This window comes from Odontesthes bonariensis, chromosome 21 (genome assembly GCF_027942865.1).
Source record: "Odontesthes bonariensis isolate fOdoBon6 chromosome 21, fOdoBon6.hap1, whole genome shotgun sequence".
NCBI classification, from domain to species: Eukaryota; Metazoa; Chordata; class Actinopteri; order Atheriniformes; family Atherinopsidae; genus Odontesthes; species Odontesthes bonariensis.
Genome location: NC_134526.1, coordinates 26,784,187 through 26,855,501, shown reverse-complemented (window position 1 = coordinate 26,855,501; position 71,315 = coordinate 26,784,187). Strand labels below are relative to the sequence as shown.

The 71,315-nt window shown below is 41.2% G+C and overlaps 4 protein-coding genes across 7 annotated transcripts in view; 2 read left to right on the top strand and 2 right to left on the bottom strand.

Moving 5' to 3' along the window:
- pih1d1 (PIH1 domain containing 1) overlaps positions 1-6,001 on the top strand; it is a 9,658-nt gene extending 3,657 nt beyond the window's left edge. Inside the window, exons 5-11 of one of the 2 annotated variants that reach the window (XM_075454391.1) lie at positions 3,083-3,144; positions 3,801-3,882; positions 3,958-4,054; positions 4,531-4,557; positions 4,662-4,740; positions 5,361-5,504; positions 5,888-6,001. In XM_075454391.1, the coding sequence (XP_075310506.1) occupies positions 3,083-3,144; positions 3,801-3,882; positions 3,958-4,054; positions 4,531-4,557; positions 4,662-4,740; positions 5,361-5,504; positions 5,888-5,932 (536 nt within the window). In that variant the 3' untranslated portion in view covers positions 5,933-6,001. The remainder of the gene's footprint in view (positions 1-3,082; positions 3,145-3,800; positions 3,883-3,957; positions 4,055-4,530; positions 4,558-4,661; positions 4,741-5,360; positions 5,505-5,887) is intronic. The other variant, XM_075454392.1, reaches the window with a different exon arrangement.
- A 5,570-nt stretch (positions 6,002-11,571) lies between these two features.
- On the top strand, positions 11,572-28,551 carry tnnt1 (troponin T type 1 (skeletal, slow)). Of its 3 annotated transcripts, none has more exons than XM_075453825.1 (15): positions 11,572-11,641; positions 16,662-16,689; positions 16,805-16,818; positions 16,925-17,002; positions 19,164-19,181; positions 21,207-21,227; positions 21,747-21,768; positions 21,866-21,926; positions 25,607-25,723; positions 25,810-25,887; positions 26,930-27,043; positions 27,129-27,238; positions 27,616-27,706; positions 28,196-28,236; positions 28,329-28,551. In XM_075453825.1, the coding sequence occupies exons 2-15, from the start codon at positions 16,664-16,666 to the stop codon at positions 28,372-28,374; spliced, it is 837 nt and encodes a 278-aa protein (XP_075309940.1). In that variant the 5' UTR covers positions 11,572-11,641; positions 16,662-16,663; the 3' UTR covers positions 28,375-28,551. The 3 variants fall into 3 exon arrangements, with proteins under 3 accessions (XP_075309940.1, XP_075309938.1, XP_075309939.1); XM_075453823.1 differs by lacking the exon at positions 11,572-11,641 and adding an exon at positions 15,650-15,683; XM_075453824.1 differs by lacking the exons at positions 11,572-11,641; positions 21,207-21,227 and adding an exon at positions 15,650-15,683.
- Positions 28,552-43,686: 15,135 nt separating this feature from the next.
- syt5a (synaptotagmin Va) lies at positions 43,687-51,224 on the bottom strand. The gene is made up of 9 exons (XM_075453967.1): positions 51,074-51,224; positions 50,505-50,519; positions 49,733-49,914; positions 46,854-46,940; positions 46,533-46,700; positions 46,257-46,424; positions 46,030-46,147; positions 45,826-45,959; positions 43,687-43,896 (listed from the first exon to the last, which is right to left on the bottom strand). The coding sequence occupies exons 1-9, from the start codon at positions 51,222-51,224 to the stop codon at positions 43,687-43,689; spliced, it is 1,233 nt and encodes a 410-aa protein (XP_075310082.1).
- Positions 51,225-68,513: 17,289 nt separating this feature from the next.
- On the bottom strand, positions 68,514-70,688 carry LOC142370832 (ferritin, liver middle subunit-like). Its single transcript, XM_075453332.1, has 4 exons — positions 70,367-70,688; positions 69,202-69,348; positions 68,940-69,065; positions 68,514-68,848 (listed from the first exon to the last, which is right to left on the bottom strand). The coding sequence occupies exons 1-4, from the start codon at positions 70,466-70,468 to the stop codon at positions 68,693-68,695; spliced, it is 531 nt and encodes a 176-aa protein (XP_075309447.1). The 5' UTR covers positions 70,469-70,688; the 3' UTR covers positions 68,514-68,692.
- Between the last annotated feature and the right edge of the window lie 627 nt (positions 70,689-71,315).

Genomic DNA, 71,315 nt, shown 5'->3' with positions numbered 1-71,315 from the left:
GTATGTAAGCCAAGGGCACAAGCAGTGTATCTGCTCAGTATCTGCACTGAAGGATAAACTGTACAGAATCGTGTGAACAATAATTGTCTTCTGTAAATTAGGGCTGAACGATATATTGCATTTGCGATAATATCGCGATATGACCAAGTGCAATTTTCTAATCGCAAAGGCTGCGATTATTTAAAAAAAAAAAAAAAAAGCTGCGATTATACTCTGTTCACGTGACATGCGCGAGTAAAACATGTGATATGATCAAACGAGATTGTCTAACCACAGAGGCTGCACTCGGGTCACGTGACACGGGGAGCAAAGTTATGAAACAGTCTACCGGAGAGGACTCGCAAGCAAAGCTGTAACCTACACAATGGCCTCAGGCTCAACAGAACCAGACCCTGCGGGGATGCTAGTTTCAAAGAGGAACTGCACATCAGTCGTGTGGGACTATTTTGGTTTTAAAGTGATGGTTCGGAGTAGATTCACCGGGTCATTTGAACCGTGACATCCAGCCAAGTAGCCCACCCGAAGTTTTTCCGATCTTGGCCGAACATCAGCCGAGTTAGCTTAGCCGAGTTAGCTTATCCCGAATAGCTTAGTAGGCTACAAGCGCTAACGGACCCTGGCAGTATCTCCAAAATTACCACACTAAAATCACATGCCATGACACCAAACATGCATACAAACAGCATACATGCCTCTGTAGAAAACTTCTACAGTAGTACAAATATGGTCTGTACTCACAAAACGATGCATTTGGAAGTTTGTACATAGTCCAGGAGTTTATTATTATCAACACAAGCCTGATAGCTTTTTTGCTGCTAAAGCTGCGTCGACGTCACTTCTGGGAGCTTCAAAGTAAGATGAGGGTTGATCTACTACTGTAGACAACAAAGCAAGGCTGCTCAATTTCTCCATTGATAAAATAAATTCACAACTCTACAACATAAAAATTCATGTAGAATATAGCATATACTTTGTTGTCTACAGTGGTAGATCAACCCTCATCTTACATTGAAGCTCCCAGATCAAGGAAGTGACGTCGACGCAGCTTTACCAGCAGAGAAGCTATTAGGCTTGTGTTGATAATAATAATCTCCTGGACTATGTACAAACTTCTAAATGCATCGTTTTGTGAGTACAGACCATATTTGTACTACTTGTAGAATTTTGGTTCATGGCATGTGTTTCCTTGTTCCTTGTCAACACTTTATGCGCAGATGTTTGTAAGCTCAAAATATACTATTGTGTATGTTCAAATATACTGTTTTGTTAAATAAAAATGTCAGTCATCAATTCATGCATCACCTCATGTCATCATAACAGAGGTCTGTCTTCCAGGAAAGAACAGTTTAAAATTAATGTAATATAGTTTTAGCCATACTGTATGATGTATTGCTTGTCTTTGTTTAATAATACAGAAGACAAAGACCTTAAAAAATAATCGCATCGCAATCGCAAAATTGGCGCGAAAAATCGCAATTAGATTATTTTCCATAATCGTTCAGCCCTACTGTAAATAGGTAAGCTGCATTTCAGCTATAAGAACCTTTTCCTGTAACAAGGGTTGTTTGGGAATTCTTTCCTTTTCAACTGCAGGAACTAGAGGCTTAAAATGCCTGGGTCTTGCCTGGGTAAAAGTTTCACCCCAAAAAACAGCACCGGTTGTGGTACTTTTGATTACCCGACACATTTAGGGTGGTGCTTGTAGCGATTCTTGATTGGCTGAGTATTCCTGCTTCATTCATCTCACTTAATCTTCATCTCATAAAATCTGAACAACAAGGCATGGAAGGGATCTCTGATTGGATTTTTACTCGATGATTATTGCAGTTAAAAGCATTAAGGATAACAGTATTATCACTTGAAAGATAGTCCTGAATTTAAGACAAAATTCATCTTTATTTTATGATCCTTATTTTGACATTTGAATAACTTTCAAAATAGGAGGCAAGGAGCCTAAAAAATGATCCAAAAAAACCATCTGAACCCAACAACGTTTTCATTTTTATCAGCGCCCACCTGTCTCAGCAAGTAGCTTAGTAGCAAGTATGTGTATCTGATGTAAATAAACAAGTGAGAACGGGTCTATCAAAATGCAGAGAACTGACCCGTCTGGCAGTGATAAAAGACAGAAGAAAAAATGGGAAGAGCAACTAAGACATCAAGACAGCTCAGAGCAGCTCAGTCTCTCCTGCTCCTGTTGAGCAGTGTGTGTGTCGCGGTACGAACACCAGCAATCGACTTGTTTACTCAGCTAACAGGCTAAAGATGGCTTTCTTATTTTTTTATTTTAAAAACGTCCAGCCAGAGACCTGCTGTGGCCAAACAGCAGTCGGAAGGATGACACTTAACGCCTGGCGTTGACTAGCTTGTATGCGATGCCAGCAAGCATCACGAGCAAGCAGGTGATTGCGCCGATTTGTTGCCGTAGACTTACGACAGCTGCGTTCTACAGCCAACCAATGTCCTTTTTTTTTTTTTTTTTTTTTTTTTGTAATTCGTTATTACAACATTTATAGTGTAAAATCCAAAATACTTTCTGAACACCTCCTTTCTGATTATTTGGTGTTCTGGTTTTCCTTTTAGGACTTGCGACTTTCTTCCATTCTCATCATGACGTGACAAATGTAACATACAGCACGTCCACGTCGCACTCCAAAAATCGGAATTATTGTCTTTAGTCCGACCAAATCCGTGTGTTCGTTGTTTGGTTGTGAAGAGTTTTAGTACAAACTGGGTTTCATATAATGTATAGGCTGACCGGCCAATCACAATCCGACCATGAGACGCAACAATTAACATAAATCTGCTCTTACAGCCTGTTTACTCTGTGGTTCAGCATGTAAACAGAAAATACATTGTGTCTTGATCAGCACAGACTGTGACTTTAATCAGGTTTGTACATGAAGCAGTTTACATATCAACTGTTAACATTTTCAATTCCTCTCGCTCCACATTGACCCGCTGAGACTGATATGGCGGCACGTAAACTGTGAAATGACGATCCAGCTCAATTAAATGACAAGAAAGCTTGCATCCCAAGACCTCTCCTCAGTTTCTCACGACGTGTGTGGCTCTGTTTCAGACTCCCAGGGTTGCACAGCTTATGATGTCGTCATCAACCAGGAGTTCTTCCAGAAATGTCAGGTTTGTGTGTGGTGGTGTTGTTTTCTCAATCAAGACTATTATCTTCTCTTGCCTCAACCAAAAATCCGTTAGATCTGCTTTTGACTGGATAGAACTCAACTGCCAGGCTTCTCAGGAAAGAGGGCACGTTACCCCTGTTTTGGCCTCTAAGCACTGGCTCCCAGTATGTTTTTGAAATTATCTTAAGATCTTGCCATAGACTTTATAAGCCCTTCATGGCCTGTCACCTGCTTATTTGTGAGACCTTTGAGTAGCGTATGTTGTCTGTACGTTGAACATTATGAAAAATAAACGGGCTGAGATCCTCTGGCAGAAGACTTTTACTTTTATCAACAAGTCTTTCACGATTCTACGTGATTTTTCTGATTTAGTTTTTGATTGATGGATTGATTGGAAAACTGACCCACAGTTTTATTATATTTCACACAGTTGTTTTGATTTAAGTCGTTTTTGCTTCATTTTGTTTTCATCTGTGGCTGTATTAAGCACTTTGTAACATTTGTTTCAAAATGACTGTATAGATAAAGTTACCTTATTTTATTGTTATTATTATTATCATCATCAACCCATACAATTGAAAAGCATCATGTAAATGTAAAACGTCCCCACATGTGTAATATGTAACAGCCAACATAGAATGCGTATGTGTCTTGCAGAAAGATCCCTTGTTCCAGCAGTTTGTTATTCTGGTGTCTGTGGAGGGTTTAGAGAACAAATACAATCTGCAGCTCAACAGAGGTGAGTGTGTGTTTGTGTAACCTTCGTTTGTTATGCTGTAAAAAGTTGAAGCGGTTCAACTTTGTTTTTGTGCAGAGTGGAAGGTGCTGAAGAACAGAAAGTTCCTGGGTTCCATCAGCGAACAGAACATTCGGACAAAGAGCAGGCCGGTGATCCAAGAGCTGCAGTCCGAGTACGTCTCCCTCTGTCTGAAACAAATCATATAAAGAAATTCAATTCAATTCAGTTTTATTTATATATTGCGCCAAATTACAACAAATGTCATCTCAAGGCACTTCAATAATACAGTCCAGTTCAAACCAATTGGACTTCAATTCATTGTAATCGCAATCCAATCAAATCCAATTAATTAAATTCAAAATGAGTCCAATTCATACATACAGAGCAAATTCAAAAAACATTTTCTAGCTAAGGAAACCAACAGATTGCACCAAAACTTCTCTTCAACTGTGGAGAGAAACGGCTCCCTTTTAACAGCTGGCAGAACATGACTCAGGAAGGGTGGCTATCTGCCTCAACATGAAATACACTAATATCTTTGAGTTATTATCGTTAGAGTGGAGATTTCATCAGGTGGGATCAACAATGTGTGTAAAACGAGTACAATCAACATGTACAGTCATCTCCTCGCTGTCCATTTTCCTGCAGGCAAACCTCCCCCGCAGGTGCTAAAAGGTGAGTCACTGTAACTGTCTGCCTTTTGGAAGCTGCATGCAAAGTTAGAAGAACTTTTCTGATGTTTGTTTTTCTTTTTCTTTTTTCCTCTCATTTGTGCTCAGACCAGATTTCACACTGTTTGTGGAGCCTCCTACTGGAGAGCCTGAATACCTCATTGCTGAGATCAAGCTCCCCGGTGTGGTAAGACATGCGTGTGCGGGGTCTCACACACAGTCACATCGTCCGCCTCATAAAGATGGGGTCCGATTAAGCTTCACCACTTTGTTTGGAAATGGTGAAATCTGACAAAATCTAACCACACAAAGTAGAATTTATTTTTATAATACGATTCATCTCCTCTATAGGAGGTACACCTGTACAACAGACTTACATATTCTACACTAAACAACATTTTTTACCTGCACATGTGAACTCTCCCTTACACACAGAAACCATTTGGTCTTGTGAGTACCTCCCTTCCAGTTAATTTCTATTTGACATGAAAGCATGTCAATGTCTCTGAAGGGTTGGGTTGACAAGTCAGTTGCTGCATGTTGGACTTTGTACACTGTGTGATCAGACAAGTTTCCCACTTGTTTGCGTTGTCATCATGGGAAAGTCTCTGAAATTTGATTTTAAAGGTCACAAAACAGCAGTACTTTCTTAGTCAGTCATGCTCAGTGTTTTCGTTTTAAGTCCCAGTAACAGAATTATCTGAACCAACCCATACTGTCCAAAATAATTGAATATTTGTCGGACAAACTGCATCGTCAGTGGCTGAGTGAAGCAGTTTCATCTGGATCAACTTGTCTCCTGTGCAGACGTCATCTCGCTCTCTGGTTCTGGATGTCGGGGAGGACCGACTCGTGCTCACTGCTCGGCCCTCGCTCTTCCATCTTGACATCTTCCACCCGTTCCTCATCAACCAGGAGAACAGCATGGCGCAATACAACAACGGCACGCAGGTATCCAAAGCCAGCTCTGCACAGAGTGCACTCACATTTTTAATTTAACTGTACATAACTGACAGCATCAACAGATGACAGTGAAATAATAAGAGTGTTGCATCACTAACATTTTTCGTAAGACACGTATTCATACACACGACACAGGTCGGTCCCATCCCAGTTCTTACTGTGAGGCTCTACCCCTCTGTTGTGCATAAATAATGAAACACATTTCTGTTCCACATTGCCCTGGAAGCCCTCTTTAAAGCTCCACTGGGGAACCATTTCCTAGCAAAATGTAGACGTAGGGCCAGTGGGAGGAAATGGTATTGGGCCATAATCTTGTATAATACATATTTGATGACCTGACACACGATATCTTCCAATTTTCTCTCTTCCAGATCCTAACTGTCACTTTGCCTGTGGTGTCCTCAGGAAACTTATGAAAAATGTAAATTTGTATATTTAATTCAAGAAAGATGCTGTGATAATAAAGTGTTGTTGTTTTTATGTAACGTCACACTCACGCTGCGTCTTTTTTCTCCACGACTGAAATCTTCATTTATGAGAACACTAAAAAAAGACATCGATCCTGAAGTCTGTCAGACTTTTTGTTAAGAAGGAGCAAATATCTCTCAGAAGATATTGTTTGAAAAGTGAAATAAATGCAGTTTTTAGGGTTTTTTTCTTTATTTTTTTTTTCCGGTTCTCTGGAAAACTTAAAAATGTTCAACCTCTAAAAAAGCTAAAAACATTCAACAAAAACCATTTGAGAGGTGAAACCTTCTGCTTTTATTTAAATTGATGACTGTGTCTCAAGGGTTGAAACATTGCTCACACAAACTGAGCTACTCTCTGTAATGCTTCACACCCAGAAAACAGTTAAGTAAAAACAGCAGGGGTAAGAGATGATTTTGAGTTCATAGAAGTCAAAGAAAGAAGGAAACAAAGAAAGTCTAATTTGTGGTTTAATAAAGGAACATGCATAATCATGGATGCTTTTTAATAACATTTTAATTAAATATCTGTACCCAGCATTATGTATGAAGAGATCATTTTCCCCCGGTGTGGTAAGACATGCATGTGCGGGGTCACACTCATTCGCATCATCTGCCTCATAAAGATGGGATCCGATTAAGCGTCGCCACTTTGTTTGGAAATTGTGAAATCTGATTATATCTAATAACATCAAGTAGGATTCCATCCATCCATTTTCTATACGGGCTGAATCTGTGGGTCCGGTTGCAGGGTGGGCTTGGAGCGTTCATCGGGCGAGAGACGGGGTACACCCTGGACAGGTCACCAGTCCACAGGGCCACACATTTTTGTAATACAATTTATCTCTTCTTTCGGAGGTACACCTGTACAACAGACTTACATATTCTACAATAAACAAGACATTAATTGGCATTTTTTTACCTGCACTCATTAAATTGGTGTGTTTGTGAACTCTCCCTTACACACAGATCTTTGAGTACCTCCCTTCCTGGCTCAGATGTGTCTCAGTGGTGGATTAACTTGATCACAACCCCCACCCCTCCTTTTAAATGAATAAAAAGAATGATTGATTAATGTGTTAGACATCTGCTGATGACTGATTGATTTGGAAAGCAGCTCAAAGTGTAAAATTTCAAATAAAACCAAAATTAAGTATTTACTCCACTTAGTTCTACAACAGCTCTTGGTTCAGTTCACCTTGGTTTGTTATAGGGTGTCATTTTAGAATAATTTTATCAGTTAATGCAAACTTTCAGTTATAAATTTGACATGAAAGCTTGTCTGTGTTTGTAAAAGGTTGGGTTGACAAGTTACTGTATGTTGGACTTTGTACACTGTGGGATCAGTCAAGTTTCCTACTTGTTGTTCTCGTGGGAAAGTCTGAAATAGGATTTCAAAGGTCACAAAAGAGTGATGCTCCTGCGTTATAAAAGTCTCTTACGCATTGTGCCAAGCCACCAGGCCACACATAATCTGCGTACATTGTATCCATGACTACAATCATTTAGATGGAGTAACTGTTGTCATTGGCTCTTTTGGTATGGAGCGCTTTCTGTGAACGGTCACCATTCCCCTTCGTGGAAAAAGCAAACGGATTAAGAAATCATTCTATTTCTGGATCTGCTCCGGAGACTAAGCATGACTCCAAATGAATGTTTTGTGTCATATCTGCTGGATGTAGAAGATTTGTAATAATTTGCTCAATTGACTGAACAAAAATTTAAAAATGGTATCAATAGAGCTGTGATAAATATTGAGCTCTGATGTAGTATGAAAGTAACTCACATTTCTGTTCTTCAGAGTATGTTTTTGGATGTCAAAAGTTCATGCTTAAACTCAAAAATAAAAAGCACAACTCTGGCGCTTTGTTTGGAGCAAAATATATCATTCAGTATTTGATATTCCTTTTGTAACGCTTCCATATCTGTATCTCGGAAGTAGGAAGTTGTAACTCAATATCATTTTATTTTTTACTTTGGTGCTTCCGCTACACATACTGTTGTTGGATATATAGCCTAGTTTACTTATTTTAAGAAGGAGAGGAACTTAAAAATCTCAAGTCACATTCCAGTTGGTATTACCAGAGAGTCTCTATTATGAGGAGAGGGAAAGCTGGCGGCTTTTTCCGGGTGGTACTGCACTCTAGGGGCGCCAACGAAGCAGTGCAGAGCAGGCAGAACTCTCTGGTGATACTATGAAATCCACCTTAGATGCAGCCATTGCTTTGGATATAATTTTTTATATTTTTTTATTTTAATTTTCCTAAAGGCAGGATAAATTATCCTTTCAAACGGCACTTGTTTTGATTTTTTAGACTCACTAGATTTGTTTAAAACACACATTTATTGTCAGTATTGCATCCCGAGTGACGTCACGCATGTGGCATCACTTTACGGCATGGTCAGTCCTAGCGCTGAGCTAGCAGAGAGGTGTTAGCTCAAATAGTTACAGATTTCAGCACAGCCCTTTTACATGCTCTCTGACTAGCCTCTGGTTTAGCTTTGGTTGTTGTTAGCAGCACCAGGTTAGCACTCTGGCACAGTGGACAAGTGCCGTAAAGAAGCCGGTCGTAATCAGCCGTGCGTTCTTCAGATTCCGTTAGCTAGATGCTAGCGGAGACTGACTCGCAATTGCCAGACCTGTAAGAAAACAGAAAGCTATAACTCCCAGGTTATTGTACTTTCGATATAAATCCACATCCCTCTGTCAGAAATCACAGTAATATTTTCAGGTTTTCAGCCGCTAGCGGGGACATTTTTTGAGTTATTAGCGCCAGCTGGCCATAGCAATGGTCATTCTGCACTCGCTCGCCAGCGCCCCCAGACAAAATCAACTGAACTGCAGCCAATTTTTTTATAATGGGGCGAATAGGAAGTGGAACGGCTGTCTGTAAAAGGGCTGTGGTATTACTACCCTGTCAGCAAAATGAGATATATGCATATGCTAATCGACTCCGCCCACAACCCCACCCACCATCAGCTGACACTAGCTTTCGCTCTTTATTCTGACTGTATATACTATGTTATGTTTAGAACAGCTGTTGTGTTTGAGTTAGAGAGCAATTCTCAAAAAGTGGAAGCTAAACTATACAAGATCACATGTATCTAGAAATGTCATAATTGTGTTATATTCCCCTGTTATGGCTTTCAAAAGTATTAGGCAGAGCCAGAAAGGACAAGAGGGACATCAACTGACCTTGTGGGTCAGGTGGGGAGCAGACTCGCTTAGACAGAGCTTACCTTCTAGCTGGCTAGCTTGCGACTTTCTCAGCAAGAGCTTCACTCAGAAGGCCCAGCTCATTTGGCTCCTAATTTCTGGCTTACTTGGCAAAGAATAAGCCAAGAGGTTGCTTGGCAGGGCCTACATCTCTAGAGCCATTGATATCCATTAACAGAGCCGCTTCTTCAATCTCAAGCTGCCTTAATCGGCTTAGCTACCTCTTGTTTCCACCCAGCAAACATGCCTATGTGGGCTCACCGTGGGTAAATATGGGTTCACTGTGGGTTTTCTTTAGGCAGGGCAAACCCACTTATCCCATAGAATACCCATATGGGTTTTATATGGGTAAGCCCACTTGGGGCCAACAGTTGCTTTGCCCCTTTGGACCCCCATGTCAGTTTTCTATGGGCAGCCCATAGAATGGTTTGGAACACTGAAGTAGTCAATCTCACCCAAGTTCCCATTCAAGTGCTCAGGAGAGCAAGCTCGGCAAGCTCCAAGCTCTTGCAGCTCTGGAGATGCCAGCTAATTCCCCTGAGGGCTAGTTTAGTGCTCTAGCTCACAGTCAAGCAACTTCATGGGTAGTTCTTGGTCAAGCTTATGGCCACCCAGCTCTCGACCATGCAGACTTACGTTGGCGAGTTATTTACAACTCCAATCTCCCAGTTGGCTGTCAGAGCATTGGTTCCTTGCTGGGCCTTGATTATACTGTCTTTTCAACCTAGCTTGTGTTTAACGTGTGTGTGTAAACCCTCGTAGCTTACAAGCTTCTTTTTTCAACCATACAGCCCCACCCCACCAGTAGATAGGATTGGTTCCTGAAAAACGTCTTCATTGCACATATGGGCTTTCTGACCTCGCTTTATAAGACTATAAGTGGTTCTCTAGAGATTCAAAGCAGAAATTCTCAGCCAGGGGATTGATTGCTACCAATGACATAATAAACCTGCAAAACAAACCCAAATCATCAGCCCTCCACCACCATGCTGAGCAGCTGGTATGAGGTGTTTTTACTGATACAACGTGTTTGGTTTTCACCAAACATGGTGCTGCATTAGGACCAAACATCTCCAATTTGGTGTCATCTGTCCAAAGGACATTGTTTCAGAAGTCTTGTGGTTTGTTCAGCTGTGACTTTACACAGAGAAAATGCGTTACCTGCTCTACCTAAAAGTCTTTTTCTAAGTGTACTGTCATGAACTTTAACACTTAACATGCTAACTGACGCCTGTTGAGTCTGAGATGTAGCTCTTGGGTTTTCTGTGAGTATTGCACAGTTTGACTTTGGGGTGAACTTGCTGGGACGTCTAACCCTGGGAAGGCTAACAACTGTCTTGAATGTTTTCCACTTGTGAATAATCTTTCTCTCTGTGGAATGATGGACTCCAGATTGTTTGGAAATGTCCTCATAACCCCTCCCAGATTGATGGGAACAGATGATGAACAATTGCTTCACTAAGGTCATTGCTGATGATCTTTCCTCCTTGGCATCATGTTAACACACACCTGAATGATCCAGACCAGCAAACTGCCAAAACTTCTGTTTTTACAGAGGTGCTCACACCTGCTGATGATCGATGAATCAAGGACATTTAATTTAGCAGCACCTGGCTGGTAAATAGTCGGAGTATGTTTAGTTTTTCCACACAGATTCTCTACATTTTAGTTTAATTTTTGTTAAATAAAAGATGTAATATGTCATGTGTTGTTCATTTGAGGTTGTGTTTACCTAATTTGAAGACTGAGAATGGACAAGATGATTTGGTTTATGTCCTGAGAATTGTAAGAGGTTGTCATGTTTTTTTCACATGACCCTTCTAAGCCAGAGACTGAAGATTCCGAGTTGTCAGTTGCCCCTGAACAGATTCAGTCAGTCTAATTATCCCACATGCATCATCTTTCTCCTCCATCCATCCCTTCTTCAGCTGTCAGACTGACTAACTACCTCTACTTCTTATTACTTTCTGTGTTGTAATGAATGAAAAAAAACTCATTGTCTCATCACAAAAAGCCTTCCTCCATTCATCTCTCTGGCAGCTTTCCCTCACTCCATCCATCACACCCTCCCTCTTTATTTTTCAGCCCCCCTTTCCACCTGCCCTGTGGCACCCCTCCATTTGTCCAGTGAGGTCATCGCTCTGTTCTCCCTAATCCTGTGAGGCGCTCATCTTTCTGCCTTTGCTTAATCCGCCTGTGGCCTGGAGCCCTGATCACACACATACACCTACACATATGTGCAAAGACTTGCAGTTATTCTTGTATTGTATGCTCAGACTCACAGTAATTCCACAGCATGCATACACACATAGTCATTCAGTCAGTTATACATACATACACACACATTGCCCCTCCAAACTCTTGGTATAAAACTGCCTCTGCCTTTGTATAATAGCATTCTATCTGTCTCTTGTGTCTGCTGATACCACTCCTTCATACAGGTATGTCTGTCTTTTAATCTACTCTGTCTGGTTTTGTTCTCATTGGATAACAGTAAAATCAAATACAGCTAAAATGAAAGTGATTAACTGTGTTTTTTTGTTGGCCAGCAACTGCTTTCTAGTTTCCCTACGGTGTCATCCATCACAACACCTTGTTGCATTTTATTGTTTTTTGAGCACCAAGTAAAACAAATCTACAGTATCACTGCCTTCTAAGTATGCTGTTTCTCTACAGCAGACATATTCTGTAAGAACATCCCTGAATGTACCACAAAGAACAAATTCAAATTCCTTTTAAAAGAGCAACCTTTGGGCGGTTGACTTTTATGTTGCCATTCACTTGTAAACAGTATTCACATCTACCCTCAGTATTTTTATTACTCTGAGTTGGCCAAACGTTCTGGCTTATGTCTCCATTTCAAATAAGTTAATGTTCTCTTTCCACCTCACCTAACAATCGTATCGTTCACACATAGACATCAAATCGCTTCCCCAGTGAGTGCTTTCTAATTCAGTTTCATCTGCCTACACCCACCCGGGTATTCTGCCTCTGGACTGTACAGAAAGGCGGGGCAAAACTAAATAACCCCAGTCCTGGCTTTAAGTGACTACAGTATAGGTCTATTTATACTTGTAAAAAAACAACAACAACAACACCTCTTATGTTTGGTTTTGGAGTGCAATAGGATAGTTTTTAATGAGCCTGACCCTGAAGTGGTCGGGTTCGTCATCAGTTTCACCTCTGCACTACAGTACAGACACAAACTTTCAACAAGGGTACTGCGGTTTTGGCAACAAGAGTGAGCACAACTAACTTTTTCTTTATAGAAACACGTTTAGGAACTGCATCATTTCACACAGAGGCTCTGAACCTGACAGCTACAACTTGCAGACAAAATGAGACGAGATTGATCACTTTCAGTTTCACTGGGTGGGGCTGACATCCACCTTTAATCAAGCAGAAATGATAAACTAATGTAATTATCTGAGGGAGTCATGCTCAATATAAATTGTTGTTCAAAATAGCCTGTAAGACAGTGTAATGCCATCTCATAATGTTTTCATAGTAAAAGACTTCCCCCTGGGAGGTAGAGATAGCCACCATACCACCTTAGCCATTAATGAGGGTAAACACACTACTACTCATCATAGGAAAGGATTTAATCAGCTTGTTTTTGGAGTGTACCCACAGATTTTTAGCAGCGTACCCATCTTTAGGATAGGCTGGAGCCTATCCCAGCGGTCAATGGGCGAGAGGCAGGGTACACCCTGGACAGGCCATCACAGGGCCACACAGAGACAAACAAGACAAACAACCATACACGCTCACACTCACTCCTAAGGACAATTTTAGAGACACCAATTAACCTAACATGCATGTTTTTGGACAGTGGGAGGAAGCCGGAGTACCCGGAGAGAACCCAGTTTAATTGTAAATGTGTAAAAGATAGCATTTAGGAATTGGCAAACATCAGCAAGGACACAGAACTGTTAGCTGACTTTTAGTTTCCTCTTTACTTATTGCTCTCAAAGGTGTGACAGCTTATTAAGCAGTGAGTCTGACCTTATGTCCCTTCATGTTATTACTTAGCAGTCTCTGCCAAACTCATTCACAAATTTTAACAGTCAAACTAGCTAACTATAGCACCTGAATGTTGTTGCATCACATTGATCATTTAACCAATTTAAGGTCTTCAAAAGCACATTCTCCAAGATGTAACGTCAAAATAATGGCATTTTCCAAAATCTAGTTCAAAAGACATCAAACAACTAAAATCCAGTTCTGTCCCACAGTTTTATGTACACGATCCGGCTCAAAATACATGGTTTACTTTTTTCAAATAAAGCTTTATTACATCTTGATAATTTTTCAAATGGATTTTAATAACCCTTTCTACTATTCTTTTGAACCTAATAATAGCAAACTGTAGCTTCCATTTAACATTATCGTGCTCAGCCTATTCTTGCACACTCATTATTCGGCTCTGCTGGCACACCACACTTGTTGTCCTTGACCACCAAGACCTTTGCCTGTTGCCCACTGGAACATGACACTTCTCCCAAATCCCTTGGTTTTTCATCCTCCCTCCCTCCCTCCCTTTGTTTAGCTCCAAATGGTCGGTTTCCAACTGCCTCTCATGTGCGCCTCTCATTCATCCGTCTGTCTTGTCTCTGTACCCTCCCCGTCCCATCCTTGATGCCTTTATTCATGTCTTACTTTTATAGACCAGTTCAGTAAAATAAAGCCTTACCCTTTAATAAAAAAAAAAATTAAAATATATATGTATTTATATTTCATCAGATGCACCAAAATCCTATTTTCTCTCCTTGATGATGTGTCTGACATTTCCAAATAAATGACCATGCTGTAAAAGCAAGACTGATCATATTTTAAGGTGAACATGGCAAATCTTTGAGTGCACTGTTGCTATTTGGGTCAGTTATCCAGCAGACATGGAGCAACATTAGCAAATATTAATAGTCATGTTTCTGCTACTTGACATTCCCTCTTGATTAGCTGTTTTGATCTCCACCAACTCCTAATTGGATGTCTGTCTCTTTGGCTGTTGAATACTCAGTCACTGTGTCCCTCTGCTGTTTGGTGTAGTGGATTTTACAGCCTGAAAATATTTGTGATTAAAATGTGTCACTTTGGCTACAGGGGCTTCCAACTCTGATTCAGGTGACAGTTCGATCAGTGTAAGTGAAAAAAATTAGGCTTAATTCAGTACAAAAGAGGATGTAAAGAAAAATTAAAGCTTATGTAAGGTTTCTGTTTCCTGGTTGCCGCAATTAATAATAGTCTTGTTGTGGGTTTTTGCATTAAGCTAAGTTAACACAAACCATTTTTTCTAACTTCATATTTACTTTCTGTATATGGTTGTGGTATCTGTCTTTTTTAGGATAAAAAGGATTTAGTGTGTTTGTTTGTTGGGTTTTTTTAAACCAAGAAAGGAAAATGGTCACATGGAAGCTGAAGGCTGCTGCTGCAAATGCAGGTCTCCCTCACTCTATTTAAACAGTGTGAGGGAAGGCATGAGATGGGGATCAGTAGGCCTATATGAAATATTTGAGACTTGCTGATGTGCTGTTGAAAGCTCTGCTATTTCAAGCTGTTGGATCTGGCATGACTGCTGGCCCGGCAGCAGACACAGGCAAGACAGGACACTGTCTCTTTAATTAAACTGAGCAGCCTCAAGGCTGCTCTAAATTTTACCTGACGACAGAGAGAATGAGCAGGTATGACGATAGGAGGGCAAGTTGGGACGGTGAAAAGAAAGGCAATGCCTGAAGCAATTTTTTGCCATTTTAAGTAGTCCAACAGTAATTAGAACCATGTTTGGGCATGTGATGATGTCAAAATTAGGTGTTGAGATATCTTCTTTTTTCTTTTGTGCAAAATGTGTTCATCTGTAGCTACACCATTACAAAGCAGATCATATCATTCAAAACCACACTCTTTGAACTAACAGAGGCACAGGGAGCTAGTGTGAATGAGGACATAGGTGGACAGGATGAGATAAGACACTAGAAAGTGACAGAAACACAATCTACTTTAGCCTCTTTGTGTTTGATGCGTGTCACATTCTCACCTGTTAACACTACATCAATCTCCCTCCGCTTCCTGCCAGGAAGGTGTCAGCTGCACACACCCACAGGGAATGTCAATCTGTGTGACAATTTTATGTCAGAACAATGGCTGCTCAGAGGGACAATTTAAAGTCGAATTTCTGTGTGTTTCTTTATCTCCACAGTGATTAATCTCAGGAGTGTAGAAAGTATGGCTCTGCCATGTATGAGTGACTGCCTTCAAGCCTGCAATATTAGGTCATTTGTTACATGACAATCATTTAATTCTATAGTTAGAAATCATTTTCTAAAATTCATACAAAACAGGATATTCCCAAAACTATCTTATGAACTCATACAAATAAAGTAAAGTAACCATTTTATTTCTTATATTGTTCTTGCTTCTGTGATTGATCACAGACTGCCTAACTTCCTCGAAAAACCACTGTCGTTATGCTGCATTTGTTGGCAAGTAAGTCCTGAAGTTTAAAAAAAACATGAACAACAACACATGATATACTGTGTCATTGTTAATTTGAGAAAAAAAACTAAGTGGAGTCCATCATTCCACAGAGAGAAAGATTATACACAAGTGGAAAACATTCAAGACAGCTGTTCAAGAAAAACAATCTCCTTTGGACAGATGGAAATGTGGAGATGTTAGGTCATAATGAACAGCAGCACATTTGATGAAAACCAAACGCAGAATATCAGCACAAACAGCACTGTGGCTGATGATTTTGGCTTGTTCTGCAGCCACAGGACCTGGACAGGACTCAAGATGATTCAAATGCTGTGATGGGACTTTAAGATAGTTGTGCATGAATGAATTCCAGCTAAGTTTAATGGACTAAAGCCACATTGTTAAGAAGAGTAGACCTAAATTCTACCACAATGATATGAAAGACTAACAGCATCAAATGATTGCTGAAAACTAGGCTACTGAAACATGGAGTGTGCTTAGTTTTCATACACTCCAGTGCAATATGGCATATGCCGTTATCCATGTTACCCATTTCTAAGACCTGGTAGGGAACATGTTATTCTTTTCAATCAACTCCTGATACGGAAAAAAAACCTTCGAATTGAAAAGGGTGTACTTTCTTTTTCACAAGACTGTATGAAATCTGATTTTATATGGGCTATATTCATCCATCATATGTGTTCTCCTGATGTGTCTCAGCTGACACTGTATGACAGGAAGGGTGCTCTCTGGATAGGTCAACCAGTCTATCGTATACATGCCAACATTACAGGCGTGCTTCTGGAGAGAGAGCCTTCTGTCAGAACTAAAAGTTCCAAGAGCTCAAACTGAAAATATCCGTCTCAAAAATTAGAACAGAAATAAGCTGACCCCATGAGAAACATACCAACGAATCATGTCCCACACTCTTTTCCACAGTTTCAAGATCCTCTTCATGTAACTGTCAACTGTTTATTCTTTTTGCAGCCATGTCAGATATCGAAGAAGAATACGAGTGAGTGGAATAGTATATAATTTCATACCATTTATCAACACTTCACCCCAGTATAAATCCATGATTGTTACTGATTAACAATATGCATCTTGCTTCCTTTTTTTCAATTCTGCAGGGAGCAGGTAGAGGGTAAGTTCATGCATACATATTCATCTCACACCCTGTGTTTGCACAAAACACCTCTCCCCACCGTTGTACTTGTATCTGACTTGTTTCTCCTTGGTCCTGCCTGAAGTTGAGGAGGAGGAGGAGGCTGAGGCTGAGGCTGAACCTGAGCAGCTGGAGGAGACTGAGCAGGCGGAGGAAGATGGAGGTATGGTTTGAAAAAATAGGGAAAAAGAAATGTTTTTGTTATATTTATGCTGAAAAGATGTTAAGAATGATACATATTTTTCCTTGCTGTCTGAGATGCTCTCAAAAAACCTGGAAGTTGTTCAGCCCCCTCTTCAATTCAATTCATTTTTATTTATATAGCGCCAAATACAACAAATGTCATCTCAGGCACTTAAATAATAAAGTCCAATTCAAGCCAATTGGAATTAAATTCATTGTAATTATAATTATTTATAAAATAATCCAATTCATTCATATAGAGCCAATTCAAAAACAATTTCCTAGCTAAGAAAACCAACAGATTGCACCGAAACTTGTCTTCAGTCCAATCTCCCGTCCTGAGAGTGCCTGAGGCGACTGTGGAGAGAAACAACTCCCTTTTAACAGGAAGAAACCTCTGGCAGAACCAGACTCAGGAAGGGTGGCCATCCGCCTCGACCAGCTGGGGTTTGAGAAGATAGAAAAGGGGGGGGGGGGGGGGGGGGGGGGGGGGGCACTGTAACACCATTCAAAGGATATCTGTTGGAACAGGGAAATACGAGTTAATGACCACAATAATTTTGCATGTACATAATATCATTTGAGAAATTAAACAGGGGAAAAAGAGAGTAAAGTGAGGAAAGGTGTGACAGATGAGCTCCCCCAGCAGTCTAGGCCTATAGCAGCTTAACTATGGGATGTTTCAGGATCACCTGAGCCATCCCTAACTATAAGCTTTATCAAAAAGGAAAGTTTTAAGCCTGGTCTTAAAAGTGGAAAGGGTGTCTGCTTCCTGGACATTTACTGGCAGCTTATTCCACAAGAAAGGGGCCTGATAACTGAAGTCTCTGCCTCCCATTCTACTTTTAGAAACTCTGGGAACCTCAGGTAAACCTGCAGTTTGGGAGCGAAGTGCTCTGTTAGGAAAATATCTTACAATGAGATCTTTAAGATATGATGGAACTCGGTCATTAAGAGTTTTATATGTGAGGAGAAGAAATTCTATTCTGAATTTAACAGGGAGCCAATGAAGAGAAGCTAAAACTGGAGAAATATGATCTCTCCTGTTAGTTCTCATCAGAACTCTGGCTGCAGCATTGTGGATCAAGCTTTTCAGATAATATGTGGGACAGCCCAATAATAAAGAATTACAGTAGTCCAATCTTGAAGTAAAAAATGCATGGACTAGTTTTTCTGCATCACTCTGAGACAGGATGTTCCTGATTTTAACAATATTACGAAGATGAAAGAAGGCAGTCCTAGAAACCTGTTTTATATGTGAGTCAAATGATAAATTCTGGTCAAAAATAACTCCAAGGTTCCTCACTGTAGAACTAGAAGCCAAGGAAATACCATCTAGAGTAACTATATAGCTAGACAATTTCTCCCTGAAACGCTCAGGTCCAAAGATAACGACTTCAGTTTTGTCTGAATTTAGAAGTAGACAGTTCTGAGTCATCCGGGTCTTTATGTCTTTAAGACATGCTTGTAGTCTGACCAACCTATTGGGTTCATCTGGTTTTATAGATAAGTACAACTGAGTATCATCAGTATAGCAATGGAAATTTATGCCATGCTGTCTAATAATGTTACCTAATGGAAGCATGTATAAAGTGAAAAGAATCGGTCCAAGCACAGAACCCTGAGGAACTCCATTACTTACTCTGGTGTGTGAGGAAGATTCTTCATATACAAGAACAAACTGAAATCTATCAGATAAATATTACTTAAACCAGCCTAATGCAGTTCCTTTAATCCCAATAACATGTTCAAGTCTGTGTAATAAGATACTGTGATCGACCGTATCAAATGCAGCACTGAGATCCAACAGGACAAGCACAGACACAAGTCCGCTATCAGAGGCTAAGAGGAGATCATTGGTAACTTTCACCAGTGCCGTTTCTGTGCTATGATGCACTCTGAATCCTGACTGAAACTCTTCAAACAGATTATTTCTATGTAAATGATCACAAAGCAGAGCTGCAACTATTTTTTCAAGAACTTTAGACATAAAAGGGAGATTGGATATAGGTCTATAATTAGCTAACACTTCTGAATCTCTTCTTCATAACTGTTTGAGTTAAGGGTAATGCACTTACCTATCAACTTGTCCTTTATCCTGCTTTCCTAATGGCTGACACTGTGCTGGTCCGGGCCATCAGAGCAGCAGGAATACCAAGGTAAGATTAAAGCAATGTAGGTGGACTGTTGTTTATATTCATGCACTTAAAGAAAGAGGGCAAAGACTAATGCAAAAAAAGCTAATGCAAACTTTTCCACCTGTTGGTATGAAATCATCTGACATATTTCCATGGCCTTGTTGCTCATACATTCTGCTTTTTTCATTTCATCATCTTGGAACTTTTGTTTTAAAGGTGCAAGCTCTCAAAACAGAAATCAAACAAATATTATTCAGATCTCAAAGAATGTGCAATAACATGTCTCCTCACCAGCACAAAGGGCAGACAGGCAAGAATGCTAGCTCCTTCAGTTCAGAAAAACTATGGATCCCGAGTTTTTGCAACCTGCGCAAACAAAATAATTCACAGTGATGAAAACTGTCCTTGGCAGAGGGACAGCGAATTTTAGACAAATACATGAATACAAATTAACATTAAATTTGCTTTGAATCTTCTTTTGATTGAAAAATGTTTGCTCATATAACCATAACCACTTTTATAGGTTGATAATATGTCACTGTTTTCAGCTTTTTCTGCTGCCCCAAGTGTCAAAAGATAAGCAGTTCAAAGGCTTTAAAAGTAAAAGCACAATTTTGAATTTATTTTGCACACAATAAAGTATGACACGCCTAATCTATGTCTCAAAAGTTGAACCGTAGATCACAACATTCTGCTCCCGACTTTACATGCCAACTGACCTAAAAAATATCCCACCAAATTTAAAAATATGATACCAAGTTTCTGTTTTGGAATATATTGTGTCTTTAAAAGTTGTAAAAGTTTTTTATTTCTGCCTCTAGAGCCATTTTATGTATTCATATTCTGACATTCATGTTACAATACACAGATGTGCTGTGCCTCCGCCTCTATGTTCTTTGAGTATTTAAACCCCAACGGACCGGGCCAAATTGCTGCCACAGATTAGCTCAAAACATTTTCAAAAGTTTCGTAAGAAGCCAGCAAAAAATTATTCAAACACAGCAGATCTTTGTCCACAGTGACTTCTGTCTATTTCAAAGAAGAGCAAAGCTAAAGGACCAACAACAGCACCAGTCTCATATATTTTTGAGACTTTCTGTAAGTGGCAGCAAAACACCAACACATAGCATATGAAAAATAATGTTCAAGTCCTTAGTAGGTGAGATTTGTAAGATGGATTGTGGATCTTTGGCCCCACCTATTATGGTTTAACTCATCCTCATGATATAAATTCAGGCTCAAAGAATTTATTGAATTTTTTGTACAAATAGAAAATGTTATCTACCTGTACAAAAAATACCATATGCACAATATGCAATAATGAATGCTCACTGAATGTTCCACGAGATTACATTTCCTTGCAGTCACAGTCGGTGGTACATTTTAGTGCCAGTGAATATTGTGGCTCTGTTTGCATGAAGGGAAATGATAGTTTTAGAAATACTCCATCATTTTGGTACATGCATGACTTACTTTGCAGCTAATAGTTAGGAGCACTGGACCCTTAAAGTGCCACTGGTGATATTTTTTCTAACTTGTGCAGACAACTTGTGCAGATAATTTTACAACTCTCATGTTCCTCCATTGAAAAAAATTAGCTTAACTTAGCTAAATTAGCTTAATTTAGCAAAAGTTGGAAAAAGCTAGGTCACTACTTGTACCACTTAAGCTGTATACCTGTGGAATTTGAACTTTATATTAGTGGAATATAAACAAGAGCATTTTTTAACTATTGTCAAACAAAGCACATAAATGTACGTTCCAAAATGTTGAACTATTTCTTTAAGCTTGTTGCTTCTGTCGGATCAAATGTCAATTTGATCCTTCTTGTGGTCCTGCTCCAACCATCTCATCTCTCTTCTGTATCTATTTCTCTCTTTTCCCTTTCTTTCATACCTTTATGGTTTCTTTCTCTTCTTCCCTCATCTTCTCCCATGCCCCATGTTTCCATGTCACCCATAATTAACGACTACTGTGTCATTTCATGTATTGTTTTATTGCCATCCTTGCATCTTTCACTATGCTTTTATGTGGCTGGTCCATCAGATCAAGATGCCCAGGAAGAAGGTGAGAAACAGTACAAAGTTTTTGTTCCCTTAATATGGAAAAAATAAGTTTTTTCTTAAGCTCACCACCACATTCCCCAAATTAATTATCTAACTAATTTAATCTGCTTTGATAAATCAAACTAGATTAAACTCTTTCAAGACCAAAGCTCACTGTGTAAGAAAAAGATCAAATGTTGTATTTTATGGAGCAAGTACATCTCCGAGATTATTACTTTTTATTCACCTTACATTTAATGTGATTTATAGCACTGTATGCTCAAAATCTTAGAATTTCACTGTACTACAAGATGAGTTAGGAAGTTGTATTGGACAAACTGGATATTCTTGCACTTTTTTTTGTCATAAATAAGTAGAAATAACCAGTTTTAGGTCTTTTCTGAGTCCCATGCTTGCGCTTTCAGTAATACTAATGGTTTTATTAAATATGTTTCTAAAATGTCCTTTCATCACCCAAATGGAAATATATAAATCCTCCCATGATCATGTTTTGCAAATTTTTTTTGTCTTTCCTTGACAGAGGAGGAGCGTCCTAAGCCCAAGTATGTTCAGTCGCCTTCAATCCAGAGTGTCTCACTATAGTCTGCTTGTTTTTCTCTCACAATTCTTTTACTAAAGTTATTGTTTTCTTTTCATCAGACCCATGGTTACCCAACTTGCTCCTCCAAAAATTCCAGAGGGAGATAGGGTGGATTTTGATGTAAGTTGCACCATAACTTACAACGTAAATCTACATCGTAGATCACATTCAGTCACAGCTCCTTTATTTTTCTTTTTTTTTTTAGGAAGCTAAACTAAGAGCCCTTCACAAGGCCACATAAAAGCTAATCTTTTTTACACCATAACACTGAAACCTCAAACAATTTATCGCAGTTTGAAAAATATCATTTTGACAAAGTTTTACATTGCTCAACTTTTGCATCAAACTGTTTGCTTTGTCACTATTTTCTCCGACAAAAAACATCTATGTTGCTCCAAATCACTGCATGCACAGTGTCTGGTCAGTGTATCCCTCAGATGATCAACTGTGACTCCAAAATTCCAATGGTCTATGTAAGAGCAGATCTATTAATTGTTGTGTATAATTGTCATATTGTGATTGGTGGTTCAGTCTATATATTGCATGTAAGGTTGCCAACTCCCTGAAAAATAAATAAGGGACACCTCATTAGAAGGGCCGGCCGACCCGATTGCCTTCCCCCTTCCTGGCCTGGTGAATTTTTTAGCCCCTTTTTTTGTGAGTGAAACGATTTTTTAACTATTTGACTCAAACCTGAATTGAATTAGATGCATATTTTTTGAGTGACATGAACACATGGAAAACAAATTATTATCCAGCAATTCACTTTAATACAAAACACCAAAATTAACTGAATGAAATAAGTATCATTCTTAAAGGAGAAGTTAATTTTTTTTAAACCTGGACCTTATTTCTGGCATAAAATACGTTCATCTACTCACCGATAACAGTTTGGTGAAAGTCGGCGTCCTTCGGAAGATATTTAGATCACTGGAGATCGGCGTATATCCATATAACAGGAGAGAACAGGGCAGAGACAATACAGTCTCTAAATAAGGCATTATCTGTTTTTATTTCACCAATACTTTAAGACCAATGAATGAATGAACGTGTACTATTGCACTGTTAGCTTAGAGCTGCCGGGTTGTTGTTATTTTGTAGCAGAGTGGTGCAAAAAGTCTACATTAAGTGGTTTCAGAGAGTTACATGGTTCAAAGCATTCATAAAACAATACAGCAATGTACTAATATTAGAAAATGTACTTTGTACTTTTGAATACTTAAGTATTTTTAAAAGTAAGTTCTTCAGTATTTTAACTTGAGTAAAATTTTGAACTTGTTGTTGAGTAAGATTTGACCATGAGTATCAATACTTTAACTCAAGCACTGGAGTTGAGTACTTTGTCCACCACTGCTTAAAGCTGTCTGCTTACTGTCACCCATGCATGCTGCCTTGTTGTCTTCCGCTATCTTCTCCACAAGCAACAGTACCTCCTCGACCAATGAGCTGACAGCGTATTCTCGTGTGTGAATATGCTGTCAGCTCATTGGTCACAGAGCAGGACAGGGCCTGGGAACAAGTTCGTACATTTTCATATAAAGCCCCGTTATTCATTTTTAGACTATTTTTAGACTCTCACTAGCCTGGCTGACGCGTCCACAATCTCGATGAGATGGTGGTCTGGGAACTAGGTGTGCATTTTCTCGTATTTGAGGCGTGGTTTACGAATGCCTAGAGCCGTTTATTGGGCGCTACGAATGTCTATCAAATGACGTCAGGTTCTTCCCATGCTGCTTTGCGCGCGATTCATAGCCAATTGTATCACTTATACCAGATGACGACAGAAATTCGACGAGGAAGAAGAAAAAAATGGAAAATAAAAGCAAACTTGCGCTCTAAGCTACTTAAATTAACAACAAAGTAGGCTTATATGCTATGTTCTACATGATTTTTTATGTTGTAGAGTTGTGAATTTATTTTGATAATGGAGAAATTGAGCAGCCTTGCTTTGTTGTCTACAGTAGTAGATCAACCCTCATCTTACTTTGAAGCTCCCAGCTCCCAGAAGTGACGTCAACGAAGCTTTGGCTGCAGAGAAGCTATCAGGCTTGTGTTGATAATAATAAACTCCTGGACTATGTACAAACTTCCAAATGCATCGTTTTGTGAGTACAGACCATATTTGTACTACTGTAGAAGTTTGGTGTCATGGCATATGATTTTAGTGTGGTAATTTTGGAGATACTGCCAGGGTCCGTTAGCGCTTGTACTAAGCTATTCGGGATAACTCAGTAACTCAGCTGATGTTCAGCCAATATCGGAAAAACTTCGGGTGGGCTACTTGGCTGGATGTCACGGTTCAAATGACCCTAGGGTGAATCTACTCCGAAACACTTTCTAAGGCTGCATCGAACGGTAACGTTGTGTCCGCTGTCATGTTGGATTAACACTCTACAAGCTTCGGTGTAGCGCATGGACGTCGTCATCGTCTTGCTGCCCCCCCCCGTTCTGTGATTGGTTCCCAAACTCTGGCAAAAATAAGGGCGGTGGTTTCCAGGCTGACTTTGCAGTGAGAATGAAATCGAGCGCAAAGCAGCATGGGAATTCCCAGGCTAGACTCTCACAGTAATACGGGACAAAGTGCGTCCCTTTTCAATACGGGACAGGTGCTGTTGTTTCTAAATACGGGATGATTCCGTTTTTCAAGGGACAGTTGGCAACCCTAATTGCATGTATCTTTGGGGGCTCATTTTTGACCATAAGTTTTTGACCGCTGGGCAGCATCACTTTATGCTCCGTGCGGATGTAACCATGAGATATGTGATTTAGAGCATGAGATGCAAAATAAATGGAGTTGTTTGCATCAAAACTCAAACACAACAGGATTCTCATTCATCCGTGACGGTATGGTCCAAGCGCGTCAACTCGGTTTTAATATCGAAATACCTCAGTCGCTTAAAGCAGGTTCTACAGTCTAAATGGAAACACCAACTACAATAAATTAATAGTAAATGGTAAGCGCAAACGCTTCCCATCTTTTAAATCTTTTTAAAAGTAATGTAATCAGAGCCGGCCCAAGGCATATGCCAACTACGCGGTCGCTTAGGGCCCCCACGCCACCAGGGGGTGTATTTATTATTTAAGTATTTAATTTTGATTACAACTTTACTTTTCTGTAAGATAATGTGAATGTCATTTGATTCTATTTTGTATTTGGATTTTGAAAATTTTGCACACCATTGCACATCTGAAAGAAATTAAACTATTTAACGTGTTTACTATAAATGCAGTCTCCAGCCTGCTGATGTTACTTTCAAATAGTTAAATTAATGAGCCATACTTATACATCACTCTTTATGTAGAAGTTAATTAAACCATATTTATGAGTTTGCTATCCCTTTAAGGTTAAAAACAAGAATGACACCTGTATAATGTAAGATGATTACAAATAATGCTAATGATTGTGGGTCCGTTACACACATAACAGTGTAGCCTATGGAATAATGAGGCATCTGGAGCTGAGGTGATGGTAGGGGGGCCCCAAATTAAATTCTGCTTAAGGCCCCATAAAGGCTTGGGCCGGCCCTGAATGTAATCGAGAGCCCTCCAACATTTCTGAGTCTGACACAGCTTCTGACGGACTCAGCTGATAGGTGGCATCAACCATGCAGGGCTGAGCAAAATGGAAGTTCTTCTGTATAGAAAATCATGGCAAAATAACTGTCTCACATAAAAGCATAACAGAGTAAAATTCATTATATATAGCGTTAGCTTTACCACTTTAAACTCTTCAAGGTTTGAGATGTTTAAGATGGTGCCAATTTGTCTCCTTTGGCCACAGTCTCTCTTTGCTTCACCAGGACATCCACAGAAAGCGGATGGAGAAGGACACACTGGAGCTGCATACTCTGATTGATGTACATTTTGAGCAGAGGAAGAAAGATGAGGAAGAACTTATTTACCTCAAGGAACGGATTGTGAGTTATTTTAATTATTGCAACTGATCGAGATTCAAAACCACTATGGGAGTTTTTAAGCGTTTAATCGTAAATACTTTTCTCAGGAGCGACGTCGATCGGAGCGAGCCGAGATCCAGAGGGTTAGAGCGGAGAAGGAGAAGGACAGACAGATCAGGATTGCGGTAATAAACACACACAAACTTCCACACACATGTACTGCACATACTCCATATATTTATTGGCGTGAAGAGGTCTCCATTAACCATCCAACTCCAGCTCAACAAATTAAGGCAGGATTCAGTTCAGTTGAGTTCAATCAAATTAAATTCAGTAATAATTTATTAGTATTTATTATAGCTGCATTATCAATTATTATTAAAGATGTGCTATTGTTGTAGATAGATAACAAAATTAAATATAAATCAGCTGTCAAACATGTAGAAAGTTGTATTGCAAAGGCGTGTGCGAGAAATCTTCAGAGGTCGCCGTCAATGGGTTGGGGTATTTTTATAGCTTGACAACAACTCACAACTGACAGTTAAAATATCTGGGGTGCAGAGACACTCCTACTCAGTGACATGTCCAGGGTTACACTATCTGTTGACAACTAGCACTGTAATCCTCCTACTTCACTGTTACATCTCTGTCTGCAGTCTCTATCTGCCCATATAGACTTCAAGCTGAGTAGAGATGTGCTTGAGTTGTTCCTGCAGCCATGTCTCCATGAAAAAAAATCGCATTGCTTTCCTGATTTTCCTAGTGTATGTTTGTCCATTTTATCTGCCTGTGATTCCTTACCATGATCACAAAGGGAAGAGATTGTTTAAACTTCCTCCTCCTTTTTCTCCATTTTTTTCCTGCTCTGCATCCGAGACATCCCCTCTACAACTCATCTTGATTTGGGATCTTTTTCCAGGCATTATTTGGGCTTTGGAAAGCTCAGTTAGCAGCTACAACAGGTTAACAAGTTTCCCATTGCCATGATTATGCGCAATAATAGATGTAAAAAAAATAATTACCAGCAGAAGCTTTTCTAGCAGCAGAGCATCCAAACCAGCTCAGAAAAAGGCTCCTGAAATCTTTTCACAGAGTCTCCTGAGTCTTTCCACAGAAAAAACTCTAGGCTGGCACATTCTAGGATTACAAACATTTTATCTCAAGAAAATACTGACTTATGATATGACACATCACAGAATTGTTTCTCAATCCCTTTCCATCTGGCAGGAGGAACGTCACAGAAAAGAAGAAGAGGAGGCTAAGAAAAAGGCTGAAGATGACTTAAAGAAAAAAAAAGTTCTGTCAAACATGGGAGCAAACTTTGGAGGATTCCTAGCTAAGGTCAGACATCTGCTCTTGTCAGCTGCAGTGATGATGTGAACAGGAGAATACAAAGGATGACCATGGACTGTTTGTTTTGTTCCAGGCTGAGACGAGAAAGGGTAAGCGAATGACGGCCAGAGAGATTAAGAAGAAGACTCTGGCTGACAGACGGCAGCCGATGGGGACTGAGAATGTGAGGGAGGATGGTCTCAAGTGAGTGTCTTCAAACAGTACTGCAGACCTCCAACAGTGTTTTTAATTTTTGATAATAAATTTTGAATACGTTATTTAGATATTAAACTCCTTCGGGGAATATTGTTCAGTCATGGCTAAACTCAGAGGCACAAAATAGACTGTGAGAAATAAACCACATTTTTCTGTTTTCACATTGTTGCATTACATGGTTTTACAAGTTGAAAACTGAAAAAAGATCCACTTCACCAAAGCAAATTCACTGAAAATCATATCCAGGGATCATAACTAGGTAACTACTGCTAATAAAAAACAGTGGTTAGCCATACCTGAACAAAGAACAGCCCCATAAATGACCAAAAATGGGTACTTTTTAAATTTTTATTTTTATTTCTTAGGCAACGGGCCCAAGACATGTGGAACTTGATCTACCAGCTGGAATCTGATAAGTTTGATTACATGGAGCAAATGAAACACCAGAAATATGAGGTAAGTTCATCTGCTCACATTGCATAGATATCAATTTGGCATGGGTTTTAACGTGAAGCAAGAAATAATAGACATAATAAAACGTATCCAATAGATAAAGGGTTCGGAATCCAATAGGTCAATGTTGTGCAGAATGTTGCTTTGAAAAAAATGTGATATTTGTTGATGGTGTTAAACCACCTGCTTAGTGCCTTTAGGCCTGATAAATGTTAGATAAACATAAACTGTATGTAAAAAAAGATTGCCCTATTGCCCCCTACTGGCCATTGAATAGAATGCATATTTTAAAATATGAATAGGAACTGCAAATAATAACTAGAATGCCAGTAAAAATATCTCCAGCAATATTTTACTAAATGAAACAGTGAGACAGTACAGTCTTAAGATGTAATGATCACGGTGTGATGATTGCTGATACCACTGATCATCTAATCATTCACCAAGCATTCACACTATTTCTTCATATCAATTTATCTGTGCTTCATGTAGATCACCGTGTTACTGAACAGAATCCAACATGCTCAGAAATTGTGAGTACTTCTTTACTAAATCTAACATTTTTCAGTTTTCCACGTCATAGCACATATCTACTTACCTCTTTTCTTCACTCTTTCTCCTTCAGTAAAAAGGTCCATGGCAAGGGGAAGGTGGGTGGTCGCTGGAAGTAAAGACAGAAATACAAGAAGGAGGTGAAAACAACATGAAAGATGATGGAAACTGTGAGAGGATATTGAACATTTCCCATGGTCCTTTAGTTCCAGAGCCTTTCCACGGGCATTGTCAGTGAATGAAAATATTGTTTCTTGGTGAAATAAATTGATAATAATTAAAGTACATGCACTAAATTTTGAGTTGTTTATTTGTAACTGTTCCATTTAGTTGTGGTTGTAATTTCTTGAAATTGAGGAGATACATGATATAGGACAATGTGAATTGACTTTCCTTTTCATCTCAAGTTCATGGATCACAACTACATCTGCTTTGGAATTCCTTCTGCCAGCATAAATATTTTAAAGGTTGTATTCTTTGCTCACGGAGAATACAGTGTGCAGATCTAACGCGTGAACATCTTTTTCATCTCGTCTTCATTTAAACCTCATACACCAGTCCTGACCTGCCCAAAAGAGAAATGGGACACAACTGAGTGATTTTTGGGCAAGTGCCACACTCTCAGGGTCTCTGTTTATTTATTCATCATACATCATACATCTGACATAACAATCTCTAACATACCGGGAGGAATCAACTCAGAAGATCCACCCTGGTTATCTGACTGTGGATGTTCATGTAAAAGGTTGTTAGCACGAAATGAGTAAAGACCAACATGGATTTGGAGACATATAAAGCATTAATTTGTTGGACTTCTGTGCTCGTCACGGATTGTCCATAACGAACACCATGTTCAGGCATAAGGATGTCCATATGTGCACTTGGCACCAGGACACCCTAGGCCGCAGCTCGATGATCGACTTTGTAGTCGTATCATCGGACTTGCGGCCGTATGTCCTGGACACTCGGGTGAAGAGAGGGGCGGAGCTGTCAACTGATCACCACCTGGTGGTGAGTTGGCTCCGCTGGTGGGGGAGGAAGCCGGTCAGACCTGGCAGGCCCAAACGTATTGTGAGGGTCTGCTGGGAACGGCTGGCGGAATCCCCTGTAAGGAGGAGTTTCAACTCCCACCTCCGGCAGAGCTTCAACCATGTCCCGGGGGAGGTGGGGGACATTGAGCCCGAATGGGCCATGTTCCGTGCCTCCATTGTTGAGGCGGCCGACCGGAGCTGTGGCCGCAAGGTGGTCGGTGCCTGTCGTGGCGGCAATCCCCGAACCCGCTGGTGGACCCCAGTGGTGAGGGAGGCCGTCAAGCTGAAGAAGGAGTCCTATCGGGCCTTTTTGGCCAGTGGGACTCTGGAAGCAGCTGATGGGTACCGACAGGCCAAGCGGAACGCAGCCTCGACGGTTGCTGAGGCAAAAACTCGGGCTTGGGAGGAGTTCGGGGAGGCCATGGAGAACGATTTCCGGACGGCCTCGAGGAGATTCTGGTCCACCATCCGGCGGCTCAGGGGGGGGAAGCGGTGCACCGTCAACACCGTGTATGGTGAGGGCGGGGCTCTGCTGACTTCAACTAGGGACGTTGTGAGTCGGTGGGGGGAATACTTCGAGGGCCTCCTCAATCCTACCGACACGCCTTCCGATGAGGAAGCAGAGTTGGGGAGCTCGGACGTGGGACCTCCCATTTCTGGGGCTGAGGTTGCCGAGGTGGTCAAAAAACTCCTCGGTGGCAAGGCCCCGGGGGTGGATGAGGTCCGTCCTGAGTTCCTCAAGGCTCTGGATGTTGTGGGGCTGTCTTGGTTGACACGCCTCTGCAGCATCGCGTGGACATCGGGGGCAGTGCCTCTGGACTGGCAGATCGGGGTGGTGGTCCCCCTCTTTAAAAAGGGGGACCGGAGGGTGTGTTCCAACTATAGGGGGATCACACTCCTCAGCCTCCCTGGTAAGGTCTTTTCGGGGGTACTGGAGAGGAGGATCCACCGGATAGTCGAATCTCGGATTCAGGAGGTGCAGTGTGGTTTTCGTCCTGGCCGTGGAACAGTGGACCAGCTCTATACCCTCCGCAGGATCCTGGAGGGAGCATGGGAGTTCGCCCAACCGGTCTACATGTGTTTTGTGGACTTGGAGAAGGCGTTCGACCGTGTCCCTCGGGGACTCTTGTGGGAGGTGCTCCGGGAGTATGGAGTGCCGGACTCCTTGATATGGGCTGTTCGGTCCCTGTATGACCGGTGTCAGAGTTTGGTCCGCATTGCCGGCAGTAAGTCGGACATGTTTCCTGTGAGGGTTGGACTCCGTCAGGGCTGCCCTTTGTCACCGATTCTGTTCATAATTTTTATGGACAGAATTTCTAGGCGCAGCCAGGGCGTTGAGGGGGTCCGGTTTGGCGGCCTCAGAATCGGGTCTCTGCTTTTTGCGGACGATTTGGTTCTGTTGGCGTCGTCAGGCCGTGACCTTCAGCTCTCACTGGAGCGGTTCGCAGCCGAGTGTGAAGCGGCTGGGATGACCATCAGCACCTCCAAATCTGAGACCATGGTCTTCGGCCGGAAAAGGGTGGAATGCTCTCTTCGGGTCGGGAATGAGATCCTTCCCCAAGTGGAGGAGTTCAAGTATCTCGGGGTCTTGTTCACGAGTGAGGGACGAATGGAACAGGAGATTGACAGACGGATTGGTGCGGCGTCTGCAGTGATGCGGGCTCTGCACCGGCCCGTCGTGGTGAAGAAGGAGCTGAGCCAGAAGGAGAAGCTCTCGATTTACCGGTCAATCTATGTTCCTACCCTCACCTATGGTCACGAGCTGTGGGTAGTGACCGAAAGAACGAGATCGCGAATACAAGCGGCCAAAATGAGTTTCCTCCGCAGGGTGTCTGGGCTCTCCCTTAGAGATAGGGTGAGAAGCTCGGTCATCCGGGAGGGGCTCGGAGTAGAACCGCTGCTCCTCCGCATCGAGAGGAGTCAGATGAGGTGACTCGGGCATCTGGTGAGAATGCCTCCTGGACGCCTCCCCGGTGAGGTGTTCCGGGCCCGTCCCACTGGGAGGAGGCCCCGGGGAAGACCCAGGACACGTTGGAGAGACTATGTCTCTCGGCTGGCCTGGGAACGCCTCGGGGTCCCCCCGGAAGAGCTGGAGGAAGTGGCCGGGGACAGGGACGTCTGGGTCTCTTTGCTCAAGCTGCTGCCGATCCCCGGACCAGCGGAAGATAATGGATGGATGGATAAAGCATTAATAACTTAAAGATATGATATGGACGGAAAGCAACAAAACTGTTAATGTCTATATATTCTTGTTGTATCAAAGTCCTTGTCAACATTCAGGCATTTTTTATATTTACAGTTAAGTATTCAATATAGGCCTTGCTTCCATAAAAGTTTGTAAATTATCTATAATGCAGAAAAAATGTAAATCTGTAATTTTTCGTTTTATTTGAACCTCTATTTTAAAGATTTGTGTACAAAGGAAATTATTTTCCAAGTATTCACTGACAAACTGTATTGTATTTAGAAAATATAAAGCAATTTCAATTTTGATGCAAGCGGCACACTAAAAAAAAGTTAAGAGGGAGGCGAAGGCAGACACAAAAGTTTATTGAATATACAAGTAATATTCTGGAAGATTCTACAAACTGCAGATTAATTGGCAACAGGTGAGGGTGTCAGTGTTGGGTACAAAAGGAGCACCTAACAAAGGCTTAGTCTTTCCAATCAAGGATGTGCTGTGGCTCACCATTTTGTGGCAAACGCCATCTGAGAATCATTGATCAGTTAAAAAATTAACATATCTCAATAAACGTTTGGAAGAATTTTGATGTTTCAACATCTTTTAAAAGTAGTATTGTAAAATAAATAAATTCAGGGAGCCTGGAAAAATCACTGCATGTAAAGGCCAAGGATGGAAAACTGGGAAAAAAAAGGGAATAACAATACCCTCTAATCGCATATGATCCACAAATACAAAGCTCTCTCAATTTGATCCGTTTGCTATAGATAAGAAATTCGCACCATTGACACCGTATGTCACATCGATGCTCAAACCGTAAATCTGATAACATGAGACTTAAAGAACAGTTGGTTTGTGTAATCATACTAGCCACCCTTGATAATAAGACATATAACTTGTTTTTATAAAACTATCGAGTTAATTGGTGATTTAAAGATTGATCCCCATAAGTCCACACAGTTAGATTTATAGTATAGAGTAGTATCTGTGAGTAGACTGTGTAAATTATATATAAAGGTTTGATTCAGTATCACCTTGGATTTTTGAATTGCTAAAGAGTTAAACATTTTCCATTTAATATGATGAATATGTTGTTTACATGTTAAACAATGATAATTACAACCCCAAGACATTTCAATAAGACAAATTTATTCTTTTAACTTTTAATATTTTCTCTCCAAAAACCATAGATTTAGTTTTAACATTAAGAGACTATTTATTCACTTCAAGTCAAAGTTTAGTGGCTTCCAGTTCCTCTCCAAGATCATACAACATCTCCTTCATCTTTTTCACAGAGCAAAACAAATTTGTATCACCTTCAACAGCAACACTGCCATTTTGGATTGGCCTTGCTTTTTCTTAATAGTCTATGATGCTACCAAGTTCTTGCCAGAGGAGGAAAAGCCCTAACCCTCATCCTGGCACGAATGATCTACTGATGGGAATAGTCTGATGGTCAGCTTGATTGACTTATAAAATAGTAACAGAAATAGCATTTAGAAGGAAAGCTCAAGTTAAACAACTGATGCTAAAGTAATGGCAAAAGCAAATGAGAAAAAACAAAAGCAATACAGAAATGATGAAAACAAAACTATTGAAATTAACAAAAACAATAGTTAAAGGGTCCGTGTAACGCTTTGCAGTGCTTTGATCCATTTTTAGAATTCACATGAAAAAGATGAAAATTGGGTTCAAAACTTCAATTTTCAATTTTCCAGACAACTCAGAAAACAGATAATTGATGTTGTTTGTTCATTTCATTGTAATTTGTCGGTGGAAAGTAAAATTAGTTAATATTCCAATTTTCAATTTCTGCGTCGTGGTTGGACTGAACCATGCACGCGGGGGCTGGGGGATGTCTTCTTTTTTGATTACTTTTATCATTATTATTATCCGTTTTGCTGTTGTCTAGTTTTTCATTATAATATTCCAGAGGCAGACGTTTCAGGTGCAGTAAAACAGCCACAGTGTGGTCTCTATGGAAATGGTGTGAATGAGAGGCAACCACCAACCTAACACATGGAAACACTTCTACAATCAAGCTGAATCAGAGAGAGGAAGGAAAGGAGGTTAGAAGAGCCAGAATATGAGGAGGAGGACACAGAAGCTGTTAGATAAGAATAAACACCTGCTTAGTATTATGGAAAGGTTGCAGTCTGAACTGGTTTGATAGTGAGAATTTGATTGTTCTTAATGCATTCTTCAACTATGCACCTCACAGCATCTTTTCTTCCTGTCACTGTCAGAACAGGCATGAGAGATCATAATAAAACTATGAGTCAGAAAAGAAGCTGTTACATCAAACCAACAGTCAGCTGTCGGGAATATGAGAAGCATCAGCAGTAAAATCCTAACCCCTGGTACTATAGGATCCTGCTATAAAAAGGACCATGTCACTCTCTATACAGAATAAAATGTTGTAATTCCATATCGATGTCGAACACACTGCATTATTGCATTGAGTATTTAAAAACAGGAACTAGATTTGGTTCATAAACATAACCAAAGAGCAAAGGAAACTGAAAGTTTTCCAATAAAAATATAAAGAATAAGAAAACCAGGAAAAGAAAAGGAGCTTTCCCAAAGAGGTGTCAATCACAGGACTTAGTTTTGGTACTAAGTACCGTGTCATATTTGGATGTGAGGAGTTTGGAAATTAGATCAGTGTATTTCAGTGTATTATCTTTGTATGTTCCTCAGGTCTTTCTTAAATATTTTTGTGAGTGAATAACATCCAAGTGTATTGTTTTTGTTGTGGGTACTCAATAAGGACACCGTTGCTTGAAGAGAGAATGTACTTTATCGAACTGGTCTTCATGTAGACAGTAACAACAACCAAGTCTGACCCTTGTGGTTCATGTGCTCACAGACACCACACGCCCCCTGCTGTCTGATAATATAAGCTAAGCAAATAAGCATTTGCTGTTATCATTACATCTTCCCTTTTTTCTTTCAAAATAAAAGCATTCTACTTTTATGAACATAACCTCTCAGTTCAACATAAAGGAATTTTACTTCTATAACAATGACTTCTTTCTTTTTCAAACATAAACATAAATCCTCACTCTCTTGACAAACTTAAAGTCGTCTTCCTTTATATGATGAATAACGATATATCTCTTTTTATTTGGTAAACTAAACTCAGTCAACTTAAAGTTAACAACACAATCAGCTTGCACTAACCTCAGTCTGTACCACTCAAGTACACAACTGTACTAACAGTTAAAGAGGTATCATGACATCATAACCTTGCCACCAACATATAAACATGTTTAAATCTGTTCAATGAGTCTCTCAGGTGGTGTCACGTTTCTTGACGATTTTCTGAGTGTTTGTTCTTGCATGTGGGTAGGTGCCTCAGGTGATGGAGTCTTGAGTGTGTGTTGAGGTTGTTCAGCAGCCTCAACCCTCTGTTCTACTGTCGCGGGTCCCTTGAGAAGATCTCTGCGATTTCGTCTCAGGAGAGCTCCATCTTCTGTCTGTATGGTGTATGACCTTGGCTGAACTTCACTTAACACATTTGCTTTCTGTGTCCATGTGTTTGTTTTGTCTTTAAACCTCACTTGGTCCCCTGCATGCAGTTCAGGTTCTTTCTTCCTCTGTCATAATAGAACTTCTGCTTTGCTTTTTGCTGCTCCTTGACCTTCTTCACACTGTCTCCCTCCTTTGTTTTGAGCAGGTCATCCTGGATGGGCAGGTTTGATCTCAGGCGTCGTCCCATCAGGAGCTGAGCTGGTGACACACCACACTCAAGTGGAGTTGTGCGGTATACCAGCAGGCTCTGGTAGAAGTCAGTGTCACCGTCTCTTGCCTTACCCATCAGCCTCTTCACCGTTTGGACTGACTTTTCCACCAGCCCGCTAGATTGTGGGTAATGAGGACTTGATGTTGCGTGAACAAAGTCCCATTCTGCAGCGAACTGTCTGAACCTCATGTTGAAAAATTGTGGTCCGTTGTCTGTAAATACTTCACCTGGCACACCGTGTCTTGAGAATATGGCTTTAATGGATGTAATAACAGCCTCTGCGGTTGTGGTGTGCAATCTACATACCTCTGGATACAGGGAATAATAGTCTGTGACCACAATGTAGTCCTTTCCTCCAGAAACAAAGAGGTCAGCACCAACCTTCTGATACGGTCGGTGTGGCTTAAGTGGCTATGCCGGATTGCTTGCTTGATATTTCAGACATATCGAGCAGTTTGACACCTCGTTTGTCACATCCTGATTGATCCGTGGCCAATACATCACCTCACGTGCTCTCTTTTTGCATTTTTCAATGCCAAGATGCCCTGTATGTATCTTCTTGAGCATGTCTCCTCGCAGATTCTTTGGGATGACTGTCTTGCTTCCCTTGTAGATGATACCCTCCACCACTGACAGCTCTGCTCTGCAGTTCCAGTACTCTTGAATGACAGGTGAGCAGTCTTGCTTACAGTTGGGCCATCCATCTATGATCGTGTTGCACAGTGTTTCCAACGTGTCGTCTTTGCTTGTCTCAGTTCTTATGAGCTCCATTTTCCCATCTGCGATAGGCAGTGCACTTGTGATCATGTTCACATATGCTTTTACATCATCATTCATTTTGGTGCTCGCCGGCTCTTTCGGGTCAACAGCCCTGGATAAAGTCTCAGCTGTGTACATCAGCTTACCGGGGGTGTACATCACGTTGAGTGTGTAGCGTTGCAGCCGGATCATCATTCTTTGGATTCTCAGCGGACAGTCATTGAGTGGCTTTTGGAACAATGCAATCAGAGGTTTATGGTCAGTTTCAACACTGATTGCTTGCCCTGACACAAACTGGTGGAATCTTTCACAGGCATATGTTATGCTGAGCAGTTCTTTTTCAATTTGTGCATATCTTGTCTCTGCATCCGTCATGGATCGCGAAGCATATGCAACAGGTTGCCAGTCATCATACTTCTGCATAAGAACAGCTCCAAGCCCACTCTGTGATGCATCTGATGAGATCTTAATAGGTCTTACTGCAGACATCCCAAGTCTCCCGGAAGGTCCGGGAGTCTCCCTGATATTGATAGTTAATCACAGATGCCCGCGAGTCGGATAAAATATCCCGGATTTTAGACTATTCGAGGGAGTTTTTTTTTTTTTTTCAATGCGAGTGAGAGCGTGCAGGCAATAACTCGTGCACCATGCGCGTTTCGACTGCGCAGGCACGAGAGAGAGAGTGGTGTGGGGAGAGGTTGCTTGTGAAACCTGTGCGTATCTGTTCAAAGCGACACTCTGTTCAACGAGCGCTCAGGGCGACTGCTTGTCAGAGGGCGGCGGCGGCGGGGGGGAGAGAGACTGAGTCATCTCCCTGAAATGAGTTTTTGGAACTTGGGATGTCTGCTCACTGGATCATAAAACTTCAGAACTGGTTCCTCTGTAAGCAGTTTTTTCAAGTCACACCATGATTTCTCATGTTCATGATTCTACTCCCATTCAATTTTCTTTTCAGTCAGCTGTCTCAGTGGCGCCATCTTTTCAGAGAGATTGGGTATGAATCTTCCCATGTAGTTGATCATGCCATTAAACCTCGGCACGTCCTTCTTGCATTGTGGCCTTGGCATGTTTTCAATTGCTGACACTTTTCTAGGATCCGGTCTGATGCCTTCACTGCTCAGGATGTCTCCCACAAATGTCAGTTCCTTCACACCCAGCTGGCATTTCTCTTTATTCAGCTTCAGGTTTGCTTTTCTGGTTGCCTCAAGAACTTTTCTCAGTCTCATGTCATGTTCAGCTTTTGTGCTGCCCCACACGATGATGTCATCCATTGATGTGTCGACTCCTTCTAGGTGCTCATAAATCATGTGTATCGTTTTGTGATACACCTCAGGTGCTGAGGCAATGTCGAATGGCAGTCACCGGAATCTATATCTGCCAAATGGACTGTTGAATGTGCACAGTTTTGAGCTTTCACTGTCCAGCTTTAGCTGCCAAAATCCTGATGATGCATCTAGTTTGCTGAAGTACTTTGCATTTGCAAACTGTGACATTATTTCTTCTCTTGTAGGCAGTTTGAAATGTTCTCTCTTTATTACTCTATTCAGATCTCTAGGATCCATGCAAACTCTGGGCTTTCCATTCTTTTTCTCCACAATGACAAGAGAACTCACCCACTCAGTTGGTTCATCAATCTTTTCAATTACTCCCAGGTTCTCCATCCTGTCCAACTCATCTTTCAGCGGCTTTCGAAGAGCAAATGGCACTTTGCGGCATGGATGAATGACTGGTGGCACACTTTTATCCACTCTGATTGTGTGTTCTCCAGAAAGGCAGCCAAGACCCTGGAATAGGTCACTATGTTCTTTCATCAAATCATCATAGTCCATATCATCAGTTTCTACAACAAACACTCTCTTAACTAGGTTCAGTCTCTCACAGGCATTTAAACCTAGTATGGGCTGCACATTCTTCGGCACCACGATGAATGTTAGTGTATGCTCTTTGTCCTTGTGTGTCACTTTAACCATGCATTTTCCTTTCACAGGTATTTCTGCTCCAGAGTATCCACTCACTTTCACCTTTGTTGCATGTATTTTGGGTCTGGGTCTGATTTTCTTGAACTCTGCTTCTGATATGACGTTTGCTTGAGCTCCGGTATCCAGCTTAACCTCCAAATGCGTGTCATTCACTTTGAGTGTCATTATCCAATCCTTTTTTCCCATTTTGTTTTCTATCACAGCATCTACATAGAATTCCTCCATGTCATCTTCATCCACTGTATGGACTTTGCTTTGTCTTGGGGTTTGATTCTTGCAGCACCGAGCATAATGGTTATTTTTGTTACAGTTGTTGCATAGTTTGCCATATGCTGGACATTTTTTAGGTGGATGCTGCGTGCCACATCGACCACAAGTCTTTTCTTTTCTGTCACTGTTAAATGGTGACTTTGATTGTTGTTTAATTTCAGAGGTAGCACTCTTTTTATTGACTCTGTGTGTGTTCTTATTCACAGCATCTACCTTGCAGACATCACTGAACAGTTCTTTTGCTTGTACTTTCACAGCCTCAGCTGCTCTGCAGTTTTAATGCTTTTTCCAGGTCGAGATTTTCTTCTCTCAGTAGACTCTCCCTTAGACCATTATCTGGAATCCCGCACACAAGTTTGTCCTTTATCAAAGAGTCTGTCAGTCCTCCAAATTCACACGTCTTACTTCTGTTCCGCAGCTCTGTTACATACTGATCAATTGTCTCCCCTGTCTTCTGTACACATGTGAAGAATCTGTGCCTCTCAAATGTCACATTTCTCTTAGGTATACAGTAAGCCTCAAAATGCTCCATTATTTTATTCAGCTTCATTCCGTCTCCATCAGCAAACGTGAAGTTATTATAGACTTCCAATGCGTCCTCACCCACGACGTGCAAAAACACTGACGCTTGCTTTTTGTCACTTTCCTCGTCCAGTCCAATTGCCGCCAGGTACAAAGCAAAACGTTGCTTAAACCTTCTCCAATTTTCAGCCACATTCCCAGTCAGTTGAAGGGCGGGTGGTGGGTGTAAGGCTAGGCGTCCACTATTCCGGCACGTCAACATAACTCGCCGGATTGGATGCCTAGTTGTCGCCGTGTTGCTACTACAGTGGGTGTGTGGGGCGTGTATGGCTCCGGGGGAAAGTAAATAACTTGTGATTTTAACCAACCGAAGTTTCTCCCTCTAAAAATTTGAGTTTTGGAGGGAAATTAATGTGTATAAATCGTCAGCAATGGAACATTATTTCATATTGTACCATGGATCCGGATCTGCGAGCGAGGAGAGCTGCTATTGTGCTGCTGCTGCTGCTGCGACACAGGAGAACACATGATCTACTGTCATTGGATAACGCACTCCGTCTGCCGTGGCAAATTTGCATAAAGTCCGGCCGAGCCCAACTTTTTGACGTGCCGCAGGTCTGCCGCTCGCCGTGCCGGAATCCCAGCATGCTTTGCGAGCACGGCGACAACGATCGGCCGGATTTCATTGAAAATGAATTGAATGCGTTGGATACGGCTTGACGTGCCGGAATAGTGGACGCCTACCGTAAGCCGTCCATGTTGCTGTCGCTAGGTCCTCACGGCGAGTTAAGGCTCTAGCATGGTTGCCGCATCTGCTCGCGCGAGCGGTGTTGATGACGTCACGAGTTCGTGCCCGCCATAGGACCCTATATAGTGGCGCAAGTCGTTGCGCGAGTAGTTGCAATTTTCTCCGTCAAAGAGGTGGCGCTGCTACGTGAAGGTTACCGCTACTCTACAACCACGAAAGTGGAGAAGAAAACAATGCCGCTGTCAAGAGCAAGAATACTGTAATTAATGATACTGCTGCAGTTTTCAGATCATTTTAATTTTTTAATTCAGTCAATAGAGGTAAAGGTCTGAAGCCCCCGGCATCAAAAGAGTCTCTGCCCTCTTCTTTGCCTTCACGTATCTGTCCCGTAGCTTCTTCCACACATTCTTACAGAACTCTCCCTCTTTCCCCAAAGTTCTGCCAATCTCTGTGCAGCAGTTTTGGGAGTTTACGTTGCTCCCTGTGCTGTTTCACTGGAGTTTCGTACAGCTGCCTGTACAAACGCACCTCCTCACTGAGCCTGGTCTCACATCGGTCCATCCAGTTCGTTGTGCTCGGCGCCGCCAAGTTACAAAAATCGACTGGTGCACGACAACGTGCTGCGCCGTCTTTTCAAGGGAAGCGCCATGCCTGAAACGTCATTTTGACGTCACGGTGCGACACCGCCGTGACAGACGCGGCAACCATGCTACCGCCTTTAGCAACAAAAGTTCACTGCTAAGCTGATGCGTCGTTACCGTTAGCTGGGTGGCTTACCGCGCTAGCTTGCCTCGGTAGCTCGTCCTTGTTGTTAATGTTCACGTCCGTTACCTCTCTTCAAGTCCATCTTCTGACACCATGTATTGTTTTTGTTGTGGGTACTCAATAAGGACACCGTTGCTTGAAGAGAGAATGTACTTTATCGAACTGGTCTTCATGTAGACAGTAACAACAACCAAGTCTGACCCTCGTGGTTCATGTGCTCACAGACACCACACGCCCCCTGCTGTCTGGTAATATAAGCTAAGCAAATAAGCATTTGCTGTTATCATTACACCAAGAAAATTCCAGAACTTGGAAGGTTTTCCTGAGAATAAATTACATTTTGAAAAGACAGTGCATGCTATGCAGACTCCCTATCAGTGGTTTTCATGTTGTGGCATGATATGCCCATCAGCAAAAAAACGGTTGGAACTGTCATCATTAGTTATCACTTCTCTAACATGGCCTTTCTAAAACTCTTCTGTTTCCCTTTAGGCTAAATGAAAGGGTAGGACAGTGTGTTTGAGAAAATTACTCTGGGAGAGAAAGTTCCAAACAAATGCATCGCAACAAAGGATTTCATCCTCCAGAAATCCTAAATATTTTTCATCCCACTTTCTTTCATAACGCTTTCAATGACCCTTTAGTGCTTGAACCAGGGATTTAAGCAGAGCTGCTCAGTTTGTACAGGATTGGACACGCTTTGTTGCATTCTTCATCCGCAGGCAGATGTTAAAAGCTATCATCATGGAACGTTGTGTAAGACTTAGAGGGCTTGAGCAATAGATTTTAGGTTCATCAGAGTTCGCCACATCTGCCGTAGTAAACGGGCAGATTGCGCTCTTGTGCCATGCGGTGAAGGATTTGACTTGATGAAAGAACAGGAGAGAGCACAAACAAATATTCAAGATTCAAAATTCAAGAAATGTACAGTAAAATGTAAAAGCAACAGAATACAACCAAAGATAAGAGACAAAAGGAAATGAACAAATGATTTGCTTTTACAGCTGCAACCGCCATGCATGCACTGGGTGCCTGAGGTTGGGTGTGGTTTCAAATGAGTTCCCACTGTCACATGAGTCTGCGATGATATGTGTAATTATAGTTTTATTGCAGTGCCAGTTGGCCTTGCGAAAGTAAAGTTCTCTCTCAAATGGTTAAATATTACCATTGCGTCCTGATGAACGATAAATCACACTGATATAATTTCAGTTATTAGTGATGGATATTTGATCAAGTGCTGTGTGTGTGTGTGTGTGTGTGTGTGTGTGTGTGCGTGCGTGTGTGTGTTTGTTTTGTCTCATCTTAAAACAGAAAATATACGTATGTGATCTTATAGTTTTATTTTTCCTTTAGCTTAATCACCAAAACCAGATCTGTTTCCATATTCTTACACTTTTAGTGAGTTGCCGTTCTAACTTTAAATCCTCACAGTGGCAGATGTTTGTATTGAGAAATATACATAATATGATACATGTAGTAAGGAATTACTTGATCAACATTTAACACATTGATTATGATGAGAATTATAAAAAATCTGATATATCTGCTCTTTGGGACCTTAAATATGAAACTATACCTAATGGTAAAACTTTATCTTAGTACTCAATCATCTTTTTTGTATTACATTCCCCTGTTTGTGGTAATTTTGTTTTCTACCCTTCCCCAGTCTAATTCCTGCCTCACATGTTTGGCTCACTGCATGAGACAAGGGCTAAAGAGGACACGCTGATAATCCCGACTGGCCAAGGTGAATCAGGACAAATGAACACACATAAACAAATCATGGACACTGACTAAAATAAAATTATTCAGCGACTGCTGGCTGGCTTTGGAATGTGATGTTTGACAAATAAAAAATCCTCCACATTCATAATTGATTGTTGGCACTGATCACAGTAGTGAATAGTTCAATTTACAAAATTACAGAAAAGGGTTCAGAGTAACATTATCATTGCTTTTATTAGGCATAATCCCATAGGTATTAAACCATGTGAGCACGGATGCAAATCCATCCATCCACCAAACCATCTGTCATTTATTTCATACTGCTATATATTTACAATTACATCATATGAATAGAAAGTGAAACCACACACAGATTAACATTTTGTCTGAAATATACAATAACATACACACAAACACACGTGCTTTAATATGAACACTCACAACACATCCAAAGCAATATGTCATCTTATCCAAAGACAGACAGAGTCACATTGAAAAATTAGTACCAACATGCAACAAACTACAACAAACTTTCAAAGTTTTGTTTGTTTGGTAGATGAGTTAATTGGGGCAAACAAGACAGAAAAAAATTAGTAAAAAAGAACTACAGAAGAGGATCAAAATGTCAGCTGAGGAACCATTTTTGGTGTTAGTCCAATAGAAAAGATCAATGGGTTTCTATTTTCCTTGTTTTAAAGTGGACAAAATGTTTTGTGCGCCTTCAGAGATAATTGTAGGTGCACAGACTTTTTTTGTAGCTTTACTAGCTTGCTTGTCATGTCAAACATTCACAAACTAAAAATTGATTTACTGATTTTGAAAGCCTCATAAGGATCCTGTCACATACACATACACATACACATACACATCCACATCCACATACACGTAAATCCCTACATTCTGATTTGTCTGGGTTTGCTTGTGTCAAAGTATCGGAAAGCACAGGTGGAGGCCTTTTTAATTCTTACAAGCTTGGTCAAAAAGGAAAAAAAAGGGTTCATGTAACTGCTGCAACAAGCTGATAGTAGAAGTGTTTCAAATAAAACCTCATAGAGCATTGTCAGTGAGACAATAATTGTGATCTAGCCCAATGTGTTAAGAAAACATGCTTCTAGATTAGCTTGGTAGTGTCAATGTTAGCTCAGTCATCCAGCAATGTTGCAGCATTTTGGATGACAGAGCACAAATACATCTTCTGGTGAAACAATCATGAAAAAAGGAAGTATCTGTGAAATGTAGTTCTTTTCTAGACAAAAATTACAAACGGAATAATTCTAATTACCACTCACCTATAGTGAAGTCTTTTAATATGGAGCAAGATGGAGTATCTCCTTAATTTACACCAATTAAGCCATTTAATTAGTCAGTCAATGCAAGTGTGTAGTTTTGTCGTGCATAGGCAAGTGTACACACTTAAGCACTCAATCGCTAGGTGTATGAATAAAACTGTGTTGTGATTACACCTGTTTGTATGCAAGTCTAAATTATGTAAAGTAATTATGTCAGTAAATATGAAGCAAACATGTAATCATACAAAGAGATCTCAAAGTGAAATATTACAAAATTAATAAAGGAAATTGTGAAGATAACTGAAGCACAATGAAAATTACTATTCAAGTTAGTCCTACAGTTGTTTCTTTAATGCTGAAGGAAACCTCTTCGGTACAGATAATGTTGTAACAGATGTATGTCTACAGAACTGTGTTTAGCGGATGGGGGCCTTTAGAGCAGCATCCAATTCCTCCTCAGGCAGCAATGTGTGCCACTGGGCCACAGGACGTCTGGGATTGGCCAGCATGTCTGACCAGTGGCGCAGCCCGACGCCTGAGGCGCCGTAGCCGATCCAGCACTTGCCAATGGCATCGTTGCTACCCAGCTTGTCGTAGTCGTACACTGTGATGAGCACCTGGATTTTCTGTGCAAGGAGACAGAAGAAAGTCAAATGTATTGTAGATTCTCAATTGTCCACGTCCTGGGAATCCTAGGAAACTGGATAAAGGCAATTTGACATTGTTTCTTGGTTCTTGAAGACATTTCACCTCTCGGTTTTCTATGAACTGAACTGAAGAAGCCTTTCAGATGAGAAGTGAAACTTCTTAAATAACTAGAAAATGAAGTCCAGTTGACCTCTCTTCAAGGTCTTAAAGCGATACAATGTAACTTCTCAAAAAGCCCACTCTGGAGCTCCCCCTACAGGCTTGGAGGTAATGTACGGTTACACTGTCGTAAATACAACACCCTTTCACTTTCACTTTTCACGTTTGTTGACGAACCGGCGAGGAGTTAGAAGGTGCAAGCTATGTCGACCAAGAAGGTAAGAGTAATCAAATGTACCTGGGAGCGTGAGAGGGGTCTATTTGTTTTTGCGGTAGGTGTGCCAGAAAGCAAGTCAAAGTACTTCCGCTCAGCCACCGGGCCGCCACCGGGGCCGCCACCGGGCCGCCACCGGGCCAACTCAGACCCCCGAAGGGCATAGGAGACAGGCCAATCGTAATATTAAAACTCATTCTAGCCACACAAATTTTTTCAAGCTGTTATTTTAAGGTAGAAATGTTACATAGTATTGCTTTAAGATACTCAAATGTATTCCATTTGCAGCTTTTTTTTCCCTGGCTAATCATACAACTAAAAAATGAGTCCGTTGAAGGTGAGTTTTGTGGTAGTTGATAAAAGGTTCACTCAACAGTCTGCCCAGCCAACTGTAATCAAACAAAAATATGTAACTAAAGAAAGACAGGGTATATTCAATCATCTTGAATGAAATCTACATTAGCATGCTAACATTCCCAAATATGAGCTTGTTGGTATCACCGAGAAAAACAAGAAGACCAGATGTTTATTCAAACACTAAAAGTGGTCATTACCATTATCAGTGTCAATATAGTTGTATGTATTAGCATGCTTAATATTTGCTAACAGCCCCAAAGACGAAGCATTCCAGAAGATGATAGAAAGGTTATTGGTTTTTGCTGCTGGTAACATTAACATATGTACCAAATAACATGTCTATAGTTAGAAATAATCTTATACAAACAATGTTAAACAATGTTGGCTTGGTCAATCAATCCTTATTAAGGTCAACACTAACATCAAAACTGTTTATGTTACGAAGGTGCCATAGTAGACATAGAAGTCAAGTATGGATCAAACCAGCCAACAATGTCATATCCCAGCCCCCTGCCACAAATATGACATTGACAAAATATTATGTCTGTCAGTTATTATTTCACAAATCTATATAAACAGATATCTTCGCATATATATATTTAAATATATATAGTATCTGTAATGAGAGACAAGACATTTGGTAGTGCAAGCTTCCAGGTTTTCATTTGTAATTCGAGTAGTGACCATTCAATTTGAGTCATGTTGAGAGCAAAACACATGGAATTATTAACTTAATAATGGGAGCTTAATAATTATTAGCTTAACCATCCCATAGTTAAGCTGCTATAGGCCTAGACTGCCTGGGGGGGCTAATCTGTCACACCTTTCCTCACTTTACTCTCTTTTTCCCCTGTTCAATTTCTCAAATGATATTATGTATATGTGACATTATTGTGGTCATTAACTCCAACAGATATCCTTTGAATGGTGTTACAGTGCAGTGTGCAGTGTGATGAAAATATGCTGTGTTAGCTAGAGACAACTTTATTTACTAGAACACACAGATGTCAAACTAGATGGGTTTTATATCGCAATGGCCCCTTCTTTTTAACACCTTTAGATTAAACGAAAAAGTTTATTTACCAAAACAGATGTAAAGCTCATGTGGATATGTTTATGCCCACAGTCAATAAATACAGCTCCATGGGGAAAAGTGGTGCAACTGGGAAGTACAAACCTGTATTTGTGAGAAGGGGATCTCAAAGCTAAAGCTCTCATTGAAATAAGGATTCAGAGTGTTTTGCTTGACTGATGTCTTCTTCTTCTTGAGTCGCTTGCCATTGTGCTGCAACACCACCTTGACAAAGGGATCTGGGAGAGAGAGACATGATATTAGTCAGCAGATAAGCAGAGCTGTCGAATACTAGCCTTCCGTACTCACCTGATAGTCCTCCGACGTCCATCTTCTTCAGATTCTTGGCTTCCATGATGTTAACTGTTAGCTTACCAGCCGTGGGGACATAACGCAGGGAAATGCAGATGTCACCCAGCTTCTCTTGCTTTTAGGAACAGAAGAACAAAGTGTTTGTTATATTATTTTGTAAGTTGGCATTTAATATTACGTTGTTTGTTTCCAGTGGAAAAAAAAACAAAAAAAAAAACAGGCACCTCCTCTTTTTCTCCTCCAACAATATCCTTCCATTCTTGTGTCGGTTGTCCAAGATCTATACTGTTCATGGCGATTTTGACTTCACCGATGAGATCATGTTTACCAAAACGGTCAAAGTCAAAAACTTGCATCACCAGAGACTGTCCACCCAGCTCACTGTAGGGTATCTGGAAAGGGAGTGTATTAAAAGAAGTTTAACAACAGTAGATTGTGCTTTAAACCCTTTAAGGAGAATCCAATGTAATCTGAAAAAAAAAAGGTCTCAGTGGACAGACCTTAAAGGTGAAAGTCTCATTGAAAACAGGGCAGAGGTTTTTGCGCTGGACTTTGGTTTCAAACTTCTTTTTCTTGTCTGGCAGCATATAAACTTTGACATAGGGGTCAGAGGTCCCACCCATGTCCATAGCTGGAAGGTCCTGAGCCTGGAGGATGCCCACTACCAGCTGGAGGAGGAACAAGAGAGCAGAAGGTGAGTTTAACCGTGGAGTCAGACACATTCTCATGACACCGAAATGAAGAAATTAAGTCAAAGCCATCCTGTTGTTGGGTTCATCAGATAATTAAAAGTGTAGCATAGGCATGTGAGCATTGTGCACCTGGTTTTCAGTAAAGTTATAGTCCAGTGAGTACTCCAGTTTGCCAAGGGACTCCTTCTCCTCATCCTCCTTACCACCCTCTCCATCCTAGAAGAGACAAAGTGATTAGCAGTTAATGTTAATGTTGCTAAGCTCACATGTTGTTTGTTTTTTCTCTAGCAATGGTGTTAAGGTTTCATAAAGCACTCAAAAAATCTATTAAAATTCAAATAAATTAATGTGCAATTCTACTACTTTATACTAGGAGTTGTGTGTCCATTGTGCTAAATCTCCAATTGGGTGCCATTAAGTTGCTATTGAAGAGGAATGTGCAGTTGTGATAAACCAGACTCCCCTTAAACGAGTGAAAACAATTTGGAACATTTGATCTACTTAAATAATGTTTTTTCAGTACAACAATATGCGGGCCTACGGATTTGATCAAAGTATCTATATTCCATACTGATGCTTGGAGCCAATTGCTGTTTCCAATTGCAAGCAAAGAGCAGCTCTGACTCTATCAGCCTTTTTCATTGCATTTGCCCTACCAAAACAATGAGGATCTTGTTACAGACACCTCCCCCTGTAGACCCATGCAGGGTGTAGATAGCAATAAACTTCCTCTCAAGCATAACCAGAATTTTGCATGTTCTATTTAGTTCTATTTAGCTGTGCATATGACAACTGCAAGTATTTTATCTGCACTCTTCGCTTTTAATTTAAGTAATTAATGATTATTTTCATGTTTTATGGAATCCTTTTTTTTTTGCCTTCTTGTGATTTTTATGTACCCGTAAACCACTTTGAATTGCCTTGTGTACGAATTATGCTCTACAATTAAACGTGCCTTTCCTTTCCTTGACAATTCAGCTTCATATACAGTCATATTTAGAATAAACTACACCCTCTTTCAACTAAATGTTTTAATACATCAGGACATAATGAAAAAAATAATCTGGTCTTTAACAGGTTTTCGAGTTGCAGAACAATAAATTACAGTTAGGTGCTGATAATCACATGCACTTGATCATCAGAAAGTGGGAGCACTTCTATAAAAACTGAGGTTTTGTCAGTTTTCTGATTTGGATTCAAGTGTGTGTTAACACCCTGTCAAAAAAAAGAGCTACATCTCAGACTCTACAGGCCTCAATTGGTATGTTAAATGTTAAAGTTTGTGACAGACAGTACAATTCATCAATCAGCTTGATGACAATACGAACAGACAGAGACTGCAGACAGAGACGTATCAGTGGCAGAGGAGGATTACGGTGCTTGTTAACAACAGATGGTGTAACCCTGGACATGTCACTGAAAAGGAACGTCTCTGCACCCCTCATGTTGGTTGTGAGTTCCTGTCCATGATGTCTACTGAGGGTTTTCACTTGTGTAACTAATCAATGCTGCCTGGGCAGTCAGCTGCTAAGTTGTTGCTAAGCTACAAAAACAACACCCCACCTCGCAAGTGTTCTACCACACCTTCCTCTCTGCTATCTAAAACTTCCAAATGTTTGTCAACTGATTGATATTTAATTTTGTTATTTATCTATAACAATAGCATCTCTTTGATAATAATGAATATGCAAAAATATAATGTCCCTTCTGGGATTAATAAAGTATTGTTGAATTGAAATTAAACTAATTGAACTGAACTTTGCAAAGTTACAACTAAACAAACCACAAGACTTGCGGAACGATGTCCTTTGGACATATGAAATCAAAATAGAGATGTTTGGTTATAATGCACAGCAGCATGTTTGGTGAAAACCAAACACAGCATATCAGCACACCAACTGTCAACCACGGTGGTGGAGGGCTGACTATCTGGAATTGTTCTGCAGCCAAAGGACCTGGGCACCTTGCAGTCATTGAGTTCACCATGAACTCCTTTGTATAAGAAAGTATTTGAGAGTCAAATGTGAAGCCATTTCTTTGACAGCTAAAGCTTGGCCGGAACTGGCTCATCAACAGGACAATGATCCCAAACACAGCAGCAAATCTACAACAGAATGTCTGAAAAAGAAAAGAATCAATGTGTTGCAATGGTCCAGTCAAAGTCCAGACCTTAACCTGATTGAAATGCTGTGGTGGGACCTTAAAGGGATAGTTCGCCTCTTTTGACATGAAGCTGTATGACGTCCCATATTAGCAATATCACTTATGAACATTGACTCACCCCCTGTGAGCGGAGTCCCAGCTGAGTTCCCTCCCTAGCTACAGCTGCACCTGTTACGGTGTTTGCTGCTCGGAAGCATGGGAGTGCTCGGTCTGCTCTTCGGTCTGCACAGTTTTACATTGGACGCATTGATATCAAGGGAGGCAAAAATAGCGCCAAGCAAAGTGAGGTCTGACTTTTTCACCGAGAACGATTTTTGTGATGCAAATGTATTACTCTTTTGAACGCATATTTTTTTGAGAAGCAAAACGCTTTATTTTTCAAGCCCCAGCCAACTAGCCGGACTAGCTTCGTGGACCCCAAAACTCAGCTGGAACTCCGCTCAGAGGACGAAGCAGGGGGTGAGTCAATGTTCATAAATGATATTGCTAATATGGGATGTCATACAGCTTCATGTCAAAAGAGGCGAACTATCCCTTTAAGTGGGGCCTAATGGGACTTGATTGTTAGTCCAATCTTTCCAATATTAGTCTTTCTCATGACAATTGAGTAAAGGGCATTTCACAAAAGTCAAACCATTTAAACATTATTGCTCTTGTTTTTAACTTAATAATTCAAATTATAGGAATGGTGTTATTCCTTCTCTTAACATCATTATTCTGCAGCCACAAGCCTACAATACAGGCTCTTCAAATAAAACTAGAGAATGGAGTCCAGCTTTGCAGATTTACCAAGCAGCTTATATTTATACACATCGACAGAGTCCATCCGCCACATCTTTTCTTACCTTCTTGTCATCTCCATCCTCTCCGTCTTTATCCTTCTTCCTGCGCCCACGTCCACCTTTCCTCTCACGGACCTTCTTGGGCTTCTTGCCCTTATTGAAGCACTTCTTGTAAATGCAGAATATCAGGCAGGCGACAAGGGCAAGGACCACAACCACAATGGCTCCCACAGCCCACATGGGCACTGTACAACGGAGTGAAAGCATGAAGCAAGGTAGGTTGGTGTTGCTTAAACTGAAAAAAAGCTTTGACTCTGCCAGGTGAGAAAATGTATTCCTTCTAAGGTATTCAACAAGTCATTGAACTGGAGAATCATGTTCAAAATGGCATAATTTTCATGATTATATGTAGTTTGATGAAAAAAAATAAATAATTAAACCTCAGTGAAAAGGCTAAATTATGAGTAGATATCTAAAAAATTGTTTGGCAGAAAATAACCAAAAGTGCTTATGAGTTTGTTAATACTATGACTTCCCTTTTAACTTCTTGATAGAGTTGTCTGGTTTTGAAGTCTGTAAGACCTTTTACGAAGGTTACAGAGCAATTTGATATACATTATGTTGGCCTCAGCAGGAATTTTTGTAACTTTGGGCATTTTTTCCATTTTGGCCAAAAATATCCAAGTGTTTAACATAAAAAGGCATTCCCAAATGGCTTGGTGGAACTTCGTGTGAAGTACTGATTATCAAATGATAGCATATTAAACAAACATGAACATGAAATTAATCACTATTAAACAGGAAAAATAAATGTTATGAAATGAGATGGACTTACTCTTGAGTTTATAATCTTGAGGAGTAGAGCAGATTGGTCACATGAAGAGGAAAAGAAAAAAATGAAAGTGGAATGACAGAGTGGTTAGATGAGGATATGATGTTAGCCTGAGGGGACAACCTGGTTTGTTGCACCTAGTTTATAATGTAGAGTCCGTGTTAAATATTATATAATTTGGATTACTGTGTTATTCCTTACAAAAAAGCGAAAGAGAGTGTGCAGTTGTTTAAAAACTAAGCTGCACCCATTGTGACTAGAAAACTGACATTTATAGCAAATATATTTCAACAGACTTCCCTTTTAATGAACTCACAAGGACCCAATTGTTAGCCCACTACTAAATGTTGATGCATTTGGAAGACGCTTTTATCCAAAGCGACTAACACTCATATCCCAGGTAGCGTAAGGGGGTCTTGCCTAAGGACCCCTACTGGAGGTAGTACCTTTCATGCAGGAGGGGAGGTCATTTCAGAGGGGTCAGGATTTGAACTCTGGTCACTTACATGAAGAGCAGGTTTGTGCTTATGTTCTATTTAAAATGTGCCGTCTGTATATTAGTGGGTTCTCACTTGGCAGGTGCGTTAGCTCGTTGAAGAACTTATTCTTCATGCTGGCAAACTGGTGGTTGGAGTGGTGCGAGGGGGGTGGGGGAGCTGGTCGCTCCCTCTCCTCCTCTGCCGCCCTTCGCAGCCGCACCCCTGCAGCGCTGACCAATCGCATTGTCGCTCTGAAACATCAAAGAGCACCAAACGAGATCAATGGTCGATGATGTAAAACTGTTAGAAGACCAGCACAAAATGTTCTGATAGCGTAGGCTTTCAAAATGTTTCTGTTTTAGACATGCTGCAAGAAAATAAGCAATCATAAAATTACATTAAAGTCATCAAACATTTCTATCATTTACTCACTCAGTGCTGTATATTCAAATTATTACATCCACACTTTTGCTAGTGACAAGACTGAAGCCCTGAGGCAAACAACACTTTAACACCCTTTTCTTTTTTCAAATGTGTCCTTCTGTCAAACCTCCTCTGATCAGACCTTTCATCTGGTTCTAATCTTTTTAATCCTCTCTCACTCCCCTGCCTCTGAACAGGCAGCAGTCCTTCATTTCAAGCATTGTTTTCCCATTGTTTGTTTTAAAAGTATGCAAAATCCTAGTTTGATATTCCAGTGATAAAGAAAACGATTGGAACACATATATAGATTTTTTTTTACCTTACATAATTTGTTTACAAAAGGTAGCAAAGCCACAATGTCAATTACTGATAATTGTTAAATTCCTAAGTACCAGTTGAGCTTGAGCTAACTTCAGCTACTTTGCTGTGTTGATTATATAATATATTTTTGAGCTGATGATATATATATTTTTTGCCAATAAATTCTTAAACTCAGCAACAAAAAAAAAAAGTTTAAAAAAAATTATTTTGAATATAAGTAGAAGAATACCGTTACATTACTTCACTCCAGTGAAGTAAAGTGTCTTTGGCTTGCTAGCATGTTTAGCTTATTTTAGTCCATTTATGGAAAAATGGTATTTAGACTAGACTTGTGCATTTCATGCTTTCAGAAAATGTCTTCTGTGAAATTTGTATAGCTCATTAGGAAGCTAGCAAGCAAACCAGCCTGGTATGAGCTATATATATATATACTCAATATTGGGCTTCAGTGCACTGCACAGATATTTGTGTACACTTGCATATTGATACTCTAACCCCATTTATATATTTTGTTTCTTGTTGTTTTATATATATTACAATAGATATATAAATTAAAGTAATGAGCCTTCTCTAAATTAAAACTCAATTTGAAATATTTATAATCAAGCTTTTTCACTTTTTTTGCTCAATGTCTTTACCATCTTCATACATCTTCATACATCCTTTGTTGTTTTCTTCACTCTTTCTGCCTCCATCTGTCCTTCCTGTTGAATTTGTCAGGACAGAGTAAGGACTGACTTATGTGGTTTATTAAACTTGTCAAAGCAGATATGTGGCATTGGTGTACACATTACCTCAAACATGTGAAATTGCATTAAATTGGCTTTAATGTATCTTTGCATAGTAGGCATATTTACCTGTGTTACTAATACCATGAATGATGCTCTGTTCAAGTCAACAATACAACAGTCCTGATAGTTAAGTTACATGCAGCTGCCCATATTATTTACTTTTGCTTCTTTCATTGTGAGATGTGAAATCCCTTGAAGTAGATTATACATACAAGATTCAAACAAATGGAAATTAATCATAAATATTTCCTATTCAAATCCGCAAAAAAAAAGGCTTAAAGTGTGTACATTGGGAGAAATTCAATGAATAGAAAATCTGGCTTAAAGAATGAAAGAAAGAAAGTAAAAATTTTTGATAATTATGTCTTTAGCTTCATGATTTTTGTTTCCTGTAAAGAATTCCAGCTGTCAGTTGGAGCACTAACATGCAAGCAGTGACGTTTAAGCATGCACGCACACGCACTCCGAGTCCCCTCCCACACTAGGCTCCCTCTGTCGCCACGTAACAAGATTAATTGCTGAAGGTAATCCAGAAATCCCGGGCTTAAACAAATAAGGACAGTTTGCCTCTCTGGGTTTTCTCCCCTTTCCCCGCCCATGCTGCCGCCTTCTTCTTCATCGACTACTTCGTCTACTTGGCCTGTCAGGCTCAATTCCTCATACCTTCAAACTGACTTACATTCAAGCACACACATACACACCATATTTTCAGAATTATTTCTGATTTAGGTGGAAGGATTTGCAACACTGACCCATGTTGCCCCTGGATTTGATACACAGAGGATTAAAGAGGGAGATCACAGTATGCGAGTCTAAACAGAATATAGAGAAAGACTGCTTTCAATCGGTGACCATTTTGTGGTAAATAAATAGCAGATGTAAGATCTTTATCTTTCAATCAATTTGCAAGAATGCAATAACACTTTTTCTTCTTTTCCAGATTGGTACTATTTCATATGTATTATTGTACGACTGAATGAAGCCTTCTCATTCTTTCAGGTGGAAGGAGTAGTGAATGTAACAAATAAAAATTAGGTTGAGTTAAATGAGATGGCAAAGAAATTCACGCTTCGAGTCTTGTTTTACAAAATGGAATTTGCCAGCTTATCAGAAGTACATGTGAGTAAAGAAATAGTATTTGAAATCCCGATGATGTGAAATATCTGCCTGAGTCTACTGACGAGTACTGTGGATAAAAGCATCCACTAAGTCCTTTGTCATTTTGCTCTTCATAGAACTGATGACATTTTAACAGAAGTTTATAACACCCTGAGATCAGGAGGATATACTCTTGTCGTTTCTAGGTCACATCAGATTTAGGCTGAATTCCAGCCAAGAGCTGACATCAGAGTCAGATTGCTGGTCAGGAGTGTCTGTCTCTGAAGCAAATTTCCAAGTGGATGGCCTATTCTAAAATCAGAAAACTGAATTTCGGCTGGAGGGCTGTATGATGACGCTGCTCTGTGCTCCACAGGATGCTGCAGTAACTGTAGCAACTCTTATTAAGCTAAGTTACAAAGACTTTTGAGCTCTTAATAGCCAAAATAAATCTACATAGTCATTGACACATACTACAGATAAGAAAGCTTTGTCAACAGAACAGCAGTATGTATCTCGCTACTGAAGGGCAGAGCAGTCTCTAGCATATTAAACAAAACTCACTTCATGCTAAATAAAACATGTCATTGTGTGACAAAGAACCACCAAAGCTTATTTCTTTCATGAGTTGCGCACTGCCGGTCATCGAATCACATTTGAAAACCAAGACAGAAAAACCTGCCTCGATGAGAAGGCAGTTGATTAAAAAAAAGGAGTAGAAAAGCTTAAAGAGGTATCTGCTGGACTTTTAACTGGTAGCCTATATCATTATAATATGTAGTGTAAAACTAAAATGTCATCACCACAGGTTAAAATGTGGTGGCTTTGGTGGTTGCTGGACTTTTACATCAGTGTCATCATCTGGTCAACATTTGGATGTGTTAAATTCAGTTAAATTCCATTCAATTCAGTTCAGTTCACTTCAATAATACTTTATTAATCCCCTGAGGGAAATGATATACAGTAGCTGCACTATTAATTACTATTAAAGATATGCTATTGTTGTAGAAGTTGAAATGTAGCAGAAAGGAAGGTGTGGTACATATCTTCACTGGTCGCCATCAAATGGGTTGGGGCGTTGTTTTTGATTAACTTAGCTAATGGCTGCATTTGCTGCACTGGCAGGTACTACAGGTGAGCTCTCTTCACAACATGGACAGGAACTCACAGCCAACAGTTCTACATCTGTGAAACTTCGGTTTACAGCTAATTAGGAAATATTAGCATCATGTGACACTAAAGGAGACGGGGGAACATGGTAAAGATTATACCTGCAAAGCATGAGCACATTAGCGTCACATTGTCCCTGTCACCCATAGAATGTAAACAAATTAAATGTCGTGACTGCAACCCAGAAGTAAGAACATAGTATCTTGATGAACTCATCTGAAAGACCCCACAGTCTTTTCCGACGAACTTTACCCTAACTTTGTTGGAAAAGGTTACGAGGTCAAGGAAAGATGGTGGGTGAAATTTGTGTGTCTGCTGTGGTGAAACTGTAGTTGTTGAAAAACACTAAACAAAATCTGTTAAGTTGGTATCACATTGAGTCACCAAGGTTAAATCAAACTTATTAGCTTCATAGGGTATTATTCAAAGATACAGTTTTGTGTCACCACTAAGGTTGGTGATTCAAAAAGAGAAAGGCTGCTAACATTACCACTTTCTTGTCCTCATATTTATCTGCACATTAGTTAGTTAGTATTGCTCTATGAATGTAATCAAACATCACATTGAATGTTGCCGCTGTGAGGAATTCACTTCCATCCATCCATCCATCCATTATCTTCCGCTGGTCCGGGGATCGGGTCGCGGGGGCAGCAGCTTGAGCAAAGAGACCCAGACGTCCCTGTCCCCGGCCACTTCCTCCAGCTCTTCTGGGGGGACCCCGAGGCGTTCCCAGGCCAGCCGAGAGACATAGTCTCTCCAACGTGTCCTGGGTCTTCCCCGGGGCCTCCTCCCAGTGGGACGGGCCCGGAACACCTCACCGGGGAGGCGTCCAGGAGGCATTCTCATCAGATGCCCGAGCCACCTCATCTGACTCCTCTCGATGCGGAGGAGCAGCGGTTCTACTCCGAGCCCCTCCCGGATGACCGAGCTTCTCACCCTATCTCTAAGGGAGAGCCCAGACACCCTACGGAGGAAACTCATTTTGGCCGCTTGTATTCGCGATCTCGTTCTTTCGGTCACTACCCACAGCTCGTGACCATAGGTGAGGGTAGGAACATAGATTGACCGGTAAATCGAGAGCTTCGCCTTCTGGCTCAGCTCCTTCTTCACCACGACGGGCCGGTGCAGAGCCCGCATCACTGCAGACGCCGCACCAATCCGTCTGTCAATCTCCTGTTCCATTCGTCCCTCACTCGTGAACAAGACCCCGAGATACTTGAACTCCTCCACTTGGGGAAGGATCTCATTCCCGACCCGAAGAGAGCATTCCACCCTTTTCCGGCCGAAGACCATGGTCTCAGATTTGGAGGTGCTGATGGTCATCCCAGCCGCTTCACACTCGGCTGCGAACCGCTCCAGTGAGAGCTGAAGGTCACGGCCTGACGACACCAACAGAACCAAATCGTCCGCAAAAAGTAGAGACCCGATTCTGAGGTCGCCAAACCGGACCCCCTCAACGCCCTGGCTGCGCCTAGAAATTCTGTCCATAAAAATTATGAACAGAATCGGTGACAAAGGGCAGCCCTGACGGAGTCCAACCCTCACAGGAAACATGTCCGACTTACTGCCGGCAATGCGGACCAAACTCTGACACCGGTCATACAGGGACCGAACAGCCCATATCAAGGAGTCCGGCACTCCATACTCCCGGAGCACCCCCCACAAGAGTCCCCAAGGGACACGGTCGAACGCCTTCTCCAAGTCCACAAAACACATGTAGACCGGTTGGGCGAACTCCCATGCTCCCTCCAGGATCCTGCAGAGGGTATAGAGCTGGTCCACTGTTCCACGGCCAGGACGAAAACCACACTGCACCTCCTGAATCCGAGATTCGACTATCCGGCGGATCCTCCTCTCCAGTACCCCCGAAAAGACCTTACCAGGGAGGCTGAGGAGTGTGATCCCCCTATAGTTGGAACACACCCTCCGGTCCCCCTTTTTAAAGAGGGGGACCACCACCCCGATCTGCCAGTCCAGAGGCACTGCCCCCGATGTCCACGCGATGCTGCAGAGGCGTGTCAACCAAGACAGCCCCACAACATCCAGAGCCTTGAGGAACTCAGGACGGACCTCATCCACCCCCGGGGCCTTGCCACCGAGGAGTTTTTTGACCACCTCGGCAACCTCATTCCCAGAAATGGGAGGTCCCACGTCCGAGCTCCCCAACTCTGCTTCCTCATCGGAAGGCGTGTCGGTAGGATTGAGGAGGCCCTCGAAGTATTCCCCCCACCGACTCACGACGTCCCTAGTTGAAGTCAGCAGAGCCCCGCCCTCACCATACACGGTGTTGACGGTGCACCGCTTCCCCCCCCTGAGCCGCCGGATGGTGGACCAGAATCTCCTCGAGGCCGTCCGGAAATCGTTCTCCATGGCCTCCCCGAACTCCTCCCAAGCCCGAGTTTTTGCCTCAGCAACCGCCGAGGCTGCGTTCCGCTTGGCCTGTCGGTACCCATCAGCTGCTTCCAGAGTCCCACTGGCCAAAAAGGCCCGATAGGACTCCTTCTTCAGCTTGACGGCCTCCCTCACCACTGGGGTCCACCAGCGGGTTCGGGGATTGCCGCCACGACAGGCACCGACCACCTTGCGGCCACAGCTCCGGTCGGCCGCCTCAACAATGGAGGCACGGAACATGGCCCATTCGGGCTCAATGTCCCCCACCTCCCCCGGGACATGGTTGAAGCTCTGCCGGAGGTGGGAGTTGAAACTCCTCCTTACAGGGGATTCCGCCAGCCGTTCCCAGCAGACCCTCACAATACGTTTGGGCCTGCCAGGTCTGACCGGCTTCCTCCCCCACCAGCGGAGCCAACTCACCACCAGGTGGTGATCAGTTGACAGCTCCGCCCCTCTCTTCACCCGAGTGTCCAGGACATACGGCCGCAAGTCCGATGATACGACTACAAAGTCGATCATCGAGCTGCGGCCTAGGGTGTCCTGGTGCCAAGTGCACATATGGACACCCTTATGCCTGAACATGGTGTTCTTTATGGACAATCCGTGACGAGCACAGAAGTCCAACAACAAAACACCACTCTGATTCAGATCGGGGGGGCCGTTCCTCCCAATCACGCCCCTCCAGGTCTCACTGTCATTGCCCACGTGAGCATTGAAGTCCCCCAGCAGGACGAGGGAGTCTCCCGGAGGAGCACTCTCTAGTGCCTCCTCCAGGGACTCCAAAAAGGGTGGGTACTCTGAACTGCCGTTCGGTGCATAAGCACAAACAACAGTCAGGACCCGTCCCCCCACCCTAAGGCGGAGGGAGGCTACCCTCTCGTCTACCGGGGTGAACCCCAATGTACAGGCGCACAGCCGGGGGGCGATAAGTATGCCCACACCTGCTCTACGCCTCTCACCGCGGGCAACTCCAGAGTGGAAGAGAGTCCAACCTCGAGGAGGCTGGTTCCGGAGCCCAAGCCATGCGTCGAGGTGAGTCTGACTATATCTAGCCGGAACCGCTCAGCCTCGCGCACCAGCTCAGGCTCCTTCCCCAGCAGAGAGGTGACGTTCCACGTCCCAAGAGCCAGCTTCAGTAGCCGAGGATCAGACCGCCAAGGTCCCCGCCTTCGGCTGCCGCCCAGCTCACATTGCACCCGACCCCCATGGCCCCTCCCACGGGTGGTGAGCCCGTAGGAAGGGGGACCCGTGTCGTTTCTTCGGGCTGTGCCCGACCGAGCCCCATGGGCACAATACATGCCCAGTAATATTGTTAAATACTTGAACGCAGTTTTTCTAGAGAAGATAATTGTTTTGTATATGGGATTATCGTCCATCGACTCTTTTGGGCTTTCACATGCGCGAGCCTACAACTACCCGGTGAGTTACATGCTGTTTATAAAGTTGTTTTGTAACGTCCCCATGCCAGTAATGTGAGAACCATGCATATGGTTTTGATGGTAAGGCTTGTGACTTTATTGTCGGATGGTTTATAAAGTGGTGTGACGTTTCTGCAGTGTGCAAGTTGTTGTTTTACGTGGAAGGTTTAGCTCTTGCCCCTTAGCCACCACGCATTAGCCTCGCATGACAGGGTGTGCGAACAGCGCGATCTCCACACAGGGAGCGCAGATTTGCACCTGTCTGTGTCCTACTATCAGTATTTGACAACCTCTAGCAATGGAAATGCGCTTCAAATGCCCCGGAGTTCCCCTTTAATGAAAGTGACATTATTCATTATGATACTTTTCTATTTCTGGACAGCTTCCATGATAGTTCTTTCAATTTACTCACACCTGGTTCCTAAATGTTACTATTTGCTGAAAATGTTGTGTTGAGTCACCCATATTTGGACTTATAGTCAGTCAAACTGGAAGTAATAGTTTATAAACATGTTCTTTTTTACTATATTTAGGATATGACATTTCGCCACTCCAGAATGTGTAACAGCTTTGTTGGTCTAAAGCAGTTCCACAATAAAAGCTAGAAAATTGTACAATTACTGCAATTGCTTTGCTCCAAAATTGTTGTATATATCATATGTTTGCCAACAGAAAACATAACACGCTGACATTTCGCATCATCAAAAAAAAATCAAACATTGGGGTGGTCGGTGGCATAGTGGGTTAAGCAGCCACCCCATGTACAGAGGCTACAGTCCTCGTTGCAGCTGGCCCCGGTTCGAGTCCCGCACCGAGAGGCCCTTTGCTGCGTGTCTTCCCCCTCTCTCTGCCCCCTGCTTCCTGTCTCTCTCCAACTGTCCTATCATTAAAGGCATAAAAAGCCCCAAAAAATATTTAAAAAAATAAATCAAACTTTGTAAAATTCTGAGAAATTGTTTTTGAAAATTGTAAAATACCTATATTTTACATTACGTGAAACTGTAAAAATAACAAATGCCTTATTGTGCAACTATAGACTGTTCCAAAACACTCAAAGAAGTAGGAGGGAGGGGTGGTGGCCTTACATTGCTGAACTTTCACGCAAAAGAACCAAGTTTGTTAGGTCTGAAAATACTGGTTTGGTTTACATATTATTGAATATTTTATAAGAGGTTTGCATCAAGTCAAGTGAATACTCCCATATACCAAATCATAGCATATGTCAAACGTTACAATCTCACAATCTCTGGGCCTTCACTGTGACACTATGTTTTAGACCGCTCATATTGCATATTTACTCTCTTTGCTCTCTCTGCCCTCCATGTACATATTACATTATTCCTGTTATTAACTTGTTAATAACAGCAATGATGTTAATAACTAGAATGTTTTTTTCTCAGCAGCCATCCCTGTCCTGTTATTGTGTAACTTATTGTCCCCTCTTTTTTGTCCTCTCAACCACCAACCAATTAAGGCAGATGGGTGTCCTTCCGGGTCTGGTTCTGGCAGAGGCTTTTCTTTCCACAGTCACCTCATGCACGCTCAGGATGGGCGATTGGTTCGAAGAGAAGTTTCAATGCAATCTGTTGGTTTCCTCAGCAAGGCAACTCTTTTTTTTTTTTTGATATGATGTATGAATTGGAAAAATTTGCATTGTTTTTTATATGATTAGATTATGATTGTATTTGAATTAATTGGATTATAATTGGGGCTGTACGGTGGTGTGGTGGTTAACACTGTTACCTCACAGGGAGAGGGTTCCAGGTTCAACTCCCAGCTGGGGCCTTTCTGTCTTGAGTTTGCATGTTCTCCCCATGTATGCATGGGTTCTCTCTGGGTACTCCAGCTTCCTCCCACTGCCCCTTTTTGTTTCTGTGTGGCCCTGTGATGGACTGGCAACATGTGCCCAATGACAGCTGGGATAGGATCCAGCCAGCCCCCACCCCCCGACCCGACTGACAGATTAAGCAGGTCTAAAACATGGATGGATTATAATTGGCTTGAATTGGACTGTAGAGGACATTTCTTGTGATTTAGCGCTATACAAATTAAACTGAATTGAACATGACTAAACTGATATTTCTGATTAAGTCACAGGTTTGAGATGGCTGTCAATTAATTGCTGAGATTTTTGGCTGATGATTCAGCATTCTGTAATATAAGGTCGGACGTTACCCCCAAATATTCAGTCGGGAACAGGAAGGGACTTTTTGCATTTACATTCACACAAATATTAGCAACTCTTACATTGATCTGCAACGTAAATATCAAATTACATCACAAATTACATCACAAATATAACAGAAAGATCACTAGAAGTGTCTTTTCCTCTTGGAATAGAAACCCCATTAGTATAAATACTGTTGAAACACTGCAGCAATATTTCTATGACAATTCAAATAATCACCTGAAGTGCAACATCTTGATTTCTGAGATCTGATGCAGATACGTCCCCACTTCTAAATTAGATTTTGCTCTGAGGCAGCCTGGCTCCTTTTAAAGCTCACTACATAACCCAGGAATCTTAATAATTAAACTACTTAAGACTATGTACAGTGTACATAAAAGTGGTATCAACCTCCTCTGAATAACAAAAATAGCAATTTGTTTTTTCTTGTCTAAAAAAATGACTGCAGTTATTACCAAGGCAGTGTGGTCTATTACTTTTAGCTGTAGGCTTGTAGCTTTGTACCAAATATCTAAATAACGTTGCAGCCATCTGGTTTGCAGCCTGCGTTCCAGCCTGTTGCAGGTGACTTCACGTGAGCACAAACACGGCCTACAAATAGAGGTGCATTAGCCTTCAATAATCCACTTAAACTAATCTCTGCCACTTTTGGGACATCCTACATAAATGTGCCAAATCAAATGTTTCTCTCACGGTCAAACACTCTCAGAGACTCTTCTGTTAATCATAAAAGGAAAGAATTCCATAAAATCAAGCGTTGAAATATAGAATTTAATACATTGACATTAACATTGGGGCTATGTGACCACAGCTGCGTCCTCAGATTTAGTACAAAAATGAGTGCCTAAGCCGTGGCAAAATACACTGCAGCTGAAATTGAAAACATTAATACCAAACATTTGCTGGTCCTAGTTTATTCAGTGCAAAGCCTTTCTGTTTCTGTTCATTGTAAATTTAAAATGTGCAACCTCTTCTTGTTGTTAAAATAAAAAAAGAAGCAGTTTTGTGACACCAGGTTGGTTTTGAAAATGAATGAGTCACAATCAGTTATATTGGAACAATAATACAGAGCACATACAACATAACTCACCCGATTTAGTCTCGTCCTTCCCTGTTTATTGCCCTTTATTTATCTTTTGCGTGCAAATGTTCTCCACCACAAATCCACCACCACGGACTGATTGGAAGTTGTTGCGCACAACTCTCCTTTCCTTCTCCCCCTCCCAATCCTGTGTTAATCTTCGCTACAATCCCTCCCGACCAGCTACTTACTGTCCGCTAACCCAGCCAGAACCTCAGCTTTAAGAGCAAATTTTCCAACGACAGTGAAATCAAACTTGTTAATCTTGATATCCTTAACCATATTGTAGCATAAAACTAAGATAGTTCTTGTTCTTGTGTTGGAGAAAATTATTTTATTCTTTTGGGAGACAAATATATTCTCTGAGTAGAGCAAGCAGAAGCTGATTAATATCTGTGAGCAACTGTTTGTGTTGCTGGCAGCTGCTGCGTGTTGCAGCACCATGGACAGCAATCAACCAACCAGAGCTTTCAGACATCATGATTCAGGCCAGCAGGATGGGTCTGATCTTAATTAAGGTCTTGACCCCTTAAGAAGACAAGAAGACACTATCTAATGGGTACCTTTGTAGCTATTTTTAGTCTAATATGTCTCTAAAGCTGCAAAATCTAGAGATTTAATTGCTAAAAATCTGGCGACATCTAACTGTCGACAGAAGAAGATGAAGTGCAACCCCACATCCAAAAAGGTGGGAGGCTTTGTAAAATGTAGATAAAATCAGTGATATTCAAATCTCAAAAAAAAAAATTCAATGTTGGTTGAAACCGAAGAAAATATAAATGTTTGCAAGGGAGACATTTTTTTATAAATTCATGGAAAATGTTAGCTCATCTTTAATTTGATAGCATCAAAAAAGTTGGGACAGGGGCAACAATAGGCTGGAAAAGTAAGAAGGACTAAAAAGAAACATCTGGAGGAACATGTTGCAACTAAAGAGGTTAGATGACAACAGATCAGTTGCAAGATTGGGTATAAACAGAGCACCTTGGAGGGGTAGAGTCTCTCAGAGGTAAAGATGGGCAGAGGTTCAGTAATTTGCAAAAATCTTCATTTATAAATTGTGATGCAACCTCAGAATAATGATTCTCAACATGAAATTCCAAAGACTTTGAATAGTCCATCATCTGCAGTATATAGTATCATCAAAAGAGTCAGAGAATTCCGAGATATCTGTGTTCAGAGGACATGACTAAAGATAAAAACTGGATGGTCTTTGGGCCCGCAGGCAGCTTTGCATTAAAAACAGACATGATTCTAAAATCACTGCATGGACTCAGGAACTCTTCCAGCAGTCGATATGCCATCCACGGATGCAGGTTAAAGCAACACCAGAGACATTTGTGAACCCTAAAAACATGTGCATCTGACTGGTTTTGAAGTACATTGACTTTTATTATGCACATTACTGGGCCCTAGGGTTAGTTACAGCAATTCATGACTTTGGTTTCCACCCCTACATCACAACTTTTTGCTTACAGTAACTTAACATTTTTCTGGGCTTTTGATGGTGTCTTTTCCAGCTTCTTCAACATGACAACATAATAATGTGTGTGGCTGTATGCAGGGCTTACACTGAGATTTGTGTTTATTCAATTCAATTCAGTTCAATTAATTTTTATTTATATAGCGCCAAATACAACGAATGTCATCTCAAGGCACTTAGTAAGTCCAATTCAAGCCAATTGGAATTCAATTAATTAATAATAATAATCATAATTCATGAAATAATCCAATTTGTTCATATAGAGCCAATTCAAAAACAATTTCCTAGCTAAGAAAACCAACAGATTGCACTGAAAACTTTTTGTTTTTCGGTCCAATCTCCCGGCCTGAGCGTGCCTGAGGCGACTGTGGAGAGAAACGACTCCCTTTTAACAGGAAGAAACCTCTGGCAGAACCACACTCAGGAAGGGTGGCCATCCGCCTCGACCAGCTGGGGTTTGAGAAGACAGAAAAGGGGGGGGGGGGGGGGGGGGGGCGCAGCGGCGGCGGCACTGTAACACCATTCAAAGGATATCTGTTGGAACAGGGAAACACGAGTTAATGACCACAATAATATCACATATACATAAAGAGAGTAAAGTGAGGAAAGGTGTGACAGATGAGGCCCCCCAGCAGTCTAGGCCTATAGCAGCTTAACTATTGGATGTTTCAGGATTACCTGAGCCATCCCTATTCAAGGTAAACACAAGAAACTTGTGCTAACAAAAAAATAAATAAATAAATAAATAAAGGACCAGACTCAGTGAGTAATTCCCTATACTCCCTATATAGATCTGCTCCTCACACCACAACAACCAAATTTTTACAGCCACAAGCTACCTCAGCCTCTCACCAACTGCACACCAGTCACAGCGGGGTGGGGATGCAAACCCTGGTTCGGATATGGGGAGAAATTAAAGAGGTAAGATAAGCGGGAATGGGATTCAAACCCTGGTTCGGGTAGGGGGTAATGAAAGTATAGAGGGTGCCAGAGGTGGAGGCAGAACAAGACACACTAGCAGACACACCATCAGATTCAACAGACCTAACTATAAGCTTTATAAAAAAGGAAAGTTTTAAGCCTGGTCTTAAAAGTGGAAAGGGTGTCTGCTTCCCGGACATTTACTGGCAGCTTATTCCACAATAGAGGGGCCTGATAACTGAAGGCTCTGCCTCCCATTCTACTTTTAGAAACTCTGGGAACCTCAAGTAAACCTGCAGTTTGGGAACGAAGTGCTCTGTTAGGAAAATATCTTACAATGAGATCTTTAAGATATGATGGAGCTCGGTCATTAAGAGCTTTATATGTAAGGAGAAGAATCTTAAATTCTATTCTGAATTTAACAGGGAGCCAATGAAGAGAAGCTAAAACTGGAGAAATATGATCTCTCCTGTTAGTTCTCATCAAAACTCTGGCTGCAGCGTTTTGGGTCAACTGAAGGCTTTTCAGAGAATATGTGGGACAGCCCAATAATAAAGAATTACAGTAGTCCAATCTTGAAGTAACAAATGCATGGACTAGTTTTTCTGCATCACTCTGAGACAAGATGTTCCTGATTTTAACAATATTACGAAGGTGAAAGAAGGCAGTCCTAGAAACCTGTTTTATATGCGAGTCAAATGATATGTTCTGGTCAAAAATAACTCCAAGGTTCCTCACTGTAGAACTAGAAGCCAAGGAAATACCAATAGAGTAACTATATAGCTAGACAATTTCTCCCTGAAACGCTCAGGTCCAAAGATAATGACTTCAGTTTTGTCTGAATTTAGCAGCAGACAGTTCTGAGTCATCCAGGTCTTTATGTCTTTAAGACATGCTTGTAGTCTGACCAACCTATTGGTTTCATCTGGTTTTATAGACAAGTACAGCTGAGTATCATCAGCATAGCAATGGAAACTTATGCCATGCTGTCTAATAATGTTACCTAATGGAAGCATGTATAAAGTGAAAAGAATCGGTCCAAGCACAGAACCCTGGGGAACTCCATGACTTACTCTGGTGTGTGAGGAAGATTCTTCATTTACAAGAACAAACTGAAATCTATCAGATAAATATGACTTAAACCAGCCTAATGCAGTTCCTTTAAAGGATAAGACCGGTTTTTTGACATTGGGCCCTTGATTTCACATTATAGCATGATGTTCTACTCACCCCTGCTTGTTGTTGGTCATTTGGAGCTGTTCCGAAGATATTCGCGAGGCGTCTGGCTGCTCTCTTGAGATATTCGGCCATGAAACGGTTTCCTATGGTCAAGCTCATACAGGCACAAACTATGCTGTTTATAATTTATTAATTACTCTACACTAGCACTGATAACGTGGAAGTGCGTCGCTTACTTAAAAAAATCCGCGTTATTGTAATTTTGATTTTTTTTGTCGTAAAGTGGGTGTTACTGACGTCATCGTCGTGCTACTGCCACAGACAGCTCACAGACCTGCTGCCTATTTATTCATTCGGCTAAAATTCAAAATTAGTAACCCGGATTTTTTTAAGTAAGCGACGCACCTCCACGTTATCAGTGCTAGTGTAGAGTAATTAATAAATTATAAACAGCATAGTTTGTGCCTGTATAAGCTTGCCCATAGGAAACCGTTTCATGGCCGAATATCTCAAGAGAGCAGCCAGACGCCTCTCGAATATCTTCGGAACAGCTCCAAATGTTCAACAACAAGCAGGGGTGAGTAGAATATCATGTTATAATGTGAAATCAAGGGCCCAATGTCAAAAAACCGGTCTTATCCTTTAATCCCAATAACATGTTCAAGTCTGTGTAATAAGATACTGTGATCGACCGTATCAAATGCAGCACTGAGATCCAACAGGACAAGCACAGACAGTGGTGTTACATTTCACAACTGCAGGGGGAGCCAATAACAAAAAAAACTGTACCTAATTCTCCAGTGTTACATTAAAACTCTATCATGGAAGGAAGATGTCCTTTGTAAACATGCTCCAGAAATATCGCCATTCTTTGCACATTTATAATGCACTCGGGCAAAGTGGGAAATTGTCCTGTGATCATCTGGCTTAAAGAGGGGAGGGACTACATACTAAGTTCAAAAGCCTGCAACTCTGATGGTATGTGGGTGCATTACTGCCTATGTAAAAAGCAGAGGAAGGAAGCATTAACGCACGATAAAGAAAGATATATACAGGTTTTAGAGCAACATTTGCTCCCGTCTTGACGTCTTTTTCAGGAAAGGCCTTGAGTCTTTCCGCAAGACAGTGTTAAACCTCATACTGCATCTGTTACAACAGCAGTATGTTGAAGAGTTTTGGTGCTGGACTGACCTGCCTGCAGTCCAGACCTTTAACCTTCTGAAAACATTTGGAACATCATGAAACACAAAATACAACAAAAAAGACTCAGGAATATTTAGCAGCTGGAATCCTTTATCAAACAAGAATGGGACAATTCCTCTCCCAAATATTATGTTACAGAGGAATGTTGTCCAGCAATTGTTCTCCTCAGTTACCAGACATTTACAGAATGTAAGAAGAGGGGATGCTACACAGTGCTAAATATAGCCCTCTCCCAAGTTTTTTAAGACATGTTGCTGCCATCAAATTCAAGATGAGCAAATATTTTGCTGGAAATTGTAAAATGTGTCTCGAACATGTGATGTTTTCTATGTTCTACTGTTGGTAAATATTGGTTTATGAGATTTACAAATCACTTCTTTCTGTTCCCATTAGTATTTTACACAGTGTTCAAATTTCTATGACATGAGAGTTGTATTTTGGTACAAAATAATCTATTTTTAATGAGTGTAAATACACCATGTCACTTGGAGATAACTAGCATTTTTAATAAACAAACAAACAAAAAACTAGAGACTCTGTTGGAAATTCATTAAATAGTAAGGATTTTTATTGTGTCCTGATATGAATTAGGTGTGACTTTTAATTCTGGTTCTAATTATAAAATGCAAGTCTGTGATGTAAGATTATGTGATCTCAAGTTACATTTGCGATGCTATCACCTAAAATGCAGTTAAGCTAATCAGGTTAAGGACAACAGCTTCTTTTTTTTGTAATTTTCATCTTAAATACCGTAAGATACTATATCAGTTCCATCTATGCGTCATACTGAAATGAAAATGTTCTCTCTCGTGATTGACGGAGGTGAGATGTGTGTCTTTACAGTGTGGTACTAAGCTTTTCCAGCAGATGGCAGTGTCACAAAACAAATCCTAAGAAGAAATGTGAAGAACTAGCGCTTTGCTGGAGTGTTCAAACTTTGTGATGCGTTATTGGCCCCCTCATTGCTGTAGTGCGGTGTATAACCAGCTGTCCTCCCACCTCTAAATCCTTTCCCTGTTCATTTATTTTCATTGGAATAGTTCATGGCTCAGACCTTTGATTTCATATTAATGCTTTCTGTCAGGCAGCAAAAGATAGGTTACAATTGGTGCCTACTTTGGGGGGGGGGGTCAACAAATTTGTCAAAGTGCTATTAAATGTCACTTCTTTCACTGGATAAGCTGCTAAAAAAAAAGCCAACCAGGACAGATGGAGTATTCCCACTTCTCCAGGCACTATGGTTTAACTTTTTCCTCATTAGATTGAGAACCTGAATTTGTTTATGGGCAAACAAATAATGTTGAAAGACTTAAGACAACATTAAAGTATTACAAGAAATTCCAGCTCCACAGAAACTAGTGTCAAGACTTTTGTAGCACTAGATTAAGACCTACAGAGGAAAATGCTACCTATTTGTACATAAAGTTGTATCAAGCAATGGAATATGATTCTTGCAAAAATATCACTCAGTGATTGCCACATTAAGGTGTTTACTGCTCAGTCTACATGCCTGTAGTGATAAGGTAGAGAAAATAGCGCCAAACGAGAGTGAGGTCTTACTTTTTCCTGGGTGATTTTGATGTGATATTACTCTTTTGAACGCATATCGTTTTCAGAAGCAAAAGGCTTCATTTGTGCCCCCAGCAAACTAGCCGGACTACCTTCGTCAACACCAAAACAAGGCTGGAACTCTGCTCAGTAAGCAGCGGGGGGGGGTGTAAGAAAATGTTCATAATATTGCTAGTATGGGATGTCATACAGCTTCATGTCAAAAGTGGCAAACTATTCCTTTAAGTGCAGAGATTAAATTTGTTGTAATTTGGCACTTTATAAACTGAATTGATCATCAAGACAGGCAAAACTCCAGTTCAAAATGTTTATTTTGATTAAAAGAGCAAACAGCCCCAGTAAGGCATACATGCAAAACATTTCTTCCATATGACATTTAATACCAAAAACTTCCAAGCAACTTCAGATTTGAAAATCATGCTCAGTGGATGAACAGCTGGAGAAGCGAGTTTGGTACAAGGCCAACTGCAGCGCCTTTAGCTCTTGCCTCCCAGGGAGTGTTTGTCAAACAGATATTCTGCCATCTTGTTGTTGCCAGCATCCATGCGGGTGAGGTTGGCGATGTAGTCGCCAAGCTTCTTGATGGCCTCCACCTGCTCGTTCAGGTAGTGGGTCTCCAGGAAGTTGCACATCTGAAAACAAGAGCATTTATTAGATTGTATTAAAAAAAAAAAAAAAGTTTTAGTACCAGCCTTGCTTGTTAGACCTCTTAATACAACTTACATGAGGATCGCTGTGCTCAGACGCCAGTTTGTGGAGATCCAGCAGAGCCTGGTTGACATTCTTCTCCAGCTGCAGGGCGCACTGCATGGCCTCTAGACCGCTCCCCCACTCATCACGTTCAGGTTTCTGCACGAGTAAAATAAAATGGACTGAATACTCACGACATTAACCTGGAGACACTGAAAGCCAAAATAAGTGTAGGAACGCCACTATTAAATCACCGGTTTATGTACCATCAGCAGACAGTCAGGTTTGTACTGACCTTGACATCTTGGAAGAAAATGCGCCCTCCTCTCTTGTTTTGGAAGGACAGCAGCTTGTCAGCGTGCTCCCTCTCCTCATCACTGTTCTCCTTGAAGAAATGGGAGAAACCTGGAAGGGCCACATCGTCACGGTTGAAGTAAAATGCCTGCAGGGGGCACAAGAGAACAAAAGGTACTCATTAGGACACTACACCCATTATTATATGGCTGAAGATAGCGAGACGAATAGTAGTTATGGAGCCTTCCAGTGGTCAGGTGCAGGACTATCCCTTTAAGTATGTTGTAAGGACCTCCTTTTCTGGCATCAAGTCAGTCGGTTGAGAAGATAACCGACTTTCATAAGATAACCTTAAAGTGATGGTTCGGAGTAGATTCACCCTAGGGTCATTTGAACCGTGACATCCAGCCAAGTAGCCCACCCGAAGTTCTTCCGATATTGGCTGAACATCAGCGGAGTTACCCCGAATTGCTTAGTACAAGTGCTAATGGAACCTGGCAGTATCTCCAAAATTACCACACTAAAATCACTTCCTTGATCTGGGAGCTTCAAAGAAAGATGAGGGTTGATCTACTACTGTAGACAACAAAGTATATGCTATATTCTACATGATTTTTTATGTTGTAGAGTTGTGAATTTATTTTATCAATGGAGCAATTGAGCAGCCTTGCTTTGTTGTATACAGTAGTAGATCAACCCTCATCTTACTTTGAAGCTCCCAGATCAAGGAAGTGATGTCAACGCAGCTTTAGCAGCAGAGAAGCTATCAGGCTTGTGTTGATGATAATAAACTCCTGGACTATGTACAAACTTCCAAATGCATCGTTTTGTGAGTACAGACCATATTTGTACTACTGTAGAAGTTTGGTGTCATGGCATGTGATTTTAGTGTGGTAATTTTGGAGATACTGCCAGGTTCCATTAGCACTTGTACTAAGCTATTCGGGATAACTCAGTAACTCAGCTGATGTTCAGCCAATATCGAAAAAACTTCGGGTTGGTTACTTGGCTGGATGTCACGGTTCAAATGACCCTAGGGTGAATCTACATTTAGAAACTATATTAAACATCATTTTTAGAGCCAAGTAATACTTCTCAGCAATATAATCACTAAGCATGCATAAGAATTATACTACATTTCTTAATACAAATAATTATTTTCTTACCATTGAGGTGTAGGTGTAAGAGGCAAAAAGCTCCATGTTGACCATCCGGTTGATGGCGGCTTCACAGTCGCGGTGGTAGTTCTGACGCACTTGGGACTCCATTTTAGCTGGCGTAGCTGTTGCTTTTTGTTATAAAAAACGGTACAAAAATAGAGCTTTACGTCGACTTTCTCCAGTAGTGTTCAAGTACAAAAAAGGTTCTATAAATCAAAAATGCCGAGCGTTCGATATAAAGAAGCGGGTCGAAGGATGAGATTCCGTTCAAACACTGTTGAAGCAAGAACTCCTTGAAGCTTTCTACCCTGGGCTGAAATGGAAGATGAAGTGCTCCCTGTATTTATATCCCGCGGTGGACCTCGTGACCGACGTAACGTCACTCTGTACATTTCCACCAATCACCGAGCGCAGACAAGTTACGACAGGAAAAAAGCTGCAAACAATGGGACCATGATATTGCATTTTTTTTCTGTATCTACTGATTCCTGAAAATCAGAGTTGGAATATTTTATTTGTTTTAATCTAATTTACCGTGACGACGCATTTTTAGTGTTCCAAGAGACACCAAACTGAACTATATTTGAATTAAGATATCAATTTTGGGTGTAAGTTAGTAGCTTAATGTAGCCTATATGTGGAATGTTTTTTAAAGCTATTGTAACTGACTTTTCTTTAAAACAACAATGTTTGAAGAAAATACATCTAAACCCCTGAATACAGACAAAATAACAATCCACATTTTGCAATATATAATTCAGCTGTAAATCTACTTGAGCTGTATATTATCTCATGACACATCAGGTTGGGGATTTGCAGCTGCAATTTAAAACTGGTGGAAAGCTACAGCAAAATAACCAACAGCTGCCTAACATAGCCATGTGATGTATCAATGCTGACACAGCACTGGATTTACTGATGCTGTCGCAGATTTAGGCAGTGTGCTGTAGTTGAT

Excerpts from the sequence above, each read along its gene's own strand:
- tnnt1 (XM_075453823.1), top strand. Across the intron at positions 21,927-25,606 it reads GAGATAGGGTGGATTTTGAT|GACATCCACAGAAAGCGGAT; the intron begins GTAAGTTGCACC and ends TTGCTTCACCAG. Across the intron at positions 28,237-28,328 it reads ATCCAACATGCTCAGAAATT|TAAAAAGGTCCATGGCAAGG; the intron begins GTGAGTACTTCT and ends TTTCTCCTTCAG.
- LOC142370832 (XM_075453332.1), bottom strand. The coding sequence starts at position 70,468 with ATGGAGTCCCAAGTGCGTCAGAACTACCACCGCGACTGTGAAGCCGCC. Across the intron at positions 69,066-69,201 it reads TTTTCTTCCAAGATGTCAAG|AAACCTGAACGTGATGAGTG; the intron begins GTCAGTACAAAC and ends TTACTCGTGCAG. Across the intron at positions 68,849-68,939 it reads CTGAGCACAGCGATCCTCAT|ATGTGCAACTTCCTGGAGAC; the intron begins GTAAGTTGTATT and ends TCTTGTTTTCAG.
- syt5a (XM_075453967.1), bottom strand. The coding sequence starts at position 51,224 with ATGCGATTGGTCAGCGCTGCAGGGGTGCGGCTGCGAAGGGCGGCAGAG. Across the intron at positions 46,425-46,532 it reads ATGAGACTTTCACCTTTAAG|ATACCCTACAGTGAGCTGGG; the intron begins GTCTGTCCACTG and ends CTCCCTTTCCAG. Across the intron at positions 45,960-46,029 it reads GGACGTCGGAGGACTATCAG|ATCCCTTTGTCAAGGTGGTG; the intron begins GTGAGTACGGAA and ends TCTCTCTCCCAG.